This window comes from Excalfactoria chinensis, chromosome 1 (genome assembly GCF_039878825.1).
Source record: "Excalfactoria chinensis isolate bCotChi1 chromosome 1, bCotChi1.hap2, whole genome shotgun sequence".
In the NCBI taxonomy this organism is placed as follows: Eukaryota; Metazoa; Chordata; class Aves; order Galliformes; family Phasianidae; genus Excalfactoria; species Excalfactoria chinensis.
This window is the reverse complement of record NC_092825.1, coordinates 144,072,111-144,144,199: the sequence shown is the minus strand read 5'-3', so window position 1 is coordinate 144,144,199 and position 72,089 is coordinate 144,072,111.

Here is a 72,089-nt window from a genome sequence, read left to right as displayed (position 1 = left end):
CCCTAGAATGTCCCTTCTGGCCTCCAGATGACTTTCAAGATCATACATTTCTCCTGTAGGTCTTGTACATTATCTTCCAGCTTCTCTGGAGAATCTAAAATGACAATGTGTATCTGCACTTGGACAGTTGAATTGAAATCTCAGCTAACATGCACACTTAAACGTAAGCATTTACATTTTCTTTTTCATTTTGTGAGATAAATTCAACCTTGAGTACCCTTCTTCCAAAATTTACCTTTTCAATTTGTGAAACTGCTATTGCTATTTACTGGGATACTCCTTCCCAAAGTTGCAAGAAATCTGAGAAACTACTGGAGTTCATCAGCCTGTATCTTGACATCATGCTCTTGTGTAACAATCCTTCCCTTGTGCTGTCTCTTTTCTTCTCCTTTTCCCATCTTTACAGAAATTTGAGGTCTCCCTACTGCTGGCAAAGTGATAAAAAATTGGTTAAAGTTATCAAAACTAGAGGTACAACAGATGCAAGCACATAGTATGAGCACTTCAGTTTCTCTGCCTCAGGAACCCAACAGATTTCTTGCTAGTTTTGTTCAATAGGAAGATTTGATTCCTAATTCCTCATGGAAGGCCATGCAGATTCACACTGTTACAAAGGGTACTGTTCCTTTCCCTGGATCAACCAGTCAAGGGCAAGCTGTTTCCGAAATCACAGTTCAGGACTCTTCAGCACTCGTGCTGATTAAAAATTAAGAAACCATTTCTCTTTGCTTTCTATACTCTACTGCTTTCCCCAGACTTTTGGTACTACCTCAGTTTGTTTTTGTCTCTTGTTCTGCACAGTTATCCATACACCAGTTCCCCTGAAGTACCAAACAAGACACCAAATACCAAACAAGTGTTTTGGGACCTGGCTTTCAGTTCTGCCTAGATATCTTTGCAAACCCAAGGTGATATAGAAGCAGCTCCTTATAAATGACATCTAGACCTAAAGCAAATATTATCAGTTATTGGAAGTGAAGTAGCAAATCTAATAATGAATTATGACCATTTAATTGACCATAGGACCAATAGGAAAAAATCTAATGTCTAAACTTTCACCTAAATTCTTAGATTGGTATATTCCAGTAGCTGCACATATATGTGACTATACTGGTGTAATTCTCCTCAGCTGCTCAGAAGAGAGAGCAAAAGCACCATGGAGTAAACAATAGTAGAATTTGCTCTATTAAACTACTTAAACTCTTTCCTATACTTTGACATGCAAGTTGTGCCAGCATTCTCTTACATTCACAAGTAAAAACATGTAACTTACTCTAAAGCACGTATAGTGCTGTAAGGAAGAACAATTAGTATACTCGTAAATTTAACTCATAAAAAAAATGCTCTGTTGTTGCTTGAACTGAAAAAGTACTTTGAACATATTTAACAAATCACCACAAATAACTGCATAAAAATTGGTAAACTAAGGCAACTAAGGAAAGATCATGTCTGTGTCTTAAGACTATAACATTACCATTCACAGTCTGGCTGGAGGTTTATGAATATTTGAAATCTGAGTTGCATGCATTCTAGTAGTGTTAGTTTTGGGGATGAGGAGCAATTTTTTAATGCAAAAGATGCTTCAAGAAAAGACACCTGAGGGATAACCATTTGCTCCTCTAAAGGCACTGCTTGGCTGTAAGCAAAATAGCACAGTGCTATAAAGAACAAACCTGCCGTATTTAATGTGCTTCTGGATTCCAAGTTGTGTTATTCAAGCCCAGCCTTCAGCACAACTGGGCTAGAAGGAGTTCAATAATCTATAATAATCAGGAAATCACTCAAGTTCCTTGATTCTCTCTGAGTGGTGTAACGAGGCTCTGTGGCTGGCAGAGATCCAAACTTAATTGGTATAAGGAAGGATCACAGACAAGACTGTGATCATCCATAGGCACATGTGATGGATAACTACTAGTGCAGCATTTTCAGTCATCAGTCTTTCAAGGAAAAAAAAACAAAACACATGATAGCTGGATAAAACATCTTGCATCAGCAAAAATGACCATGGTGTAAGGCGGGAGAGACTGATTCAGTCTTAAACCCATTTTCTCGGAGTTATTTTCTGTTTTCTGTTTAACTTTACCTTAAACTAAACCCAGTGCATGAGTAATAAAATGAATACAGTTATAAAGAATACTTGTTGAGATACTGCAGAAGGAAAATACCTTATTTATTACTATTGATACATGACAGAGACAACTTTCTGATAAAAGTTAAGATACACCATAGGAAATATCCCAAGAATTAATAGCCATCTTTAAAAAATACTTTATCTCACAGAAGGCCTTTTACTGTACATTCTGATTATTTTATCTGTAATCCTCACTATTTCTTCAGTGCCTATGATAACTAAGACTGAAATGTGAGAGAAAATATTTTTTTTCTTTCATAAGAGTATTTTTTCCCTCATTTTCAAGCATCACAAACAGAATACCTTCACACTCCACAACTGTCACATGTTCTGTGTTTGACTTTGGAGCCACTAAGATTTTTTGCAAGGCATGTCAATTCTCAGTGAGACGTGACTGCTGATGGACGTAAGTAAAAAGCTCACATTTTAAAATAGATGTAGTCTAATACACAATATTAGTTGGTTTTGCTCAACTAAGTTTATATTAATATCTGTTGGGTAAGATACAAAAGAAAATCAGCAATAAATGGTTTGTTGCTTTGAGACAGTCATTTGGTGAATTTTCAGTCCTGCCAAGACACAAACACAGGATACATAGTCTGATGACCTGAATAGTTTTCCTTTATTATATCATCATTACTGCTGTTATTCTTTAATGGACAGACAACATCTCCTGGGAGAAGTTCTAGTATGCTTGTCAAGAAGTGGCAGGAGTTGAAGATAATTTTCAGGTTGTTACTGTCATGAGATGCCAAACTGAGACAAACACACAATGGGAAAGATCAGTTAGAGAAGCTTTTTATCCAGCGTAGGGTCAAAGGTACTTTTACTCTGCCACTATTAGAGGTTTGAGGTGTGGAACAGAGTAGTCTCACATCAGTGTAATTGCGCTTTTGATATCAGTGTCTTTCTAAGCTAGGTATCTGTAACTCCTTGACAAAATTTAGTAGTCTTTTTAAATTATATATATAAGAGTAGGATTCTACCACAATTCTAATAGCAGGATTCCCTTTCAAATCAGTGGTATCAAGACTGCATGTAGAGCAGGTTGATTCATTTTAAAGAAAATGACTATAGTAGGCAGAAATCCCTGCTTCAGAAATCTTTTCTTACACCTCAGCCATAAAAGGAATTTAGGGTAAGAAGATATAGTGATGAGTTGGAATAAAACATGCATTATTTGTCTAAAAATGAATGAGATGAATTCTACTCTATCATGAACAGCTGGGAAATTACAGCAAATTATTTTGATTACATATCTATCTCAGCAAATTACCTCTCCTCTTTACTGTAGTGAGTATGGCTTACAAAGTCAAAGGTAATAATGATGTTGTGTTCTGGTGAACTGGGAATTGCTAATATTGACAACAGTGATGGACGATATTTTGCAAACAAACAATATTTTCTTTCCTGTTGTAAATTAAAGTTATAGCAAGGAATTCAGAAGGAGGAGAAAGTTCTGTTAAATACAAGATCTTAGAATGAAAATGAGGTGGGGATCAGAGAATGTCATCAGTGGCAGTTACAGGAAATAGGAACAGGGAGTCTTAACAAGAGGCAGTGAACTAAGAAGGACAACATTTCTAAGTGATTATGCTGTTCTTGGTACTCCATTTCTTTAAGAGAAATCAGATGGTGAAGGCTGGAGAAGCAATACAACTATCTACAAAAGGCAGTTTACACTAGGCATCCTGTGGCTATGGGGAGAAATGGAAAAAGAAAGACTGCAGTAACTGGAGAGGCAGAACACTAGAATTGTCTTTAGCCAAAATCACCTATGGAAAGTAGAGGATCATGCTGAATGTATTTTTCTGTGCCTTTCCATGCAACTTAGAAAGAATCATACAAAGTCTTGAGTTAGAAGGGACCATCCAGTCCAACCCCTAGCTAAATGAAGTACCACACAAAATTCAAACCGTATGTCTGAGAGCATTTCCCTAATCTTTCTTGAACTCCAGCAACTACAGGCTTTAACCACTGCCCTAGGGAACCTGGACCCTGTCCCTAACTGCCTGCTGTCCCTCACCTGACACAGCTCCATGCTATTCCCTCAGGCCCTGTTGCTGTCACACAGCGCAGAGCTCAGTGCTGCACTCCTTCCCTGTGTGGAACTGCAGCCACCATGAGGCCTACCCTCAGCCTGCAATGCTTTGGGCTGAACAAACCAAGGGACTTCAGCCACTCCTAATGTATCTTCCCCTGCAGACCCTTCAGTATCTTTGTTTGGACATACTCTAATAGTTTTATTCCCTTCCTACACTGTGTCACCCAGCCCTGCCCTCAGGGCTGGAGGTCAGACCACAAGGCATGGAGCAGAGCGGGACAGCATCTACCCTCATCCGGAGTCAGCACTGGGTCTGCTGCACCTCAGGGTGCAGTTGGCCCTTTGGGCTGCCAGGGTACACTGCTGGCTCACATTCAGCTTGTCATCAGCCTTAATCTCCAGATTAGATTTTTCTGGGGATGCTCTCCAGCCTCTTTACATCATAAAATTGTAGAACTGAGTTGGAAGGGATTCTTAAAGACCATGTGGTCCAACTCTCCTCCAACGAACAGGGAGCTGTTCAGAGTCCTGTATAGCCTGACACTGGATGCCTCCAGGGATGGGGCACCCACCACTTCTCTGGGCAACCTGTTCCAGTGTCTCACTAACCTTACTGTAAAAAACTTTTTCCTTATATCTAATTGAAACCTTCCCTCTTCAGTTTGAAACCATTTCCCCTTGTCCTATTACAGCAGATGCTGCTTAAGAAACTGCCCCATTCTTTCTCATGCCAATCCCATTTTTTTAGATATCTAAAAGCTGCTATAAGGTCTCCCTGGAGACTTTTCCAGTCTGAACAGCTCCAGCTCTCAGCCTGTATTTCCCCTACTCTGTATGTTCTTCCAGGACACCTAACAATTTTGATTCCATTGGTGAATTTTAATCAAATGTCAATAGAATAACAGTAGCATGTTTTTACTAAATTTGTTGAAACAAAAAGGTGATAGGAGAAGGATCTTTCTCACTACTCACCTAGAAAAAGTCTACATTGAGAGCTCAACAGCAAAGTTTCACATTGCAGAAAATCCTTAACAAATGTGTTAGCAGGAAATAAAATTTAAATTGTAGGCTACTTTCTTGAATATTTTTCTCAAGGTGCAGACACAAATTCATAAGAAAGCTTCATTTTAGTGCTCACACAGTCTCCAGTTCTCAGATTTAAATCTTAGGAGATAGATATGATAGTGTAGGATCTACTTAATTAGTTATAAGGGAAGATGAAAGTACAGAAAAAAAGATGAAGAGTAGTTTTAAGGATTATATAGAGGTTAAAAAAAGAACACAAGTAAGAAGAATGTTCCTGCTGATGAGGAGAGAGGAACAAGAATAAAGCCGCAAAATCAGAGGAAATCGGGACAAGCTAAAGTGAGATACGATCTCTGAAACTGTTAGTCTGGTGCATACAGAAATGGAAGTGATATGTAGTTTTTAAAGTAGTGGTGTTCTTTGGCGAGAACGTGGTACAATCCAAGGAGTATGTTTGGAGAAATAAATATGGATCACTTGGAAAGCAGGTGAAAAAAAGAAGAGAAAAAAAAAAAAAAAAGTAATGATAAAAAAATATACATCTTAATGTGTTTTATTTATCCATGGCCTCTCAGTGGTGTGTTAGCAAGATCACAGGAAATGAGTATTAGTCACAGTGTAAATTATATGGAGTTCCCCTAAAGAAAATGAAAACATTCTATTGCTCTCTTGAAACAGACCATAGAATTTAATAGAAAATTATATCCCTGCTACAACATTTTACTGGATGGTTCATATGAACTATAAAGATTATTTGCTATTAATGTTCTTTATACATAAGACTTTCTGTAGAAACTATCTAATCCTAAATTCCACTGGATTTTTTTTCCCCTTTAAAAGATGACTACATTATCTTCAGTACAAACACAAACTAGTACTTCCTTCACAGCTGAGCTACTCTCTTAGGTCTGTTACATGAAATAATATTCCCTGTATTGCTTATTTATATTGTTTACTGTATGATCTGCTAGCTGTTTTTATGAAATGTAGCCTAGTTATACGAACTTGCCAAATGCCAGCTGAAACTAAAATGTATATATTTACTCCACTCAGAAATGGATTTAAAATGGAGGAGTCAGGGGTATAGTAAAATAAATGACAGAAATAAATGTATCCTATTTAATGTGGAGATCAACAACAAACTGCTTCTGAGGTATTTTTGTCAGAATAACATTTTTTTTTAATCTCCTATTTTCTAAATAGACAGATGACAGCATCCCTGTACATGATAAGAAGTAAGGGGGGGATTATTCCATTGACTTTTTTAAAAACAATTCTTAATAATGCTTATAAAATTCTGCCAGAATGTACTCATTTTAATCATCAGTCAGCATTTTTATTATATTATAATCCTTAATTGATTGACGTTTAATCACAGTCTTTGTATTTTACTATCCCTTGTCTCATAAGAGGCAATTTTCTCTTTACTGTAGTTTAACAGCTGATGAAAAAGATTTAAGGAAACCTATAAACTTAAGATTGGTTAATGGTCCCTTATAAAAGAATATTACACTTCTAGGATCCATTGCACAGATGTGATACTCAATTGTAGAAATGTGCATGGGGTTTATTAAATTACAGCACAAATCTTCAGTCTTCTGAATTATTGTTCATGTTGGTATTGTTAGGCAAATGGGGAGACACATTATTGCTTCCAGTTGTTCGCATTACTGTGGTATAATACAGTCAGAGACAGCTGGCACATTGCTCTAGGCAAATGTAGAGCCAGAGCAGCTGCAGAGTTCTGGGCCCCAAGTGAAAGTCCAGCACCGCTGAGTCAGTACTGGGTGGCTCATCAAAAGATGTCCGGAAATTAAAAGGAAAAGTTGCTTTTCTTCAAAGCTACACTGAATTTGTGCAACTAATTAACACTGGCTGGTTTTGGTTTTGTTTGGAAAACAGTGAACAAGCAAAAGCAATAGTAAAATCATCTGTCCTAGCTGCATGGCAGGGGATGACTATGGATATAACTGACTTTCCTCATGGAACTACATAAGATGAGAATTTCTCAAATGTGGCATAAAGAGCTAATATTTTTGTCAGTTTTGAGTTCCACTGAATGCTGTTTAAAAATTAATACGCAAGTCTAATTTGCATCAGACATGTAAAAATTTTGTGTTCAGAGATTTTATGATTTAGATCATAAGTTATAATATAAGCACCTGAAAAAAAGAAGAGAGGAGAAAAAAAAAAGTAGTGATAAAAAAATATACATCTTAATGTGTTATAATAAGTTATAATATAAGATATAAGGTAGTTGCATCCATTCTTCATGGACCATCCATGGACCAAAGGAAGCACATCAGTCTCCTGTTTCCAACCTGGAATTCCTTCTGGTGAACTGAGAATTGGAAATGAAAGAGACCTAATCTCCTACTTGCACTTCCTAAAACACGAGTATGTTTTAATTAATGCAGTCTGTGCTCCGATTTCAACCTAGATCTGTTCTCATAAGACAGTTAATTCAAAAAAGTCACAAGAAAATGCATTTACCAGTTTTGGTGCATTTACCTCATTCTAGAGTGGTGCCCACCGGTCACTTTGTGCTGTACTCCATAATTCCATAATGTTTGATTGCTTTTCTGTCTAACTTGAATTATGTGAACCAGTGTGTACAATGGAGGCTTGAAAAAGGGATCTGCCAACAAAATCTTATCAAACCAAAAAAAGATATGGATATCATTTAAGCACTACCAGAGGGGCAAGGAGCATTACTACTATCCTTGTGAGGGCTTGCTTCCATGCGTGATTTAAATTTGAGCGAGTAGGCAGATCCTCCACTAGTTTTTGACAATCACAGAGTATTAACAGTCTTGTCATTCCTTTTTGCCCACCGTATCAAGCAAAGAGATTACTTTTTTTTTTTTTTTTTTCCCAATATATCAGTTCCTGGGGATCCAGACCTTTCTCAGTCTTGTCCATTTTGGGGCCTATGCATAGTACCAAGGTCCAAGTGGAAGTATTCAGTTCCTTACAAGATCAAAATCCTTGGTTATCTACCTCCGAGGCTGACATAGACAAAATGTAGCAGCTAGCTTTCTGGGTATGACTTCTCACTAAAACAATTATATAGGCACCCTGGAGTTTCATGATTGTCCATTGACTTCTGTAGCTTAACATTTTAGTTAAGAACTGTATTGCTTCTACTGCCTGAAAGTAGCCTGAATAGGAACATGTTCATTTATATATTTATTTATTTATGCATAGATTACAGGTTAGTTATCTCTGGTCATTCTCTCTTATTCCATATAGGAGGGTACTTGAATGCCTTCTGGGGGTCCCTGAATATCTAAAGCTTCACCCTTTATCCCCCTCTCTCTTTCTCTCTTTTTTTTTGAATCAGAGTAGCCCTATAGGGCTAACTCCAAGTGACACCTGTTTAATAGCATTCTTTAACAGGGCTGAAGGTATGTTTCCCACAACAATAAAAGGATGGAAAGGAGTCTCTGTAGGATGCTGCTTGGCTGAGTTCCTGTTGGTATGATTATTTTCATTCTTCTGGGATTTTATTGTATTATTAATGATATGTGAGGGAGTTTGCAGCCTTAGACAGACATCTTTTTAATTATTTCAATCTAAATGAATTAATTGTGGCTAACCTTAGAAAACCATGTCAGCTCACTACAGACTTACACACTGCAAAAGCCTTTACCTTGTTCTCATTCAAACCCTTTCCAAAACTTACATTATTTTTTCCACAATGTCCGCAAGAATTCAGAATCGTAAGAACAAAACAGGCTGGGATGTCTGTGGGGCTCTCTCTTCTTTGTATTTAAAACTGTAAAGTCAAGGCAGGAAAGATTTCTTTTGTTGTCTTTTAGGTCAATAGGTCAGATTAACATCACTTGGGATAGCAAGGTATTACCCCATTGTTATTTTAACTTTTATGTACTCAGGTCATGCTCTCAATGAATATCCATATCTATTTGCTGCAGAGCAAATGTGAGCAGTGAGGAAATGCTGCTGAAGAAAACCTGCAGATTTCATTCTCACAAATGTTTGCAAACACTCCTTGCCCCTGTGCTGTACTCCCTACCCTGCAACAAAACATTCAATTCTCCATGAACAAAGACAAAGAGCCGGAGCAGTGCACTTAGTATTTGGCATGCGTGCTATTCAGCAGGTGCATGCTAAATTGCATTAGACTTAACACCGGGAATCAGATCGCTAATTGGGCACCAATGTGAAGAATTTTTCTCATTTGGGACCTGAATTGCAACACTTATATCCCTTTAGGCAAGACATCACAACCTTCCTATCCCAAAGCAACAGCGCTACCACTTGAGCTAAAGGAGAATCTCCATTAGCTAACAGTAGTAGCACTTACTGTATATCCTGTTTCCAGGCTGTGAGCCACAACAGGAGAAAATCATTATAATCCCTTAGTGACTTATAATCATCGTGATTGCTGGGCTCTGTATTTTCTAACTTTTCATTTATTTTTAATTCCTTGTAAAATCACTTGGATGAAATAATCAAAGCATGCACTGGTTCTTAAAATTTAGACAGAAGATATTTTTACTTTTTAGGGAGGCTGGAGAGATTAAGCGTGGTCGTATTTTCTTCTCTCCTCATTTCTCATCTCCCTCATTCTTGCTAATTCAAAAATATCAAATCCTTTTCCTACATTACTTTTTACAAGCTGCAATGAGTTGGAAAAAGAACCTAAAATTGCATTTATAAAAACTCCTGAAAGTGACAGCCTTTTCCCCACAAAAATCAGTCCCTGAGGGGTTCAGATCTTTCTCAAGCCTGTCTGTTATGGGACGTAGGCATAGTAGTCAAGGTAGAAGTATTCAGATCCTTCAAAAATCAGATCCTTATTTGTCTACACCCGAGACTCTACCTGACTTGAAGGACACACACCCCTTAAGGATTTCCTCTGTTGCACTTCAGTTGTGAGATGTATGATGATTATGGACTCCTTCTGTCTGCTGAGAATCAAATGTTCTAAACCTAAAATCAGCTTTGCTTAGCGGGTATTTTGTGGTCTGTGGGCAACAGAATTGCATACATACACATAATCAAGATCATCCGTATTCCTACTCCATCACAGTGCTAGAATGTTAATTCCTTTTCTTTTACATGCATTGTTGATTGCATTATGTACACTTTTATAAAGTGTTCACATTTTCAGTTGTTATCAACTTATCCTCTGAGGCTGTTTCCATACCTCTCCATGCCTCTACGTAAAATTGCTGTTTATTTAATAGTCTTGCATAGGTTAGTTATTTTCTTTCTTTACACTCCTACATTAAGAATTACATAATACTGTGCTAATGTTAGCAAGAACATGTGTAAATAATTCAGATATAAGGGTTTTTACTCAGATAAGGAATTCTGCATATTCTTCATTTCAAGTGCTCCAAGAGGATCTGAAGCATGAGTGCAAGTGCTCTTTTGAAACAAGATCATAGAAGCAGCAGGCATAGACCATTTTATGCAGATTTCTTCATCTATTAAAATTTTGACTCGAATTTTACTGTTAGGAGTTCTTTCCTTCACTAGAAATCTTTTTGTTCTTAAGACAGCTTCTGATTTAATTGCTAAGAAGAAAACCTGTCAAGCCATGATACTGGATGAAATTACAGAACTGTTCTATGAGGATTATTTTATTTCAGTTTTCTTCTTTTTTCCAACTCAAACAAAAAGCTGGGATTTAAACAAATTCACAGTATCACAGTATCACAGTATCGTGTGAGTTGGAAGGGACCTTAGAGATCATCAAGTCTAACTCCCGGGATTCGAGTCTTTTTGTGTAGCAGAGCAGCATTTCTACCACTTGCACCACAGAGGGGATTCGAACCCCAGGTCTCCAGTGTTGCAAGCAGCACCTTATACCACTGCGCCACCAGGGGCACACAATTCGTAGAAATTTAGACACTCAGTAAATATAATTTGAAATCCTACATAAATTCATGATTTTAAAGTCAAGATGACAGAGGAGAAAAGGAAGTGATTTTGCTCTGTTGAAGCAAGTGTTTTTCTTAACCCTCTCCCAGAACTTTGTTTGTTTCAAAAAACATTTCTATCTGATAGAAAATTCCTCCATCAAGTTTGATTGTTTTTCTTATCAGTACTTCAAATTGTGCTGCCCAAGGTGAGGGAAGAAGTGAATGTGCAGAGCCAGATACAAGATTATTTCGAAACTAAATTTTCACCTGCCCCAAAGACTTACCCCTCTACTGACCCATTTCTACAGTTTCAGAGAATTTCAGTGGGGTTCACTTGCCACTGAAAACTGACACCTCTTTCTGAGAAGAAACTCAGGAGAGATTCAGTTAAATAACATACATTACTATCTTCTTGTGACCTCAAAGTCCTTGGCAGAAACTTCAGTAGCTATGAATGACCAGACCACTACTTCTTGCAGTGCATTCATCATCAAATGATATTGTATAAACAGAACATGGAGTCACTCCCTGAGCACATCATTTCTCCTACTCATTATTGATGAGTTAAAGGTTATCAATAACTCAAGGAAATACAGTATATCAACTGTCTTTTGTCATACTATTACACATTCTTTGTATGTCCTCTAGTAATTAAGTAATTTCTGTGGCTTGCTTGCTGTGATGTTAACTTTTGCTATAACACAAACATTGAAGAACAGGCTACAAAGAACTGAGCTTTGGTCTGGTCATGTCACTTTTCAGAAAAAAAATCACCAAGCCTACAGTATGGTGACAGATTTTTGCCAGACTTTTAAACTGCAATTACTTAATTCTTGTAATGTATAGATGTCTACAGAGCATGCCTACACGTGAGGAGACTGGTGGAAGGAAATGGGCACTCCTAAACTGCAGTTCATCTGCACTGCTGCGAGTGTCTGTATTAAGAGGGGAGAAATTTCATGTTAGACATTGTCATGGTTTTATGATTTTTGGTTCCTGGTATTCCACATCATAACATCATGTAGTGAACTGGGAGCTAAAGTGTTAATTTGCAAAATCCCTCCTCCCCACTCATCACAGAACCGGGCCAGACCAGCCCATAAACCGTTGACGAACGCACCTCATGCTCTTAAGTTCACCTGGAGTGGGCTGAGATGGTCCTAGGTGATCTGTTTTATGGCAGTCCACAAGTCTAGTGAGACAAATCCTAGATCTACAGGCAGTGCAAGTAGTAGTTGGATGGAAAGAGAATTTCCCCTTAGATGCTTTCAGTTAGAAAAACTTTTGCTATACCACATATATGTAAAATAAAATCCAATGCTGTTGCTCTTTTCCTGTGATACAAGGCAGAAATAAGTTCTAAGACATGAGTGTCTCTGGAAAGCAAGAATTCCTTGTAAGCAAAATGATTTCAAGTTACTAGGAATGTCTTTCTTTTTAAATCTTTCCCTCCTCCTCTTCTTCAGTAGATACTTTGTTATCTGAAGAGTATGGCAGTAGATGCATTTTGAATGATGAAAAATGAGGACATGGATTTATAACAGCCTAGGCTCGTTACAACATGAAAAACCTGGATACATCTAACTTATGCATTGCTGACTGCTAAAAGCCCTTTGGAATCTGATTAAGAGTAAAACCTACTAAAGAGCAAACCCTACTAAAGGTAGCCTGTATGCTTCATACTGCATAACTGTCCCAGTGCTTTGCTGGGTTGGGGCTGTGACAATCAGCCTTTGGCTGATGACATGCTGAGTTGAAAACACTAACCACCTTATGCTTTTTGTTCCCGTGCCTCTTAATGGAGAAGAAAAGAAGTATTTAAATCAAGGAGTAAGCACATGCTGTAAGGAGGTGCATGTATTACAGTGGTGGAGCTGAGACAGAGTAAAATCCCGCTGTGCTTGTCCTTTTTGTGGTACATGTGGAGAAGCAATGTTAAATCAGTAGAGTGAGGAATAATTAATGCTAGTTTGTAGGGAATAACTAAAGCAATATCACTGCAATCTCGAATTGCACAGAAAACTACCTATGTAGTCAGGAGATAAATAACTGTCTTTCTATGCTCTTTCCAAAGAAAAGAGGAGATCTGACAACTCAACTTCAGTTTCAAGTGTCACTAATTATTTAGAAGGAGGGAATGTTTGCTTTTTATATCCCAAGAAAAGATGTTTTTTACTTTATAAAATATCAAAACTTCCTTTCCAGAGTATTGCTTCTCACAATTTTGTGAAGGTCTGCATCACATACATGATGATGCTATTTTCTGAATTTCTTGGAGGAAATTGTACGTTTATTTTTTGTTATGTCAGTTTATTTCACACCTTTCCTTCCCTTCCACAGCAAAGACAGTTTTGTCTGATGAGAATCTTCTTGTGCTTTGTCTCGTTCAAAGCCTTTCTTCCTAAAACCAGTGCTTAACGTGAAAGTCAGCAGTATTTTACACAAAAGTCATTGTTTCATAAGAGAAAAGAGAGATTAACTTTAATAATTTAAGGCAGTCTCTAAATTAACAAAGAGGAAGTGGACAATCTAACTATACTGTACCTAGATGGATGGCCTTTTCCCTTTAATTTTTTTCCCCAGATTCATAGTAGTGTCACTCAAGTTTCAAAATTCAACGTTTCCAATTTCCATCATTACATATAACCTTATGTACCTGGAGCAAGGTGTTAAGGTTCATATCTGCAGCTTTGACGATGAAGAGCATTTGTGTCACACTACGCTAGATAATTGGAGACATCCCTGTACAATACAGGGCAAAACCAGCCATTTGGAAGCTAGTGATGTTTTAACCAGGAGTCTTGAGGATGAAGGGTGTATGTGCTTACGAAGTACCAAATTCAAATATGGTTTAATTTCCTAAGAGACAAAGGAATAGGGAAGAGTATTAGCAGATGACATTTTTCTGAGTGTGTGTGAGTCTGCCCTTCATCCTCAACCTCATTTAACTTACGTGGCTCTGCCTATAACTCCAGACCTTTCTGAGTCTGGAATGGAGGTTCAGGGAGCTGGAAGGAAAATAACACGGCACGGATCTCAGAATTACACTGAGTTTTCTTCTTCATTGCCTAATCCATACACCTGAAATGGAGCAGCAAATGGGTAATGACAGTTGTGCATTCAACGTTTTAATAGTGCTAAAGCAAGAATTTGTTCAACAGCATGCTAATAATTGGCGTTTTCATATGAGTTGAAAAACACACTGGAGCTCCTGTGTATAAGGCACGTAAACAAGTGAAGTCCTCTTGCAAATAATGCCATTGTTGTAAAGATAAAAATTGGGTATTCATAACTGACAAAATGCAGAGACACTGCAGCATAGATCCTTTACTTGAGTGTTGGCTTCCTTGCGCCAGCTTGCAATATTTCATCAAGAGATCAGGTCTTAGAAGTACAGCTATTATGGCCTAGGAGAAGTGCTGTGCCCTGCTGAAAACCTTTGTGGAACAGAGATTTGTTTTTAGAGAGGAAGATATGAATGGTGCACCTTTACGGAAACTAGCCTCCACTTTCTGAAGCAGGGTTGCAATGGTGACTGACTGTCTGCACAGAACAGACAAAGTTCAGAAAATAGCAGGCTGGATGGCAGCCTCCCCCTAGTTTTCTGCTCTTCAAGGACATGTATTTAGAAACTATGAGGCAAGGAGCCAGTTTTCCACTTCAGCTTTATGTGCTGCTCTTTCAGTGCACACACAGTCTTTAAACGCAGGTCTCCACCTTGTCTGAAGGGCAGTAATTAAGTGGGGTTTTGGTTGCCCCAGGCTGCCAGATAATAGGAGCTTTCCTATCTTGATGAGCTGTCCCAGAGGATCTGTGCTTTTTGTAACTCCTGATTCGACTGCTCCTATGCACTTGATATGGGGACAACCTTGGAAACTGCACCAGCTCCTGCAGCATGTGGTGATCTTCTTTGAAAGCCATTCACCATATGTAGGGTATTTCTATGTGGTCCAACTTAATCAGCACTACATGCCTCCTTTGTCCCAGCAATAGCAACTAGTTAAGAATGCTCCTGATCATCCTCAGGTTTGGATTTAGTGGTGGTAAGAGGAAATGAAAGCACATCACTGCTGACAGTTGGTTTTTGGCTGGTCCATTGGTGCAAGACTTCATCTCTTGGCTGAAGATCATTGCTTCACTGACTTAGTATAGCTCTAAAATTTCATCATTAGGATAATGTATTAACTCCAGCTTTCTAGGAGCAAGTTGTTTGGCAACTATGTATTTCAAAAGAGTAGTTGTTTTCTGTATAGGTTGTTCTTATTTTTAATTATGCCCCATTGTCTAAATTAACTTGGAAATTATACTAAGTGCACAGTGTGTATACATACATGCACAGCTTCCAGTAAGAAAATGAATGAATGGGTAAATCTGTGAGGCTTACATTAGTTTTGCTTGACAGTGCATGGAACTATTGCTCAAAATCTGAAGACGAAAAGAGAAAGCAAAACAGTAATTTCTTTTATGTGCTTAATCCTGTCCCCATGCAAGTGGGGACCTGATGGTCTCCTGAGAGCTCTTCTAGTTTACACTCTAATGGTTGAGATAAATACAGATTGATAATTCAATTTAAATTTTTTTGGCCTAGCATCAGATTCTAAGCAAATCAACATCCGCTATCAGGACCTTGTTTCCTTTCATGCTGTCTGATATACAGTATTGGGTTTATGTGGACAGGTTTTCGTAGCAGAAGGGCTGCATGTTGGCCTCGGTGAGCAGAACCCATCTGCTCCAGCTGCTCCAGAAGGGACTTGCTGCTGCCAGAGCTGAGCCATGGGCGATTCTGTGTATGCCTCTAGGAGAGCAGAGTATACAGAGAGAAAAACTACTGTGCAACAGCAGCTGGAAGAAAGTGAAAAATGTTGACAGAAACATCCCTGCTGCCACCCAGGTCAGTGCAGAAGGAGGGCCGGGGATTCTCTAGGTACAGAGCAGCAGCTTCTTGCAGCCCAGGAGAGGTCCACAGAGGAGCAAGCTGTCCCCCTGCAGCCCATGGTCCCCACATGGAGCAGATATCTGCATGAAGTTATAGAGGAGCCCACAGGGCAGCAGTGGATGAGGCCTGAAGGAGCCATGGAGAGCCCAGGGCTGGAGCTTCAGCATGTGGAGAACAGCCAGAGGTGGGCAGGACGGCTGGGGGAGCTGCTGCCTGTGGAGAGAAGTATAGTGAAAACAGAGAGATACATCAATACTGAAACAGTTTTACACCTGAATAGGTTACAGTTTTACACCTGAATAGGTTAAGGATCGGGCTCGTTTTCCTACAATTAAAAAAAAAAAAAAAAAAAAAAAAAGTATTAATTGACAGAATTTTGTCAGTGAATCTGGAGTTACCTATCTGTGTAATGGCAGTTAGACACTCAGATGCTATTAAATGAATGGGCATGTAAAGAATTCGGAGATACCTCTGCAAGGTGTTATCAGTCCTTGTATTTCTTCACTGACATATTTTTAAAAAACCGTTTCATTAAATTCAGATATTTCACAGAGATGTTTGTCCAACATTTCAATGAAGAGCTTCCTCAGCAGCAATGTGAAGTTTGTGTTAGAACAAAAGGGAAGGAAAGAAACAGCCTTTCCTAAGCGACATTGATAAGAAACAATCTCCCTCCTTCATTTAATTAATCTGTTCTTATCTGGCCTTTTTTTTTTTTTTTTTTTTTTTTTTTTTTTTCTGCTTTCACTTCACAGTTTGAACCCTCAAGACGTATTTAAAGCACAAGAGATGTTTTCCAGTTGGATTTGCTCGAGGGATTATAGGGGGAAAAATGGTACCTTACTCCAATTAAGCCAAGTAGAGCTGAAGACAAAACACATCTGAATATCTGACTTAGCACTTCATATTTTAAACAATCCCTCTCAGTAGGCTGTGGAGAAAAACACTCAACTTTACAAGGAGTACATATAGAAGATTTTGTTGAAAGGAGTGAGTGAGAGGACTGAAAGTGCATAACTCATGTTAAGTAGGAACTCTTGTGCTTTCTTTCCCTAAAGGTCTTACATGGCAGGCATTAGAATTTGAACACAAACGTTTCTCATTGACTTTTTGACTTGATTTGTTACCAAGTTTTATTTAACTTCTTGCTTTTCAGATCTCTAATACATCCAGTAGCTGGGAGAATAAGAACAAAGATAGAATTCTATGGCAATTTTAAAATTGCTTATGTAAATATCTCTACCTGATTATGACTGCTTGAATGTGATTTTACATGTACAGCAAATAATCTGTTTCATCACCAGTTTTCCTTTTCAAGGTTAAGCTGTACCTCACTAGTTCGGTATCTGAAGAAATCTAAAGATTCTGAGTAAAGTCTGTCATTTTTCAAGATTCCTCTCAATTAGTAGATTTTCCCATATGCAATTGCCAACTGACTCAGTGGATTTTTAACTAAAATTTCAACCATATGTTTTTAGTTAAGTGAAAAAAAATGAAACATCTGTTGATTTATTTATTTACTTATTTCCGCCAATACTTTTGACAAATTACTGTACTAGAAATTCTTAGAAACAGCTATTAAACCATTTAAAAGGAGGTTATTGTTTCCAATACTTTTAAATGAAACTGGAAAATTGAGGGCTGCTGAACTGGCAAAATGTGGCTCAAATTTTTAGTAAGGATACTTTCAAATATTCTTATTTTGGTAAGCATCTATGACAGCAGAGTCCTAGTTTGTGTCTTCTCTGTACAGATAACTAGCAGCAGTGCTAGTGATTACTGTCTGTGCTACCGGGCAGAGATATATCAGAGCAGGTGCTCTTCTAACCTCTCTTCTTTAATTTTCTCCCATTGCTACCAACTGTGGCAGTTGATCACAGTTTTTTTTCTGGAAGGCATTCCAATCCAACACTTGACTCGAAGGGGAGTCCCCCATGGATATGCAGACATTATTGAAACCAGGTCTGTTGCAGAGCAACACTGAGACCTGACCTTTTCCTGTTGTCTGCTGCCTTTCCTCTGTCCCCTTGTGCAGATGTCTTCCCACCTGCTTTCAAGTTGACCTGGTCTATGCCAGCGGCCAGGTTAGAAAGCATAAGAGGCAGTGGAGATCCTTTTCTTGAGCTGAAGATGTAACTTCTGAAGATAAAAGTGCTGTGACTAAAAAAGACACTTTTCTAACTCTTATTATTACATAAATAAAATGCAGAAAACATGGAGGAATGACCCAAACTCCCCTTGCTGCAGATTAACTTTGTCACTGCACTATCGTGTTGCATTCTTATACTTTTCGGAAGTGCTGCAGAAAAGTATAAGCATTTATCAGATCACAGAAGTGAAGTTACAGAAATTCCAAGGCAAAATAAAATAGCCATTTTCTGCACAGTCTTTCTCTTATGTAGAATTAATTCAGTCTTTCATTGCAAAATGATTTAACTCCAAATGAAAAGATCCATCTTTGTATAGAAAATAAATTGAGCAACCAAATCAATTTATTTATAAATTGCATCCTTTGTGCAAAACTTCTAAGGATAAATGAAGGGAAAGCTGTGGATGCATTTTTACTTTCCAGACAGAGGAAGGAATGGAAGATTTGAGAAGATGTCAGAGAAACAGAACTCAGCTGATGGTGAGTTTTATGAATCAGTCCTGAAATTCTCTAGGAATACTTGAGATCTGAGAAGAATTACAGCCTTGTTTTCTTGAAGTGAGATATCTTCATTTGACAGAATAACGTTACCTGTATACAGCAGATAGAGTAGCAGCTTTCAAGAAAGCAGTCGGTTCTCCCTCACAGAATATCCTCATACATGAAGCATGTATAGAGGAATAAAGTGAAAGCAAATGGCTCTAAGATTGCATCTAACCAATTAGAGAATGCTTACATGAAATTCACACTGACTCAGAGATCTGGGATAAGGTCCATAATGACAAAAAGATGGCATAACTCGGTTAGCAATGAAAGACAATTTTGATTAGTTTCCACAAAAGAAAAACAAAAGAAAACAAAAACAACATGCAACACAACCACAAAACTAACATAAGCAGTAAAAAGTAAAGCTAAAATAACACAATGCATTCAAGCATTAACACAGCCATCCAGATATCCTGAGCAGTTAAAAATGCATGTGGACAGCAAGTCATTTTAATGGCAGTGTAATACGAAAACAACAGAAAAAGCAGAAGTGTGACCTGCATGAGTACCAAATCTGATCATCTGTAACCCATAATATCTCAGTAATATCTTCGCTTGCAAAGAAGCTGCTCGTCTGCTCTCAGCAAGTAGAGCTGACAGGCTTCAATCAATGTAGAGATTATGCCACCTTCTGGTCGTCACATAGATGACAGCTCATTGTAATTTCAGGCCGGTCAGTTCATCAAGTGTTTTATACTTGTGGGCACATAAAGACTTGCCACAAGTGCCCTGTAACTTTCCTTTTCCCTTCTGGGACGTTTCATAAAGCTTCGTTAGTGACTACTTCACTATATCACTGCAACATAGAGGTGCAATAGAAGGTGTTTTGTTTCTTGTAAGTGACAAAAAGGTGATTTTCTTTTGCTTCCTTTTTTTGGGAAGTGACTCAACTGAATGCTTGCTATAGTCTCTGTTTGCTGTATTCCAGTCAACTAAGCTGGAAGAGCTAACTGTGACTGTGTAAAATAGCAAACTTTCACTTTTACTCCACTGACAAATGTTAAACATAATATCCTCATCAAATTCCAAGTTGGGTAAATTCCATGTTAGCTGCCCACATTTCCTTAACTAGTCTCTAGATCGATGAGTGAGTATTGTTTGGTTGCAAAAGAAAGGAGTAATACCTGTTCTGTTTTTTTCCTAGAAGCAAATGTTGGGGTTTTGTTTGTTTCTTAGTTTTGTTTCCAAAGCAAATTATATTGAACCACCAGATATGTTTGAATTAGGTGTTCTGTTAAGTGACCCTAAGACACAGTAGAATCTGGTGTGGAATCACTCTCCAGAGCAGCTATTTCAAAGTTGGATTCTTTAGAAAACTTCTTAGGGACAAATATTCCTTCTTCCATTTTTCAGCCAGGTGGACTACAGGACAGAACAGATTTTTTTAATGCATTCTTTCAGAGAGGATACCAATCAGATCTGCAATGGAAAGCTCTATGGATTTTCCTTTCTCTTGATTTCCTTTTCTCCATGCTGCCAGACTCCTCAAATTCTACCTATTCTTATATCAACCAGCCTGTTTGATATAAGTTAGGACTCCTTTGGGAAACATTGTACCTAAGCATATTACCACTAATTGACTTCCATACTGCTTTCTAGAACTGCTGTCTTCAGCCCCCTACTCTTATGGGTAAGGACTGCCTGAATGGATTGTTATTAACTCTCCTTCTAGCCAATACAGGCAGGAGATCTAAATAAAACTCAAATATTTAAATCCACTTGGGTAATTTGGATTGCATACTTTCAGTATAAGTTCCCAAAACACATCTTTGCAGTACTTATTTCCCATTTATTCACAATCCTTCTTCCTTGGACTGTAATAATATAAGACAAACCATTGGTCTGATTTGTACAGTTCTGAAACATAGCCATTGTTTTCAATTATTTTTCACATTATAGTCTCTGATCATTTATTTTTTATGCTTAGTTATGCTAATTAGGTTAAAAGCCTCTAGTTGTGAGCAGTATTTTTCTTTCACAACGTTTGAAAGTTATTTTATATAGGCTGTGACAATCCATGTGTTTATAATACAATATAAAATCATAAGAAGGTCTAGCCAGCGGAGAACAAAACAGTGACGGTTGGAATTTTCTAAGCTTCTTTTCAGTGGAAAAAATCCTGCAAGTACCAAATGGAATTTGCGTAACCAGCAATTAATGAATTATTTGAGTAGCAAACTAAATACTGAAAAGATGTTTAAACATCATGTGCCTCTTTCATTAGACTTTATTAAAAAAAAATCTCACTGAATTGTGTAGCCATGAATTTCAGATACTGTTCCAGAAAAGATGTAAATGAAGAAATAATTCTGGACTTTATCATAAATTAGATGAAATTTGCACATAAGAAATTTTCTGCTAAGGAAAATTTTTGATTCAGTAGGGAAGCTATTAAATTGTAAATAGTTTTGTTGTTTTCTTTTGATAAACATGATTACATATGAACTGTAGGAAGTAAATTAAATGCTTCCTGTTCATACAGCCTTAGCTAAGGTAGAGACGTTTACTGAGATAACTGGGGATCATTGCATAGTTGTGTGGAGTCCTAAATTTCATTTAGAGTTCAGTCTTGTGTAAGCACAAAGTCAGATCACTTGAAGGTCCACCTAGAACTGGCCTTTGTCTAGGAATAGGTTCCAGTGTCATTAAGATGGAGACTCGTAAAGGAATTCAGAACTTCCCAGTGAATGCACTTCTTTGATGGCTTTGAATATGGAACCAAGCTCTGCAGACTTGCCCTGAAATTCTTTATTTCCAGTTATCTGAGACCTAACAAAAGCTTGAGACATTTATAGTAATCTTGGGCCCACCAGGACTGTGAATCAAACTGCTTGTTCTTAAGAAAGCATAATCACAATGAAATACAATGAACAGAAACATAAACACAGGGAAATAAAGTGTCAGTTCTGCTTACTGTAATGTGTAGGTGTTGCCATTTAGTAAAAAGTGAATAATTAGGTCAGACATGTTCATTTAACTTCACACTACATCTTATATTTTAACAGCAAAATGACACCTTACTGCACCCTAAAAGTAGCAACGAAATTCCTGCTTTCCTCCTAGTCTCATTTCTGCTGTCCCTAGATTGCACAATCTCGGTTTTTGTTTGCTATACTTTCATTTCCACTGATGCTCTCTCCTTTTACGTGCGGCTGTTGTTTTTTTTGTTTGTTTGTTTGTTTTTGTTTGTTTTTTTCTTTTTCTTTCTCTCTTTTTGTTCTCAAAGTGTCCCCAAATGAAACTTCAAAGCTTTGCTGTGACAAGCTGTTAGAAGGTGGTGCGTAGCCACCTGATCTTACAGAAGGCTACCCATTGACATTCAGGATGATTGGATCAGATCTTTCTCAATCTGCTTAAAGAGAAGTTACAGGATGTCTTCAGGTATCATACGGGGCATTTCTTAAGGCAAAGGAGAGATTTTTCCAGAGGGAAAGGAGCAACAAGCTCATCAATCCTGGCTCACTGAGAATGCCATTGGAAACAGCAGAAGAGCTTGCTGCTCTAGGTTTAGTCAGCCTTGTATTAACTGAAACGTTTTCCATACTGGGTTAAACCCCAGTATGGCAAAATACTTCCATTGGTTTTCCAACGTAAGTGAACCTGCATGGTGTAATGTTATACAAAGGCAAAGCGTGCCTACACTGATGTTCTTTTTTTTTTTTTTTTTTTTTCTTATATTTTTCTTACAATATGAACACATGCTGTATAAAAATTGTCCTGTCAAGACTTTTAGATTTTTGGATGATCTATGACATTTGACAGAACACAGCAAGGAAGAGCCAGAAAACCCATAGAGATTAATGGCACTTTCTCCAAGTGATGAATTTTGTCGGCCTGGAAATCTGGCATTTTGCATTCTGTCAAGATCAGAGCAATTTTTAAGCTGTTTAAGTTGTGATTATTTTCTAGCATCTGTTTCTTTGAAAGCTAATTGTAGATCTGAAGTTGGAGTTTTTAAATAATTCATAAAAAACATAAATCCAGAGGAAAGTGGCAAAGGTATGCAGGAACCCAGTGAAGTACAAAGAAAAGGGTCAAGGCAGCTGTAGTTATCTGAGCGCTTCTCTTATTCGTGAAGCACTTAATTAGGCCTGTCTGACTGTTTGGCCCTGGGTTGATTTTTTCTTTCAAGAGAGCTGTTGACCTGATAGTATATTAAAACACACTCAGCTGCAGCTTCAGAACGGTTCCCGAATACATTTGTAAATGCTGATGCTTTGGCAATAGGAAGGAAAACATAGGCAATCTAGTGAAACTCATACATTTATAATTGTTTTGTTGTTGTTGTTTTGTTTTAATTCATGTTATAGAATAGCCTTTCAGCTCTGCCAATTACACAGATTGGCTAGACTGCATCATGTAATGCGGGCAACAAATTGCCCAGAAGAATCTTATCTATGAAAACAAGAGCTTCCACAAGTTTTAAAGGGTCTCCCGACCAGGCAATTAATTGAACTAACTCAACTATGCCTTTATAAAGTTTATACCTTCTGGAATTATTGCTGAGCTTTCAGAAGCATTTTAAAGATTACATCTTCAAAACTTCTAGATCAATTATTTTACAGTAGGAGTAGATCTCTTGTTTTAAAATGTCTCTTTGTGCTGATCTATCATTTTTGCTAATATAGGCTATTTTTTTGCAGAACTAATTAGAAACTCGTGCCCTGGAGAAAATTCTGTATTTTGTCCTTTTCTTAGGAAAAAAAAAAAAAAAAAAAAAAAAAAAAAAAGGATTTTTTACAATTTATTCACAGGAAGAAATCATCTTCTGTGAAGATGAGACATTAGAAGGAAATATTAAAAGGAACAAAGAGATGGGGAAGAGAGTGGGCAATGAAAAACTACCAGATTTAACAGAGCTGTAGCTACAGCTGTTTCCAAAGGAGACGGAATTTTAGCCTTCCGTGTTTGCTAGTCCAGAGCTTTCCCACCGTTCAAATGAGCATCCCTATGATTATTAAAGCTGCCCTCATCTTAGTAATTTGAATGCGACTTCTCCCCTCTCCTCCTCAGCATGGTACCGAACAGGCTCCTGTTTTATATTTTGTTATTGAAAGGGAGGCTGTCAGAGTTGACATTCTGAAATATCCATCTGGCTCCTTAAATGCTATCATGTCTCTTTTGTTTTCCCAAGTCTCCGATGAGAAGATGTTTGTCACTTAATTGCTGCTGAGGATCACAGATGATGGTTTATAGGTTTAGGCAAATTGCAGGCAGCACTTTGTTAACAAACGGTGGAGCACAATGGTACTTCATAATTATCCTATAGAGCTCAATTGGCCCTTAACGGCACCTGCATGTACAGCATCAGGGAGCCTTGTTTCAACACAAAAGCTCCTTCTTGTTAATTAACCTGTGTGCACTTGTTACAAATGAAACCTATTTGTTTCCACTTAATATATTTGCAGCTAGTTTAAATATTCATTTATTATTATGCTTGTTAAGTGAGGAGAAGAATAGTTTGGATCACTTTCATTAGTATGCATTGAGCTTAAAAGAGGTAGCAAATAGACCAATATGTCAAGTGTGTTCCTTTGTGCTTTCCTTCTTCCTGCTCTGTAGGCCCCCAAATTAGGCTAACAAAGACGTATATCCATTGCTGATTGAAATAATACAAAAGGAATGAGAAGTATAGGAGCCCGTGCGAAAAATCAACAATTTCTCTGAAAGAGGCTTTGTACCCAATGACAAATACAATTCATTCTAGGTGAAAAATGCCCTTTATTGCATATTTAAAATAGTATGTACACACACACACACACACACAGTGATTTTATTTGTATGTAAAAGGCTGAGAAATAAAATCGAATCCAGTGTATTTAAATGTTATGCATTTATTAATGCTGTTCTGGCACATATGCCTTTTAATATTTAACCAAAGATTTTACTTCTATTTTACCCTTATGAACAAAGCAACCTTTGCTCTTTAACTGATAGAAAATAGATAGAAACTGATAGAAATTATTCTGTGTTTATTAGAGACTGTAAGTGCGTATAAAAGGCCATTAACTCAACTGCATAAAGAGATTAATGGACAGTGTTTGTTGCTTTTGTTACCTTGCATTTGATTAGAGAATATTCTAAGTGCTTTTATTCCTGATAATGGAGGAAAAATCTCATTCCCAAATACTGATTTTGATTATTTCTTCCTTTTTAGAGAGATGTAGCCTGAAGGTTTTCAAAGAGTTTCTTTTTAATATGATTAGTCCCACAAATTGAATAGATTAGAGAACAGGTGTAGCTGAGCAGAGAGGAAATTTTTTCCTTCGTTTTTTAAAGTTATTTCTGAAGTACAACACTGCAAGGGGATTTGTCCAGTACAACAACGGTCTTCTGGGAAGGAAGCACAAAGGATGATAGTCATCTCTTGATTAGCCACTGTGAATCTTGAATTAACCCATCTCCTTCTAAATGATTTACATCAGCAGCAGCACTGTGAGTAGGATTAAGTCCAGAGAATTTGCCCCTTTACGCCTCAGCATTAGCAGATAAACATTTTAAAGCTAAATTGACAAGGGGGAAGTGGAATTTAGGCTGCAGGTCAGTTCTTGTAACAGCACGCAGAGAACTGTCGAAAATATGCTTCTGTATCGATGTAAAATGCATTCCAGCAGCTGCTAATCAATTGCTGCGATTCTTCTGTTTTAAAATTGGTCCAATAATGCATTTTAGAATAGGTCAATACTGCCTCCTACATAAAGTAATACATCTAATTTGTTTCAATTCATCATGATCATATATTCTAGGCCATTTTATTTAAAATTTCAACTTGCCAGGGGGAATTAATGAAACAGAGAAAATTGTGAGTTACTTGCATGATGTATGCTTAGAATAGATATACCTCAATATGGCTCAATAATATGGCAATTAAATGGGGAATAGGAAACTGTAGAGTTAAGGGGCATGTAAACCACTCTTCGAGTACCAGCTTGTAGCAAAAGGGTTGGACAAGCCCATCTCCAGACATCCCTTCCAACTCCTATGATTCTGTGATTCTGTGTGTATTTGTGTATTTTAGAAGAGACTGAAGTGTTCTGTGACATCAGATATAATGATCCCTACTGCTAAGCCAGCCTGTATCACTATACAGAAAAGCACTAGAAATCATCTCTAGTCCCAGAATAAGTCCAATGGAATTTGTAGCAGAAGAATCTTTAGGATGACATTGTTCTGAAAGTCATTGGGTTTTTTTTTTTTTTCCACAATAAAAATGTCTCTAGGACATCTTAGTATTCTCTTCCTTTAATCCTTATCACAGAGGCTTCCAATGTATAAGTGTGGGAAGAGACCCTGCGATGTGTGATGTATATGTATCTTCTAGGCTATAGGTGGCACTAAGTCAGCAGCCACTTTTGGTTATTACTGATTCGCAGTGGATTTCAAGTGTTAGTTAAAAGTGAAAATGCTTATCAGCTGCTTAATGAACATTCACAACCCAAATGAACTCTCATTAAAATATCTTTCAGCTTCCAGGATCCCAGATCTTTGCAAGCATTTGGGACAAGTTATTAAGTTATTTCCAAAGCAGGTGTTATACCAAGACATTATTTTGGCTGCTTCTTTGTTTTTGTGATATTCTCATTCATCCTGCCAATGCAGACAGTTTCAAAAGCATTGGAGAATCTCTGCACCCTATATATACAGCATCTGTTCTCTTGGGTCCATAAGTTGAGAGAAGCAAAAGGGTAAAACTCCAGTAGCACAAACACAGGGGCTACCACTATTAGAGTGAGCTACATACATTTTAGACCTTTTTTCATCTCTCCCAAGTGCATACTGCAAGTGAGAGGTTTCACAGCCCTATTCTCGATATAATTGCACAGTCCCCAGACTAGATCACTGGGCTACAGCCCTCCATTTTTCCACTTGTGAAAAAGCAGCAAATCTAACAGCATTTGTCGCCTGCAAGCCTGCTCGCTTCTAAACAGAACATTATTTATTCATTGCATAGTATATAGCATTCTGAGAAGGCAGATGAAACAGAAGAAGATCTGTTTCTGAACTGTGCTTATTCCTGTGAGTTTTGGTAACTTACTTTCCAAGTGGACATCCCTTTCTCAGCCTGGGAGACACAAGCTTGTTGCCTGTCACTTATTACTTCCCCACTTTCCTTTCACTGCCTCTCTGCAGAATTTACTTGCAACTATATTCTCCCTTCTCCCCCCTTCTTTATCCACAGATTTATTTCCCTTTTAAACAATTTAATTTTCTTCTCCTTCTAGGCTTTGGTCAAAGAAAACACACCTGTTAGCCTGTCTGCAGACAAGCAGGTGAATGTCTCACCATTAATAGCTGCTTGCATTCTTCCCGTCACTTGCCATTTCTCTGGAGATAGCTCATCTCTGTCATTGTTTTGTTTCTAGCTTGTTTTTTCCTAGTAGCCTCTTTGATTTAATTCTCTGTAGTCAGATAGAATAATATCAGACTAGAAAATTTAGACACATTCCACATTCAGAGAAAATAATACTGCTATCTCACCCATTAGCCTCAGTGGAATTTATGACTCGGAAGATGAAGGAAGTGGGAAGCACTTACAATAGAAACTGTGTTCCAAAGGGGAGTTGTAGAGTATCTGTTTTGTTTTTTTTTTCAGGGGGTAAAGATGGGGACCTGCTATCCCCTAAAATGCTCACTATTGCATACCAGTAATTAGACAAGGTAGGTCTTATCATCCTCCTCCTCCAGGTTCTGCACTCCTGTACCTGTCCTCAGCTGTCCATACCAAGTTATTCTCTACAGATATGAATAGTCTTTTGCTTATCATGGCTTCTCAGTTTCATATCTTCAGTAAGTGAAGCCATTTCCATCATTTTTCCCCCATTATTTCTACAGTTACTATCAGCAGAAAAACCTATAATATGCAGTTGACATAACTAGATGCCTATACTGCCATTGCATTTTCCATTATGTTCACCATCTGATCTATGTGCTTCCTCTGCTGAAGCATTTTCCAGGCTCCTTGATGGAATATACTGACCATTGAACAGCTTCATGACTGGTGTTGATGTTGCACCTATGCAAATTGTTTTTGAGAGGCTTGAAGAATGCTAGCATGCTGCATATTTTTATATGCCAGCTTTCTGGTGGTGTGCACAACTCCTAGTCTCATTTACTCATGCATGTGTTCAGGGGTTAAGAGTCTATTGTAGCAATATCCCACATCCACTTAGCTGCATAGTCAAGAACACTAGGATTTGCCTGTAGAGTGAGAAGAGTGCTTCTTCATCTTGCAAAACTAACTGGCATCACAAATTACTGAGTAGAAGCACCTTTTCTTTGTCTTTCTGCCCATGCAATGAACACAAACATGCTCCTATTATGGATATTACAAATCTGGTTTCCTCACCAATATACTCAAATGAATTAAATAATAATGATCAAATAAAAATTGTGTATATTGCTTTGATATGGGGCTGTCCCAAAGAAAAGTGAGCATTTGTAGTACTGATATCACTGCTGCAAAGCTTTCTAGTAGCATAGAAAGCATTATAGCAATGCAAAATTCAGAAAGAAAAATGCTTGAAGTGAAATTCACAGAGCTGTGCTCTGTTAAACCCCTTGAAGAGTACCTGGACAAAGTTAGAGACTTCACATCAATGTGCTATCACTGCCACATTCATCAGAACCAATCTAATAGTGGGCACTTTGCCTTGACTGGCTAATCTGAAACGTTCAGAGAAATGTGTTGCATATTCCAGCTGTTCAAGGATCTTACTTAGCAAAAAGTCAACATCAGGCTGAGTTTACAACCTGAACTCTTCTTTTCAGATCCAGAGAAAAATATTATACCCCTTTCAAAGAGCAGCCTTTTTTCAAGATTCTTCATGGTGCAACTTTCCTTTCCAGTTGCTGGCAGACTCAATTTAAAGATGTGGATTTAATTCCCCTTCCATTGGCAGAGGTTCAAACCCACCACTGCCATGTCTCAAAGGAGCTGCTAATCAATGAGCAACCATCTGTTCAGGGTGAAGGGGGAAGAACTGCTCCACTTGCTGTACTGGTGTCCTCCCACTACATAAGAAAAAGATGTCACGACTAATTGGGCTCAGGCGTTAAATCACTCACCTGAGAATGAAGAGTCTCCAGCTCCTATTCCTGGTTCAAAGGCTGCTTCTTCAGCAACCAAAATCTACTTCATGTAAATAAGCTTTCACGCCTTTAGGTAGACTGATAGCTGTTATAAATGTAGTGAAATCTGTGTAATAACACGTAAATTTGTGTGTACATATACTGACAATAGAACCAGTAGATAAAAATCCAATATATATATATATATCTTTTCTTAAAAAAGAAAAAAAAAAAAAAAAGTAACAATCTTTGCCTAAAACAATAAACACAGAACATAACACATAAGGTTTTGATTACTTTAAACTGAAACAAGGTGCTGATTTTCAGTTGACAAAAGAATAATTAAAAATAAATAAATAAAAATGATAAAAGGTGTTTTGTAGGGAAAGAGAATGTGTTAGTAGAAGAAATCTTTATGTAACTTATTCAAGCTGATGTCGGAAATTTAACCGTGGTCTGTCTTACAGGAGTATGGAAAATGAGATGTCCTAAAAGCTGGGATGAATTCTTCTTTGTAAGCATCAACTGCTGAGTTGATGTTCTGCCTATCAAGTTCTATAGATAAAGCACTGTGAGTTGACTGGCATAGGTTTTAAGTCAAGATGTCTAACTTGATGTTTTAATATTTGCAAACTCTTACTTCAAGTAATGCACTGAAATTAAAATCCTTCACTTTGAAAAGAGATTTAAAGGGAGGAAGTTGTTCTGTTTTTTTCTAGGTTCATTTGGTAATTGCATATGTTATTTCTACGTATTAACCCACTTTAAAGGAGGTTTTGTTAACCCTTTGGACAGCTGAGCGCCACAGTTCCTAGGTACCAGCTTGGACTGGCATATGGTTAAATTAGCACTAGCAAGCACTTTACAACCACATCTTTATTTTCCTCAATTTATTAAGTGGCTAATTATAAAGGTTTGCAAAAGAATTGACACAAGGGAAGGAGAGCACCACGCTTCTATCAGCAGCCCCATGAGGCCTGTACAAGTGTCATTCGTAAAACAGAGTACAAATTAAATGATGACTATAATAAGATCTAGGTGGATAATGAAAGAAAACTTCCCATGTAGATGCAGAACAGCAACTAAATGGGTTGTTTTCATGTTTGACAATGAGACCCTTATGTAACTTCATGAATTCAGAGTCTGCTGTTAAGGTAATATTCTTAGAGTAGACTAGATGGTAACAAGCTAAATAAAATGACTACTATTTATTTTGTGTCTGTGATTTCCAATTTCATTTTCATACAGTAGTATATCAATAAAATTTTCTTAGGCAGAGTATGATGCCTGTACTGTTTCCCAAATAGGAAGATATTTAGGAATCTGCTAGTAGAATTGCAAAATGAGCAGCGTTTTATTTTAAGAACAAATGCAATTGACATGTTAACAAATCATTTCTTCTATCTACAGTTGTCAACTCCTTATTATGAATAGTTGGATTTAAACAAAAGAACGAATTTAAATGGCAGCCTTTTTCTTGCCTGCAAGATTTATATACAGCAAATTGGACTTACTCTGTCAGTTTAAGTATTTAATGAAATGGAATGAAAGTCTTTTTTGTGTATGTGCTGTTTCTCCCTTTCACCACCATACAGCTACTCTCTATGCATAGTGTTTGCATCATTATGTAAGACACTTGCAAATATGTATGATGTGTTTGCCTATGGGAAAACTCTCTTCTAATGTATTCATGAAAGATGAATTAACAGTGCTTTAGGTATGATAAAGAGATTCATAGTATAGTCTATTATAACGCCGATATTAAAAAGCAAGCTCATCATTTAACAAGAAAAATGTTAATCTTTTACAATCATGGTAATATGTTTTATTTCTGAGATTGCCTTCCTTCCACCATTGTCTTCTTAGTAGTTATAATTTCTATCATTTACACTAGGCTGGTATCTAGAAAATAGTCAGGACTTCATTGTGCTTGACACTATACAAAGACAGAACTCCTACCAGAAATATCTTTGTGTCCATTTTATTTTTTTCTTCTTTTAAGTTTCTTTCATCCCTTGATTTTCCTTCTCTTCGTTGCAGAGCATATTCGAGCTTATCTCCTCCAGGATGCTGTTGTGCAGTTTTTAGTCCAGTTTTGGTGCAATTAAATATATATATATATAAAGGAATTTTCTTCACAATGACACTGTCCCTGATTTTCTCCAGATCCCTGCTTTTAAGGTGACAAAACCTATGCGTTCTCTGACCATCTTGTCATGTGTACCTGCAGCAAGCTACCTTTCACAGATGCATTCTCTCATTGCTGCCAGAGATACTAGTATATTTGGCTCTGTATACTACCATCTCAAAGCTGCTCTGTAGTCCAAACTCCCTGCTTGCCCCACTAAGTTAGCTCCTGTCATGACCCTAGTCTAGAGCATACCAACAGCCCTCCCTAGCAAGGCTACTCAGATCAAGTTAGCAGGTAATGTGCATTCAAACACAGTCCCAAAGGTATCCAAATGAAATATTCTTGAGCTACTTCACTACATCTCTGAGTAGGAGAAACCCAATTTAGCAGGATTATCAAACTGTAACTCCTGTTGTATTTCATGGAGACACACAATGGCACTGGGGACTATGAAGAAGGACTTTATTGGGCAAGGCCAGGCAGAAATCCAAGAGACTGAGACCTCTGCTCTCAGGCATGTAAGATTTTGGTCTATATTTCACTTTCATTCTGTATGTATCCCATTTTCTGAAGACTTGTTTCTACCACATCCCTCTGCCTTCTTTCTCATGATAGAATTCCAATTTTTTTTTCATTCACTTATTTGTAATTTCTTGTAATTTATGTCAATATCCTACACATAATCCCCCAAGTCACATACAGCAGTCAGTGAGAACATCCTCTGTGAAACTACCCTGCAGTTAAATGCATTTTCTTATTGGAATAGAATGATTTTGTAGCAACACTGATATCCACAATATTTTCATGATTAATGGATTTGGATTCACAGTCTGTAGTTTAGGAAACATCTAGGTTCAGGACCTTGTATAACTATAGTCAAAGCAATATGTTTCACTCCACAGGCTTTTGGGACAAACGGCAGAATGGCCTAAGGTTTCTTGTAACACTCTAGGGCACTAGACTAGCCAGTCAATCATTTACAAATCCTGATGTGGGAGGTGTACTTGCAGCCTTTCTCTTTTCATAAATTTCTGAAATGTGGAGAACTGCAACTTAATTTTACTGAGATTGTGAACGCTTACAAAAATGTGTTTGCTTCTTCTTGTATTTATTTTTCCTACAACTGCTGTTTCTGTAAAGGGATTATACTGTACTTAATAAGCACACTGGTCTCTTAAAAAAAATATAATAAGATAAAACAGAGGGTGATTCATTGCATTTCTTTATTCATCTTTGTATTTTCCTATTCAGTATCTGTCCCACCCTGTCCTCTGCTGGTTCCTGTTGTTCCTGATGTCTTAGACACACCATTGTGTTGGAAATAGTAGTCCTGGATGACAAAGAGAGAATTTTACTCCTTACATTTTACTTTGCCTTTTGGTTCCTCATCCTATCACATCTTCTGAGGACCATATCAATAGCTTTTTGCATGTGCCTGACAGGCCTTCATTTGTCAAGGGAGGGTACGACGAGTAAAATTTGAGTAACGTAATTGGTTGATCTGATATTAAGGGTCCAAGTCATCTGAACTCCTGCTAAAGGATGTTTGTTTTAAGCCAGTGTCATGAAGGTCGAAATGATATCCCAGCATGGCTTTAAATACAGCTAATAAAGTTTTACATCTAGTGTTTGGGTACACTGGGAAGTCTTTTCACCTGATATTTTGTCAAATATTGAATGAGAGTTACTGGAACAGATACCAGAATCTAGTGTGGCAAACCTTTCTTTCTGATAGGGCAAGGGGGGTCTACGGAGAAAAGAATCATACACTAACAATTTTTCCACACTTACTCTACAAATGAAATTAAGTATCAAGAAAAAAGACACAGATCCTCACCTTCCTGTTTCTGGAATAGGTTAATAACTGAGATCTGAAAAATACAGATAGATCTACATCAGTTACTCTGAAAGTAATGTATCCTATTTATTTCCAAGGAAATTACAACAGGTATAAAATCACAGTAACACTGATAATTTCTTAGCTACAAAATGGTATTTTTAACGTATTCACCACCATTAGCTATGCATTTTTTCCAGCTATGAACTATGTATGCTGTACTCACAAAAATCTGCATGGCTGTCCAGAGCATGGCTTGTCTTTCATATCATTGTTGCTACTGTTGAAATGTACCACCTACCACCTCACAATACTGATTCCACTGTCTGGTCTCCAGAAACTCTCAGTTGGCCTCAGTGAATGTCAGTGTGTGCCATTTTTTCCACATATGGAGAAACCCAGTGAAACCTTGTGCTCTTCCATGTCAGACGCCATTTTGTCAGACCGCCCCTCTGCTGCCATCTGTCACATCACAACATGTAATGGAATGTGGGTGGGAAGGTTCAACCTCTGATATCGTGGTACAGCAACTGATATTATGGACTGACGTAATTAGTCTACATTACTTTCAGAGTAGTCCTTGTAGAATGCATTTTACTGTATAGGCTATATGTGATATGCATATGTGGCCTACTCTGTGGATTCATATAATTAAAATACTTGTCACAAAGATAAAACAACATTTTATCTTCTAGTGAAAGACATGTATAAAAAAACACCCATATTTACCATTAAAAAACCTATGCGTTATACAGCATATAAGCTGAACACAGTGAGGCTGAGGGTTCACTGTACAGAATCACAAGCAGAATCCTCTGGTTTACCACAGCTATCAAGGAAAGTCATTCACAGTCACATGCACAGTGTTGCACTCAGTTTCATGAGTGCATCTGGTTTGAAAACACTGTTTAATATCTGCCTAGCCTATTACAAGGGCATCTAACAACATCAGCATGAATAATCACGCTAAATGTAGGCACATATCAGCCAAATTTGTGCACAAGGATGCACAAGTATATCTGTAGACAGTCCTCAATCCTTAAGTTGCATGGAGACAATCATTTCGTTCATTCTCAATAAAGAGATTTGTATTTCTAGAATACAGAATATTTATAATGAAAATTAATAAATATTTCATTAAAAATAATTTCTAAATATTCTATGGGTAGATTTTGAAATCATTAATGGATTTTGTTTCTGCTTTTTTTTTTTTTTTTTTGTCTTTCTTTTTCTTTGTATTGTCACTGTTTATCCTATCAGTTTTAAGTTTTAAGAATAACCATGTTTCCACCACTATTTGAACCAAGCTGTTAGTAAGGGATTGAAGTTTTGTGGTGAACGAAGCAGCCCAACTGCTTTTCATGACAAAGTTTGTAATTAGAAGGCCAATTTAATGGCGAATCAGGCAGAAATATTCAAACCATGACAAATGACTTTAATAATGCAGCTTGCAATGCTTGAACAGAAATAAATTTCACTTCTGAAACTCTCGCCTTTTTCTGCCTGCCTGGAAGATAAAACTGTCCAGGAGGTATTTGTACTCTTTATTCAGTAAAGCTTTTACTAGAACTTAAGCAGGCCAAATAGCTTGCAAATGCAAAAACATTATTCAAGTTCATCTGATTTTTTTTTTCTTTTCTTTTCTTTTTTTTTCTTTTTTTTTTTTTTTTTTTTTTTTCCTGAAGGTAGACTGTGTTGAGGATTTTGTGTAAGTCAAAGATTTATTTTTTGTACATAACGCTTAACCACTGCAATAGTGTTTTATTGTTTTATCTCTGACTTGAAGCATTAGCAGTAGTCTACATTGGCTTCAAAACTGAAAGCTAATTTCAGTGTTTGTCATAAGTTTTTTAAGACCACATGCATTCCACAGTTTGAAAAATTTCATTATTCTGTCCATGCTGGGGCTTCGTAATTGGATAGTAAGGATGTTCAAAGACTAATTTAGTGAATTGCACAATATTTTAAATGGAATTATGCAGGTTTATGGGGCCTCGGGGGATTGAACTAGGAGCCTCTTGAGAAAATCTGTTTATCAGTAAATGATATTAGCAGCTTTCACCTAGCTTTTGTCTTCATTAAATTGCTGCTCTTCCAATTGAGGGTCACATCTGAGGCCTGCTTTGATAATTTGTCATTATTGTCTTGTTTATTGGAGCATAAAGTTGATACAGCAAAGGTTGTGCAGTTTACACACAATGTGCAAAGAAATTTTTCCTACAACCCTGCCAACCTTTTATCATAGCAAAACACATCAAGGCCCCAGAAATTGTAATTTGTCGCAGAATTCTAGTATATATTGAATCAGCATGCTTCTGTGTGATAGTTTCCTAACATTTTGTGAATATAACATATTATACTCCAGATTACATGAAATTGTGTTTTCTTCTATTATTTTCAGCTGTAAATCTGATTTTTTTTAAGCTAAAATTAAATTTTATTTTTCTAATATTTTGCTCCTCTTCCAACATAGCTCAGGATTTATCCTGGTGTAAATGTGACAAAACTTTGTCCAAATATATTGACTTCTAAAGTACCACAGCTAAGTTTGTTATTTACCACAAAACATTGCAGAGAAATAATACTTCAACACCCACATTCATATGAAGGTTTGTTGTAAATATAGACTGCCTTATTTCCCAATTACCTGTTTTCTCTGTTGTGTTATCACCACAATGGACATCATATTTTTATTTCTCTTACAGAAACTATAGGTAAGATGCATCAACTTTACAAAGTCCGTCTAGATTGAGAGACTACTGAACAACTTTAGACATAGTTATACTTTCTTTGAACCTCCTGTATGTGAGTTTTGTTATATTTATAAACTTTACTTATGTTATGTTATAATTATGTTAGTTATGTTATAATTATTTTAATTATGTTATTTATAGAGAACTCATAATTTTAAAAAATCAAATAGATTAGGCTTACTTATACCGCTTCAAAATGCTTGACAGAATTGTTATGCACTGTTATACATAAATTTTTATGGTTGAATTATCCAGTAGACTAAAAAAGTAGAGAAAGAACATTCTTGTTATATTTTATGCCAGTTTTCCAATTAAAAGTGAAACTTGCAAACTGAAGAAATTATGCAAATTTTGATCAAAAGCGTTTAAATGCAGCGCAATGTCTGCTTTGCTTGTTTTACAACCAGTCATCTTAAAACAAACAAACAAAAAAAACCAACAACAAACAAGCAAACAAAAAACAGATCTCCATATAATTTAATTTTAAAAAAAATACGTTTTGGGTCAGGACTATTCCTCAACATCTGTTGATGATCATCATGTTACCTTCAACTTTCTCCACAGAAAAGTTTTCCTTATTGGGAACCTGTACTTGGCAGGGGATTTCACTGAACAGTGGAATGTCTTGGGTTAGAAAGATTCACAGATTTATGGAAAAGCCTGGGTTATAAAGGACCTTGAAGATCATCCAGTTTCAACCCCCTGCTGCATACAGGGTTGCCAGCCACTAGACCAGGATGTTCAGAGCCACATCCAGCCTGGCCTTGAATGCCTCCAGAGATGGGGCATCCACAGCCTCTTTGGGTAGCCTGTTCCAGTGCTTCACCACCCTCTGTGTGGGAAAAACAACAAAAAATACTTAAAAATCATCTAGTTCCAAGCCCCCTGTTCTGGGGTTGCCACCCACTACATCAGGCCCTACCCAATCTGGCCTTGATCACCTTCATGAAGGTGCTGCTTTGCTCATTAGCACTTAGCATTTAGAGAGGAATTCACTAGCATTCAGAAGGGAGTTAGCTGGTCCATATCCAATCAGTTGTTTCTTCAGATTTACCTTTCCTTTTAGACTGAGAGAGCTTCTTCTCTATTTTTCTCTCTATTGTGGCATCAACTTTAGAAAGAGAGCAAACAAGATGGGCCTTTGTAGCTTAGTGACTGTTTATGTGTTATGCATCAAGAGCCACTGTATAAATAGCCACAGGCAGAGTAGCTTAGAAAAAACTAAACCTTTTCTCCCATTTTACGCTGATGTTTTTAACACTGGCCATGGTGTTAAAACTGATTTATGCTGCTTCATATCTAAACTCGGATTGACATTCATCTTAAATCTTTCTGAATCTTGAGTTACGCCCTTTGTAGGAGCTTAAAGTTGGTTGGGAGCTGAACAGATCACAGAACCTCTCTAGGATAAGTGCCCTCATCATCATGGATTGAAGCTCCCTTTCACTCTGCACTTTGAAAGAAAAAGCCAGCCAGCCATCATTCCCTTAAGGGACTTAAATAATACAGAGTAAGGAGTACGAAAACATTCTCAGGTGGCCTCAATCACATCCAGGAAAAGGCAAAATTTCAAATATGCTTCCCCTTGGTTATTTTAGGAACTGAACCTTCTACTTAATTTATCAATATATTGCTGTTGTGAATCCAACCCTATGTTGAAAAAAACTTCAATTTTGCAAGTACTGAGCAGGAAGCTGACATACAAAAAGCAAGCATGGCATCACTATGCATCACAACATTGCAATCCTTTTCAGCAGATCTGTTCTTCATTGAACATGTAGCATCGAGTGACCTGCAGATTCAGAAACAGTGAGTCAAACCCTTGTCAACACAGGGGACGCGTCCTTTATAACACTTCAGATTATCAAAGTTATTATGACTGAAGTTGCTCTAGAAGCTCACTGACTTGGCTTTGGGGATTTGATGGTTAGAATGGGAGAAAGTTCAAATCTTACCTGGGCAAATGTCTAGCAGTTACCTTCTTACTGTGTTGATGCTGTCAGGACTGTCAATACACAAGATTGGGTACTGATACAATTATAGGCATAAAGCTGCCATGTATACATTTGGTTTCAGCATCATCATAACAAAGCAGCCTCCCAGAGTTCCATATGTGTTGCAATGGCACCAGCAGCTGAGGGACCTAAAAATATTGCTGGAGAAATAGGAGAAAACTTTTCTCCAGAATGAATGTGTGACTAAGATGATCATTTTCTTTCAGTGAAACCCAGGGGATTTCATGAAATAAAAACATGCAAGGGTTTGTGCTATTTTCTAGATACCATCTTCTCTGGAAATAAATTAGTTTGGTATGAGATGATAAGTAGGAAATAGTGGTAGAAAGGGTCCTCCATATCTTCATAATATGTAAAAGCAGACAAAATGTTTAGTTGGACTAATATAGATGGCCATGAAAGGCAAAAGAAACTTCACTTACTATCATACCCTCTTCTGAATGAAAAGCTAGATCACACACACACACACAAATCAGAAATGAAATTTGTCTTCTTTGTCACTTTTATGTGGAAATGCTCACCTGAATTTGACATTGCAAATGCCAGAATATCTTGTAGCAGAACATCAGTATGTAATGTTCAGTAATACATATCTAGCGCTTCAGCACAAATAACTTAGTTGTCTTACTACAACTAAGCTAAACTATACATTATGTATATTTTGCATGTGCAAAAACCATTTTGACATTCTGAATATACAAATTTGACACAGAAGAAAAAAATATGAGCCTATCTGCAAATGTTCTGAACACCTGAATGCTAGAGAACATAGGCCAGAAAGGGATTAACTGCTCTCATTATTGCTTTGAGAGAAAGTTAAAATATTAAATGATTTAAACATGGAAGTGAGATTATTATGGGAGTATGGGAGCCAGAGTAAAAGAATAAACTCGTGGCTCCCAGCTACAGTAGAGGCAGCTCAGCCACTGTGAATACAAGGACATACACTTGCTCTTTGTATTAATCTGGTCTGTGTTTATATATGTATTTTTCAGTTCTCAGGGGACATCAAAATGATAATGATTTCCTATTTTTGTAAACAAATGGAAATACCACCTTTCACGACAGCCGTTACTTCAAAAATAATCTAAAATATTTATGCAAATTACAGCTTTTAAAATCTGTTTTCTCTTTTTGAGAAAGACTGACAATTAGAAACAAAAGGCAGGAGATCCATGCCTACAATTGTTTAGTCCATAACAAAGACAACAGTATATACCATTATTGTGAGTCTCTTTTATCTGAGCAACCTTGCTTAGTAAAATTGGACAATTTATCACTCCAGTGCCTGCAGCAGTATGCACTACATGCAAGTGATTAGTTTGCCACTTCAGCTACCAGCTTTGATACAGCTCTGAGAAACTGGTAGTCTGAATGAAAAGGTCAGTGCAGAGCTTAAACTAACTCGGGTATGTGTTGGCCCAGGGGACAAATAATGGGCGCTGGTGTCTTTCGCCCTTGTCAGCTGAGACCTGGTAACATCTGAAGGCTATTCCTAAGCATATACAAACTTCTTGTGTATGCATACATGGAGGGTACAAGGTATATTAGGTATGTGACACAACCACATGCCTTGCGAGGTCAGTGCAGAAACAGAGGATGATTCTGCCTATGATCACCTGGGTTGCTTGTCTTTCTCTCCTACAACTGTTTCAACTAATGACAAGAGCTGTCTGCAAGTAAAAGCTTAACACCGTAAAAAACTAAGATGTGCATCTGGTTATGATTCCTACTCTTAATCTCAGAAAACTGAGGAATTTAATGGATCTGAAGACCAGACTCCTTCGAGACCTGCAGCAGGACTCTGTGGAGGCCCACCATCAGGCTAGGTGGGCAAACCTGCACTTCCAGCATTCCATTTGTGAATACATAAACAAATGAATTAATTCTCCAAGGTTTTCACAACCACTGAATTCAATTACAGAATGAAAAACAATGTACAGTGTATAAATAACAACAGTAAATTTAAAGATGCACACAGCCTTGTCTGGGCTGAATAAATTCTTCACAAGTCACTGTGTGTTTGGAAGCACAAGAAAAAGTTCTAAAAGCCCCTTACTCTGAGAGGACATGAAAAAAAATCTGACATAATAATTCTGCCTGCTTTTGAGAGGTAACAATGGAAGGTTGTCTTGACTCCAGTACTACTGGTATTTAGATCTCCTCTCCTCTCCTCTCCTCTCCTCTCCTCTCCTCTCCTCTCCTCTCCTCTCCTCTCCTCTCCTCTCCTCTCCTCTCCTCTCCTCTCCTCTCCTCTCCTCTCCTCTCCTCTCCTCTCCTCTCCTCTCCTCTCCTCTCCTCTCCTCTCCTCTCCTCTCCTCCCCTCTCCTCTCCTCTCCTCTCCTCTCCTCTCCTCTCCTCTCCTCTCCTCTCCTCTCCTCTCCTCTCCTCTCCTCTCCTCTCCTCTCCTCTCCTCTCCTCTCCTCTCCTCTCCCCTCTTTATTTATTTTATGACATACAAAACAATAATTATTATAACAAATTTCTTTAGTCTCAAAGTTTCCATGCTAGTCATTGTACATAAAGTACTTGCTTCTGTTGCAGGTCTTTAATGTTTCTGTATTTAATTTCATTACAGCAGGAAATTTCTTTTGAATTCTGCTCTTTGGAAAAGGGAAGTTTTAGGCCCTTGAAAACCCAATAAATTACTAAAACAGGGCAATTTATGATCTTCCATGCATCTCTGCAAAGAAAATTCTCCCTGCAGGTAGACTCAGTCTGTCTAAGATTCAAAGATATTAGAGGCAATTTTATGAAAGGGATCATTAATTATAAGCCATTAAATTTTAATAGGAGGCTTCTTTTTCCTGATATCTTGCATGAGCCAAGATCAAAGTAACTCCCATATGTTGACCTAGTAAGCATGCTAACTGAGAAGATTAGCTTCTCTGTCCTTTTTAACATCAGATAGATCACACTAGTGATGTGCTGTAGGAGAGTGGCCATTTCAGTGTCATACATGTAACCATACAACATGGATAAATGATACTTCGCATTCATGGGAGAGCAGAACTCGGTTCTGCTGGTTATGGTTATGCATATTCATCACAGCCAGAACTGGGGTTCCTAATGCTTTATCAAAAGTGACCAAGACTCATACTTTGTACATTCAGTTTGACTGCTGTGGTTTGATAAGTTGCCTGGTTGTACCCAGACTTTTATAACATATGCAATGATTTTCTTTCAGAGAGCATAAGCTACAGACCATGTTCCAGTCACTAATTAGCACAATTACAGCAATCCAAATTTGACTTTCTCTTCATGTTGAAATTTCATGCCTGCTTTTGTTCAAATGCAAACTATTTTCTTGGATTAATGTTGAGATCAGATGAGATTCATATCACTCTGCATCAATGTTCTCTCCTCTTCATTGAGTACTCTCTCCAACCTTAAGTCATCTGAAAACTTCATTAGTGATGACTTTATTTTATTCCAGTTCATTGATAAAAATGTTAAATAGAACTAAACCCACTGGAACCCTCCTAGAAATATATCCAGTCAACAATGATTAGTCATTTTCAATTACATTTGGAGAGCTATCAATTGGCCAGTTTTTAATCTATTTAATTGGTGCTACATAATGAATTGTTCTAATTTCATAATCAAAAAAACATGAGTCACCAAGTCAAATGCCTCATAGGAGTTTCAGTGTATTATATTCACACAATTACCTTTAGTAACTAAACTTCTAATCACATTACAGTATCAAGCCCACATTTCAAAAAGCTTTCATTGATTTGCATTAATTATATTATTGTATTGTATTAATTATACTATTGTATTATTATATTTTATTTAAATATTTGTCAATCTATTCTGTTATTTTTCACAGGACCGAAAGTCTATTATTATTTCAGTCACTTGCTTTAGACTTTCCTTTATGATTTTTGGTTATTTGAAAAGACAACATTCTATTACCCAGGGAACTCCTCTTTTGGCAGCAAACTAAATTTCTTGCATGCAAGTCACCTGTTGATTTACCATGGATTAATGCTGGTATCTGTGTTTTAAGCAAATTAATTTTGAACTGGAAAGTGTTTCATCATCCTCAAAAGAGACTACATTGTGTTGCTTTTTCTAATCTATGAACAGATGTACTTAATGAATTTCTACCTTTTTTGCTTTACTACTGACATTTGGTAGTACCAGGCAACTACTGTTGTTGGGGTTTCTTTTATTAATGTATTTCAAAATGTTCTCTCTGATATCCTTAATTCTACTGTTCCTAGATTTCCACTGTGTCCTTTTGATTCCTTTATCAATTTCTTTCTCTTCCTTGGTCTTTATGTATACTCAATTCATATCATCTTCTCTTTTTTACCATGTGTTATATATAAAATCTGTACTTTGAAGCTCTTATATCCCACAAAGCACCTAATCCCTTGATACTAGCGAAAAACCCATAAGATTATGGAGAAACAGTAGCTTATCCATATTTAAAATTGCAATTCATTTCCACTGTGTGTGTCTGATTTTGTGCCTCATCTTCAAATGTAAGTTAAAAAAATATATATTTGCTTCATAGTGTTGTGTGAGGTTTGCATCTGAGGTACAATTTCCCACCAGAATTGAAGGAAATTAAACAAGTGGTTAATAAATTATGAGATCTTAAATGTGTATGTCTTCATCAGAATAATAATAGGAAAGACTAAGATTAGTTTTTTGCTGAGGAGAAAAAAGGAGAAAAAGGGAGAGATGATAGAATATAGTTTGTAGGTTTTGCATGTATGCTGTCAGTGCACAACACTGATATTCCGGTGAGGAAATGCTGATTTGTCCTGCTTTGCATTGACAGTTCACAAGGATGTGTTAGTCCTCACTTTGGGATGTCTGCATGAGGTGAGGGAAACAAAGACACTTAAAGCAGCTCTTCAGGGAGCTGAAGAGCTCCATTTATTTTGAAATGAATGAGTTCCTCAAATGACAGTCTGGAAATGGGACCAGGCAGTCTGAGATGCAGCTTTGGGAAAGCTAACAGGGATGAAGGAGCTGACTCCTAGAGCCTGAAGAACATTCTACATTAGAATCCAACTGCTACCACATACCAGTTGCACTCCCTCATAGAATGTGGAGGTGTGTACTGCATTTCAGTTGATAATAAGGAGCAAGTGGAAGCAAGGCCTTTAGATTCACTTTATTTATCAACATCTGGAGGTGATTTTTTCAATTATGAACCACCAAATAAAGCATAAAATAATATCATACTAAAAGCAGAAATCAGTCATAGACAAGTTCCTCATACCAGAACTCCCTCACATTGCCCCAACTGGGCAGATCTTTTTGTTTATTTAGGATGAAGTGAATAGGAATTCCTCAGTTTACAACGGGGAAGATGATATAGTCCACTGTACTTTTAGGGGAAGTGTTTAAACAACAGTATTGTGTTCTCACCATTGCTTTCATCTTCTCCTGTATTCCCCTTTCTACTAAACACTGCAAACCTTTTTTTTGCAGAGGACTTCACTAAAACAGCTGAAGAAGATCTGTGCATGACCTGTACATCCCACCCATACAAGCTGTGAGGCTACATACCCTGGAACCAAGCCTAGATTTAAAACCAGATCTCCCAGTTTCTGGACCAGTACTGTAATAATTTATTATCTAAAAGGGAGACTTTTTTTTTTTTTTTTTTGGAAGAGTGGTTGTGATTGCTGATTTTGGGGTTGCTGATTTTCATCAGATGGGATCCACCATCTTGAAGGTCAAGTCCAGCAAAGGACTCAACTAAGAAAAACTCATCTGGTGAATTCTCCAGGCTTTGTGATGCCGGGATACTCAGACATGCCCAGGGAAAAAAAAAAACCCAAAAACATGCATTTTATGACCTAACCATAAACATGCTTGGTGTCTCAGACACTTTTGTGGTTTCTGTGGACTTTTCTGGATCACCCTTCACTTCTGCGACAAGACACCCAAATCTTTTGCTGAATTTGTCTTCTGTTGTCAATAGGACTGTATCCCCGAAGCTGTACTCAGAACTGATTCTGACAGAAAAGCTGCCAGCGTTTGCTCAGCAAATGTTTCTGCTGATCTCGCAGTAAGTGGGTCCTCCAGAGTATTATACAGCTCTTTCCAAATGTAATAATTAGGATTCTTTGGACTAGTAGGACAAGCTGATTGCCATTAGCAGTGCCTTTTTCTCTCTGTTACCACATATGCACTAGTGTTTGTTTTTGCTATTGTAAAAGTAAATTAGGATTGCATTTTCCTTCTTTTCATCCTAACGCTCAGCTCATCCCTGAAGTTCTGATATCCTCTTCTGTATCATAGTGGGGCATACATGAAAGATCACAGATTCCAGAGCTCCATTTTAGGAAATCACTTCAGAGAGAAAAGATTTCTTCCTTCCCTCAGTTTTATTATATCAGTAAAAAGCAAAACAAAACAGTGAATTTATAGTGATGGATGTGATTCAATCTATGGAACACCCAAGTTTTCATGACTTCCTGTGGTCTCTTTCTGTGAGCTGTGCTCTAGACAAGCCTTGTGTGGAACTTGCTTCCCTTGGAAGTGAAGGAAGTAAAGAGGCTGCTGTATATTCTTTATCTTTGTTTGGATATACAATGGAGGTACACACAATGTATAGAAAGGTTCCTTGAGAACAGGGCCCAGCATCCCTTATTATATGTGTAACCTTGTAGCCTATACTTCCATGAGATCTTCATTCACACTCAAATCACATAGGAACTAGGCTAAAAGATTACACTATAATCTTCTAATCTAACTGACAGCATGGTGTACAATTCATCTCCACAGTTGCAGCATCCTATTGTCAAGTTCTTTGTTTGGAAAATGCTGAAAGGACTTTTGCTTTTAGATGTCTTAATACAATATTGATCTCTGATCTTTCACGCAGCTCACTAAACTGGTTGTTGTTTTTCTTTATCAGTGTTATTAGCAACAACAAGGGAATTTATTACCTGCTGGCTATCTTCAGGCATTAGAAAGAGAAAACAGGTTATTCACAATCGGCTCTTGATAAACAACACTATATTTAGCAAAAATGGTCCATTTTTCTCACAGAATGGCTTGGGTTGAAGGGGATCTTAAAGATCATCTAGTTCTAACCCTGTTGCAGTGGGAAAGATTGCCTCCCACTAGATCTGCTTGCCCAGATTCCCATCCTGCCTGGCCTTGCACACCTCTGGGGATGGGGAATCCACAACTCCACAGGGCAGCCTGTTCCAGTGTTCCACCCTCTGAGTAAAAATTTTTTTTTCTGGTATCTAATGTAAATCTCCCCTCTTTTAGTTTTAAACTATTCCCCGTCACTGTCAAATAATGTAAAATGTTGGCGTCCCTCCTATTTATAAGCTCCCATTAAGCACTGAAATACTGTAGTGAGGTCTCCTCGGAACCTGTTCCTCTCCAGGCTGAACTAGCTCAGCTCTCTCAACTTTTCTTCACAGGCAAGGTGCTCCAGCCCTCTGATCATCCTTGTGGCCCACCTCTGGACTCTTCAATTGCTTCATGTCTTTCTTGTACTGGGTGCCCCAAACCTGAACACAGTGCTGCAGATGGGGCCTCATGAAAGCAGAGAACCGTGGAACAATCACCTCCCTTGCCCTACTGGCCACCCCTCCTTTGATGCAGCCTATGATAAAATTGGCCTTCTGAGCTGCAAGTGCACACTGCTGGTTCATGTCCAGCTTTTCATCAGGACCCTCAAGTCCTTCTCATCAGGGCTACTCTCAAGAACATCTTCTCCCAGTCTGTACATTTATCTGGGATTGCCCCCCACTCAAGTTCAAAACCTTGTATTTGGCCTTGTTGAACCTCAGTATGTTCATGTGGACCCACTGTTCAAGCTGGTCCATGTCTCTTTGGATTGCATCCCTTACCTGTCTTGTATCAACTGTGTCACTCAGCTTGGTGTCATCAGCAAACTTGCTGAGGGTCCATTCAATCCCACTATCTATTTCATTGATAAAGATGTTGAAAAACACTGGTTCCAAGATGGACCCCTGGAGGACATCACTTGTAACCAGCCTCCAGCTGTATCTAGAGTCACTGACCTCAGCCCTCTGGATATGACCATCCAACCAATTCCTTATCCACCAAATAGTCCAGCCTTCAGATCCATTTATTTCTAATTTAGAGATAAGACCGTGGTGTGAGACCATACTCTGCAATTTTTTTTTTAATTGGAAAGTCCCACCCTCTTTATTGACGCATCTTCCTCATGAATCTTTAATATAGTGAATGTGTTCTTTTTAATCAGGTGGTTTTGCAGAAAATTAAAAGAGAAACTGCTGTGAACTTCCTATTCTAATGAAACTACAGTACTTCATTAAAACAAAACTTGAACATGCAAAAAACTAACTTTAGTACCTTGTCAGGAGGGTGTTTCCCAGTGAGTTCTAGGGAAAACACAACTGGGCAGTTCTCTAGGTATTATCACAGACAGCTCAGTAAAGGGATGTATTTCATATACTGAAAGGAAAAAAATGATAGATTCAATAAGATGCAAATAAGTACAAGATAAACATTTAATAAAACTTGATGACATAGCTGATATTCTTCTCATACGAAAATGTCTCAGAAAGCTGCAAAATTAAAATGGAAGAGTTCTGTCTTGTGGGCATTTAAATGTAAGTTTGATCTCTCCAAAACAATGATGAACTGAACTATAGTTTAATTACAGTTTAAGTCTCAGGGCTTCCGTTCTGCCTTTTTCTGGTGTATAAGCAGAAATAAAGACAGCAAAGTAAGCTTGTTATCTGTTCTTCCTTTTCTGTCTGTGGAATGGAAGAAGTACTTCTAAGGAAAGAATGAACTATATTAAACCAAAGTAGGCCTTGAGAAAATGTAAGAGAAAATACATGCCAAACAAGTCTGTTTCTCTGTGCTGTGATAGCAGTTGCAGACAGACACCTATAGCCAGCAGAGCCTAATGTCCCTCTTATTTAGGGGAGGACAATACTGACGATTTCTCCAGGAAACCAGGTGTATATCTATGTATGTTCCTCTGTCTGTCTGTATATCTCTGACTTACAGATAGTTTCTGAAACCACTGGCTGAATTCTGTAACTAATTCTAACTTAGTTTGACAAAGAACAATGATTGAAAGATATGTGTATTACCAAGTCATAGAAAATAGTTATTTGGGGAATTTTTTCTTCAGAAGACTGGTGCTGTATGTATCAAGATTTCTTAACTGAAACTCCTATGAAAGACTTTTAGAGTCTGCCAAATAGGAAAGCACTTTGATTAACTCCTCTTCTGGTTCCCATCTGGGACACTATGTAAAGATACTGCTCTTACTCTTTACCTGTAGCTGCCACACAGGCCATCTCATGCTTCTACAGTTCATAGGACAGAACTCCTTTCATCACACAAATTTCAGTGGTATCCTTTCCCCCCCCCCCCTTTCTCCTTCTTGTTGTTCCTCTTTAACTACTGATATCGGTATACAAGCAGTCCCATTGTTTAGAAAAAATGAATAGTGACATAGGTAGAAAACTGAGGAGACCCATAGTAATAATTTTGAACTATATTAGAAATGTTAAAAGATGTCAGAAATTAATGTGCTTAAATTAATGACATTCCAGTTAGACATCTGGGAATCATTTCTAGCAGTAAAGTGGCAGATTGAGTTGCCTAGGGAGGCTTCAAGAGCTCCATCAATGGAATTTTTTAGGAACAGGTTGAACAAACCTCTGCCAGGTTCAGCACACTTATCCTGCCCTCAGGAGTCCATTAAGTCTGTGTGAATTATGATCTCTACTCATGGAAGTTATACTGATGCCACAAGAGTGTCACGATATAAAAGACTCACAGCAGCAGGCAATAAGGGGCTGATTAGGAGGTGCAGCTTTCTTAGGCTTTGCTTTATCCTCCCTGCTTTTTTGCTTGTCATCTTCCCCAGCAAAACACGGAACAACTTTCCAGCCTCTGCAAGTTGGAGAGGAGGGAAGCACTCTGCACAGATGGCAATACTTTTTAGTGTGTTACATTTCCTTGACATCTTCCTTCTTCTCTACTATTTGCTCTGGCTGCATCTAACTTAAGAAGCTTGAGAAACTGTCACTTCCCCAGATCTGGATGCATACTCCAGCCATGTCCATTGTTCAGGGCCAGGATGTGACCTTTTTACTTCTCTATTCCTCAGTCTAAGGTAAACAAGGAAGAATGGAGAGCCCACTCCAGTGCTTAACAAACCTTTCTGTAAAGAAGTTCTTCCTAATATCCAACCTAAACTTACCCTGACTCAACTTGAGGCTATTTCCCCTTGTCCTGTCATCTGTCACCAGTGAGAAGAGACCAACCCCACTCTCGCTGTAAGCACCTTTCAGATACTGGAAGAGAGCAATAAGGTCTCCCCACAGCCTACTTTTCCCCAGACCAAATGGCCCCAGTTCCTTCAGTCTGTCTTCACAAGCCTTGTTGCCCTTCTTCGGACCTGCTCCAGCACCTTCATGTCCTTTTTGTACTGAGGTTCCCAAAACTGAACACAGTACTTGAGATGAGGCCTCACCAATGCCGAGTACAGGGGCAGGATGACTTCCCTAGTCCTGCTTACCACATCATTCCTGCATTCCTGATACAAGCAAGGATGCCATTGGTCTTCTTGGCTACCTGGGAAGACTGTTGTCTCATATTCAGCTGACTGTCCATCAGCACACCAAGGTCCCTTTCCATCAGGAGGCTTTTCAGCCACTCCTCCCCAAGCCTGTAGTGTTGCCTGGGGTTGTTGTGACCAAAATGCAGAACCCGACACTTGGCCCTATTGAAACTCATGCAGTTTGTCTTGGCCCACTGATGCAGACTATCCAGGTCCCTCTGTAGTGCCTTTCTCCCCTCTGGCAGATCAACACTCCTTCCCAACTTGGTGTTGTCTGCAAACTTACTGAGGGTGCACTCAATCCACTCATCAAGATCATTAATAAAGACATTAAATAGAAGCAGCCCCAGTACAGAGCCCCGGGGGACACCCCTCGTGACTGGCTGCCAACTGGATTTAACTTGATTGACCACAATTCTTTGGGCCAAGCCATCCATCCAGTGTTTTCACCCAGTGGAGCATACACCCATCCAAACCATGGGCAGCCAGCTTCTTCATGAGAATGTTGTGGGGGACAGTGTCAAAGGCCTTAATGAAGTCCAGGTAGACTGCATTGACAGCCTTACCCTCTTCCAGTAAGCAGATCATCTTGTCATAGAAAGAAATCAGGTTTGTCAAGCAGTATCTACCATTCATAAACCCATGCAGACTGAGCCTGATCCCTCGGTTGACCTTTAATTGGTCCATAGTGGCTCCCGAGATTATCCGTTCCATAGATTTCCCAGGCACTGAGGTGAGACTGATAAGTCTGTAGCTACCAGGATCATCTTTCCGGCACTTTTTGAAGACGGGCATCACGTTTGCCTAGTCTCCAGTCCACTGGGACATTCCCAGATAGCCAGAACTGCTGAAGAATGATGGAGAGTGATTCGACAACCACATCCACCAACTCCCTCAGCACTCTAGGGTGCAATCCATCCGGACCCACGGATTTGTGAGCATCCAGATTTTGGAGCAGGTCAAACACCATCTCATCATGGGTCATCCAGGGCTCATTCTGTTCTGTTGTATTTCTTTGTCCCATACTTCTTCTTAGTTACCTCCTCATTTGTGGTTTATGTTTTTGTCTCTGCCTCCGTTCCCTGTCTTTAAATATCTTCCTTTATTTAGATCCAGCATGTTTCTTAGTTATATGTTTCCTCATTCAAAACAAAATCACCTCATCCCAAGTTAAACTAGTTCAATGTAATTGAAATAAAGTAAAATCTATGTATATATGTAGAGATGGGGAGGTTTACTGTTATGCATTACAATACTTAGTAAAAAATGTGGATTTGATTGAATTAGATAAGCTTTCACTGCCTGCACCTTTTCCCTCTGGAGTCCACTACACTGCCTTTGTTAAAAATAGCAGATTTTGTTTTGGTTTGGTTTCTTAGGTTTTTGTTTGTTAGTTGTTGTTGTACTTTTGAAATAGCTCAGATCAAGTCATAAAGTTGTTCTAGTTTTCTCTTGGGAAGAATTTCTCTCTCAGACTGAAAGTAAGCTTAATACTTAGGCCAGTATTTACTGCTCCTTTAACGTCCCTGGATATCCCTGAGACATTAACTACTGAACAGTAATGTACCTACCACCTTTGCAGACCAAACCTAAATTTCTAAGTCTTTCTTTGATTTGTCTTTTTTCCTCTATGGCTTCCTTCTGTCTTCTCAGTGAGTCTTTGCAAAACTTAACTCTGCTTTTCCCAGTGTTTCACAGTGTTTCCATTTCTGCACACTTCTCAACAACGCTCAAAATGAATTAGATCCTAATATGAATATCCTGCTGTACAGATAATTCATTTCAATGCTTTATTCTTCTAAAATTGCTAGTATTCTTTAGGTAGGTAATGTGTTGCCATGGGTGTGAAAGCTCCAGATGTCTCTGGCCCTTATTCTGACCATCAGTCACAGAGTACATTTGAACTTCTATGTATTTCAGAGAGGGAAAATTAGCAGTTTTGGGTCCAAAGCCCAAAGACAATCTTTAAATCAGATTTTTAAGGTACTTAAAGTAGATCACGTGAAAAAAAGCACTTGAATTGTGTTGTTTGAAAGTCTGGTTAAGAATAGAACTCTATTGAATTCCTTAATTCAAATTAAGTTAATGGTAGGAGATTCTTCGTAAAGGATTAGCATATTTTAACTGTTTTTCACATTTTAACCTTTAGACAATATATACATTTTGTAGTATTATTATCCACATCACAGATATATAGTAACTGACACATAAAACCCATTTCCAACACTTACAGTTTGATGGGAGTCTTCACAGAGAGGTCAACCACTTCTGAATTACCACACAGTTGCTAACAAGCATAAAAATTTTTGTTTCAATTATTTTGGATTACTATTTATTTACTATTTTGTAATTTACTATTAAAGGAAACTATATGAGAGGATGGAAAAGGTTTACTGTAAGTTAATTTGTGTAACTCAGATCACTAAGCCTAAAGTTTGTTGTTTTTATATTTTTACTGTTGAAATGCATAAAAGATTCACTTACCATGAAATTAGTATTTCATAATCAAAATGTAGATATCGCAGGCTGTCTTTACTGCAAAATGTTCTACTCCATTGTGCTGGAGTAAATTATTTCACAATGTTTAAAGGTAGTGACATACAGGTGTACCCATAAATACACATACTTTTGTATAACCTTTGTTTAATAAATGCATATGTAACCCAGGGAGTAATGAGAAAAACAAACAAAGGTAAACATATATTAAGAGAGCAAGGTAAGGTGGTCAGCGATCACAGAAACTAGAGGAGTAAATTAAATACTGTGTAACCTGGGTATACTTATTTAACCATCAGTGGGGAGGGAGACAGTGATGTCACACCTAGCAGAGGGCAGAAGTCTCACGCAAAGTTGGATGAGATCCAGTTTGTGCTGTAGATTTATGCAGTTAATTTTATCCCTTGACTGCATTCAGATGAGCATTTCTCCTCAGCATACACCAAGAAAATTGCTGCATTATAGCTGTGCTAATGGTAATCAGCATGCTAATGAGCACCAGAAGGTCGTTACAGAAAAGAGAGGTTCAAAGATGTATAACGTAGAGAAGAAGATGAAGTAAGTCTTCAGGGAATGCAAATGTCTTGTTTGTAGGTCATAGATTATTTGTTTTGGTCATTGTAGAGCACAGGCAGTTTAATTTAAGGGTATAAAAAGATTAAACTTTTTGAATTTTAGGAGTAGCATCACTTAATTAAGTATATGCCTATGAAGTACAAAGCTAACAGCACTGAATTGTTTTTATTCTGTTCTAATGTATTCCTTGATAGATACTGTATGAGTGTAGTTTATATCTTTCATAACACAAATCTAACACATATTTATTCTTAATATCAAATCAGAATTAAACTACAACATTTTGTATTTTGCTGTTGATGCAGAGTAAAAGAGGAAAGGTTTTGCAGCAATGAAATCAGAGCAAGTATGTCAAAATATAAAGTGAACAAACAAAGAGAGAAAAAGCAGGTGAAAACAGAATTATATCAGTGTGTCAGAGATAACTGTAATATAAAAGAAAGCATATAAAATAGTAGTTATAAAATTATAAAAATCACAGGCAGCTAAATTTTTAAATTGCCCTGTTTATTTCCAGTTTTTATTTCTCCTTCAAAAGGCTAATCTGCTCCTTGATACTCAGAAAAGCACACGTATATATATTTGAATAGTTTTCTTAGAGAGAAACTGAATAAGGACTACATATGCTTTAGAGGAAGCCCTAGGGAAGGGGGAGACAGAAATAGTGAGAGACGAGGTTTTGGACTTAGATCTTCAAAGAAACCGACCCCACGCATTAGCAGCTAGCTGAAGTAGGTGGATTTCAAAGGAGAACAGCATGTCATGGCTCCAACAGGGAAAACAGGAAGGCAGGTTTTAAAAGGACATCTGCATTTAGGTGGTTGAACACGGCATATGGAACTTTTCTGAAATTCCAGAGTTTCAAAAGATTTTAAGCTAGAGTTTAAATGAAATTAAACATTAAAGAAGAAAATATCAGTCAAAACTCCTTTACTTTTGCCCCTTTAGTGATGGTTCTTAGAGGGAAAACTAATTTTATGGAAAACTACACATAAAGAAAACTGCCCACGCAACATACATGCACAAATAAGCACTTGAGAGTACCTTTACTTCATGTGCCATTGTTCTAACTTATCACTGAGGAGATCGGTCTTTTGTAGCACCATTTCTGTCACATTTATTGATCTGATCTTCAAAAATAAAATAATTAATTAATCATAAAACAAACATTTGAAGGCAAAAAGCCATATTTGTTACAGATATCAATTAAGCTGTAATAGAAAGCTAAAAACTAACCTGTTCAGTGTCTGCATCTCTAACTCACTCCCAGTGCCTAAAACTCATCTGTAACAGAAAGGTTTCAATTTCTTACAATTGTCATGTGTGTGAGTTGTTTATTTTTTCTTTTAATGCTCTAGGATAAATTTAATTATTCTTACAAGGGGAGATGGTTTTAAACTAAGACATGGGAAGATATATTAGGAGGAAGTTTTTCACACAGAGAGAGTTTTGTTTCAAGGTTTAACAGATTTTTGAAGGCACAAAGTAATGTATGTATGCTATTACCATATTCAGCTTTCACGTTTTGTAGAAACTTGTCCTAGAAAGAAGTATGGTTATGTGTAACATTGGAAAAGAGACATTTTTTCCACTAAATATGATCCCTAGGGAGAAATGCACAGATACTTTAGGGAATATCTTCTATATGCTAGGAAAGTGTGAACTAAAAAAAAAAAAGAAAATTATGCATCCATTTCAACCCCCATTTGCTATTTTTATTTCACCTTTCAAGGAAAATAATGAGTTCATCAGCAAGTACCAACTGTTAAAGACAGTGCCCTCTCCTGCACTGAGCAAATAGCTAACCTAAGAATTGAGAAAACACCATGAAATCTGGCTCTGAATTTGAAGATGAGCTTCCTTTATCTAACAAATAGTACCAGGTATCTTCTTGTGTTTTGGTTCCAGGTTTTCATGGTCTAGAAATACAGTGTACCCAATTTTTTCGTATTTAATCTCCCCAGGAATTCCAAGGGCATCAAAGACTTTTTCTACATGGCTACAAAGAGCATAATGTTCTAGTTTACTGCAAGTCCAAGAAAATAAAATATAACCAACAGCACTTTCTCCTTTTTATTCATCCTTTGTGGTGAAGCTGAGTGCAATGCCCTTAGGTTTTTTAACAATATATGTAGATGTGGAGAGAAAATCAGTTACTTTCTCACAGGTTCAGGGAACAGTTAAATTAAAATGGTTAAAGATAATTTGTTGATCTTTTTACACAGTATTTACATACTGGGAGTATCACCTCAAATAATTTATTTTAACATAATGTAATTCTACAAAATATTGTTTTAGTCACAAAGAAATTCTATAGGAGGAAGTTATATTGGATAAAGTATTGCTCATGGTGTAATTTTAATTCAGAAATATCTTGCTAAGAGGGCTTATTTAAATAGGTTCTATCTGAGATGAATATTTAGAAAAAAATCCTACATGATGATTTATAGAAAAATTATATGAACAGAATGAAGGACAGAAGAATTTTATTAGAAAAGAGACTCATTTCCACAAAATATAAATTACACCTTTTAGAAAATATATTGAATTTTATTAATATTCTGTAGACAGCCTGCAGTGTTAATCTCCACCCCTACCTTTAAGATTTTCATTATGAGGTACAAGGTGTATTTACCCTTTAACCAAATAATTCTTGAGTAGTTCAATACAGACTTGACTGTAGTTTACATATCTTACAAAATATATATATATTTTTTTAGAAGCAAAGATTATTTTGTGGCAGTTTTCTACATGATAGGTTGGTGGAATATTGGTGGAATACCTATCTATTGATAGGTACGGGTGGAATATTTAGAGGTATATAAACATATGTTTATGCAGTTCACATATATACGTACACTTATGTAAATATACGTAGTATACATATAGGCATCAAATTTATATATATATTTCATGTTTCCAGTGTAAGTATAAACTTTACTATCTGTACGCCGTACACAAATTATTGATCTTTACCACTTGTGTATACATTTTCTGACCTCAATTACTTAAGTAGCCTGGCTGACAATGAATTCATTTCTACCTATTAGGGAGTCAATATAGAGAGAAACTATCCAACAGTTTATTCAGTAGGGAAATTTGGATAATCAATACATTTGTTTACTATTATTTCCAATTATTATTTTTCCACAGGACTTCTTAGTTCTTTGAAACTCAAGAAATTGATCACAGTTGTTTTTTTGGGTGGATCAAGCTCTTCTCATCAGGATTTATGTGTCAGTCATTCCAGAAATATGAAGATGAGTTGTCCGCAAGAAGAAAATCTGGTAGGGAACCTCCAGTAATAGATTCTGGGAGTAGCTTTCTTACAAAAAGTTTTGAGGTCTACAGCCACATGAGATGTAGAAGATATTGCCAACTATACAGAAATTAGAACCTTTACATTTTTTAGTAGAAACTATATCTTTCTTTTTTAAATTCTAATATTGTATAAGCAGTTCTATTTATCTAAATAATACATTTGGAATTGCCTAATAAAATCTTAATCTGAAAAATCTACTTAGAAAGCTGCTAAATATATCTCATAATGACTTGCATAAATTATTTTCCTGCCCTCTTCAAAATACACATTTTATAACATACACAATCAACACGATATCCAAAAATCTACAGTGATTTTCTGTACTTTACAACTTGCTTCTAACTCATCAGAACTACATTATCCAGTGAATTAGTGAATTAGAAGGATTTATTTTTGTATGCTGTTAGTCACTAATGTATAACTGTGTTATTCATAAACGTAAGTCTAGCTTACTATTACTCCTGAAAAGAGAATCATGAAATTAAACATGATTTCTTAAATAGCACTATTTATTGTACAGCGGAGATCTGATTCTGGATGCCAAGCTTGATACAATCAAATATACTTAAGGGAGATCTGCAGACAAAAGGCCACTAGGGAACTGTCCTTTTCTGGACCATGACCTGCTTTGGGATTTCAGTTAGTCCTGAGGAAAAATGTAGTTGCTTTGGCTATTGACCTACACATTCATTATGGTTTGATCTGAACATGGCTATCATCACAGATCTGTAAACAATGTCAAATATGGTTGCAGATAGATGGTTGAAGCCAAGATTTTTTTGGGGAAGACAACTAGGACAGTTAATGAAAACCATTATGGTGAAAGAAAAGAGTCAGGTAAACAGTATGGTCAAGAGCTGGAGGCAGAAGAAAAATTGGCAAATCAAGGCGAAAGAGCAACTAATTGGGATGAGAGGGAAGAGGTGGTAGAGCATCTGAGAAGGTGCCAGCACGCACTTGGAGACCTGGACCTGGACAGGAAAAACAACAGAGAACATGAGAAACCGAGGATGGGACAAGAGAACCTCCCACCGCTAACTGGGTGACAGTCTGAAGTGAAAAAGTAGAAGATGAAGGAGTAAGGGAAGGAGGAAAGAAGTCAAAACTGTATAATAGCTGATCATTCACAAATGCAAACAAATGTCACTCTGCTTAGAAAATAGAATGAGAGAAAATGACTAAATGTTTAAAACAGCAGGCATTAGGCACAACACATTATTGGATATGTAATCAAATTTCTCATTTTAAAATGTCCATACAATCAGAGGATGATTTTGAATGCAATTAAACACATACTTCTAAAGTATGCCACAGTTTAAGAGTGAGCAACATAAGAAAAGCCACTAGGAAAATCAGAATTCTCTTTTCTGAGCAGTAAGAAAGAAGAAAAAAAAAAAACCACTAAAAGAGCTCTTCATTAACTGAGCAGTATTGCACTATGCACAAAATGAAGTCAGGCTTCTTGGAAAAGGTAATAGGTGATCATACCCTTATACCATACTTCTTAATAAGTATGCACAAAAGGATTAAATGAAATAGTACAGGTCAAGGGTTTCCAGGTCTTTGATAATGACTGAATTTTATTTTGTGTTATTTATAATAAGAAAGATGCCTTGCATAATTATTCTGTACTTTTTAACAGTGGTAATCTGGAGCCCCACCCACGGTGTTTATCCCAAATGAAACAAACAAATTGTAAACAAAATTTAAAAAGAGACCTTATGTTCCACTCCTCCCCTGACTTATTCCATACTTAAGTCAGAAAAAATAATCTATATACAAGAGGGAAAGCATAACTTACCCTTCCTAAATTAAATGCATGGATTTAATTCATGCACTTGTGTTAGAATATGTTTGGGTCAGCATGTACCAAAGAGATGTTACAAACCAAAAAGCAGATAGGGAATGAAGCAAAGGCTAAAACTAGTTAAAAAAAATTAAAAAAAATAAAAAATAATAAAAAAAAATCAGTGCAAATACTGATTCATGAAAGAATGCAATAGAATTGTTTTGGAAATTTGAATGTTCAAGATAGACAAGCCCTCAGGCAAGGCTGACTTGCATAATTGACCTTTGCTTGATTTGGCAGATACAGAAACCCACTGTGACAGTGCTAGACATAAGAGTTTTACTGGGCTGAGTTATTCTTCAGCAGTCTATACTGAACTGGGCACAAACATGTTTTCCTCCAGCATCCAGTGAGCATGTTTCTGTTACTAGCTAGCACTTCTTTTGTCACTGAGGTATGGAAATAGATGTTATTGATTTTAGTAAGTGAGGATACTCTGTGTTTCCTGCCAGACGCCTGTAAAGTATGCATTGGCATTATCAAAAGATAAAAGGAAAACAAGATTTATTTTGTCAAAGACAGTCATTTGTGCAATCTCATTTGTAGAGGTTCTTTACTATACTTCATAACGGACAGTTTTTCGTCATGTCATGAATATTTTTATTAGGTGATTGAAATAAGTTGAATGCAGTTCTTAATTAATCATGTCTGTGCGGTCGCAATAACCTTTAAATTCCTTCATTCTTTCACTCTTTTATCTAGATTTTTCAAGGAAGTTGGGCATTACAGTGATTTTATTTTAATCCTTGCACAGATAATAACCCATTGGATTATGAGCTTGAAAATGGACTGTAATTTTAAATCCTATGGCCTGTATCTTTTTAGAGTAAACTAATCATAAAGATAGTCCAGTTAGATACTTGTTTAGTTATTTACCCTAAATAGTCTCACAGTAATTGTTAAAGTTCATCTTCAATATATTCTGACACTACATCTGCATCTAAGAAGGAGAAAGATACATCTCTACCACCATTTACTACTAATCAAGTAAACTTCTAAAAGCAAGTAAATTTCTTAAATACCTGACACAGTCCATACTGACAATAGCTTCCTTATCTGATGTGACAGAAACAGAGAAGATTATTTATGAAGAAATCATCTTGTCTGTTTTCTCCTCAGCTATGTAACTTTCACATATATTTGTAGACTAAATCCACTGATGAGGTATTTCAGAATATCCATTATATACCTATCTGATAGTTATCATTATTGCATCATAGGAATCCTAACACTGTCAAGGACTAACTTGACAAATATTTTGCAAAGTCTTGTGTGGCTTCACTAATATAAGAACAGTTTATACTAAACGTTTTTCACTATCTAGTTAATAATCATTTCAAGCCCAAATATACTACGTAGCTTATTGCTCTTACTAGCCTGTTAACAGTCAGATCATTTTAAATCTAAGGAGTTATGTTTATTTCATTCTTATGTCCAAGTTCTGGATACTTTCATATCTACAAAAGGTGTAGTCAAAACTTTCAATAGGACTCTAAAATGTAATACTACTTCTGTTTGTATGTGCCACGTCATAAAAATATCTCAAAATAATGCACAACTCTATCTTCTGCTTTTCCCAGATTTTCCTCACATTTAGTGAAGAATAAAAGGTGTTGAATGCTAATTATGACATTTTACATTTTGTTTTGGTCCCACTGGAATTTAAAGCTCAGTTCTGAGCTCTAGGCCTAAGGGAATATCCACTGCTAGCTGCAGAAAGCCCAGAGTATTAAGTCCTGGCAGGAATTCTTTGTGCTAGGCCATTTATAAGGTGGAATAAAAACAGCTGTTTTTGCTCCTGTTAGGGAGATCTGACCAGTTGCTGTTCTTTCATATTGCATGAATACATGAATTGCATAATGAGACAACCTTCTAAAAAAGAATTTTAAAGTTATTTAGAGCAAATGCTTTTTTTACAGTCAAAACACAAATCCTACATTGTTTTTTGACACTGTATCATTCAAGTCATGATCTAGGAATAAAAATCTATATTGCTACTTCTCAGAAATTTGCACAAGTTCATTTCAATAGTAGTATAGTAAAAGAAAAGGCAATCAGTATTGAAAATGTTCAAAAATTTTCTGTGTCCTTATTCTCTGAGTTTATTGCACCTGGCATTCAAGTTATTCTCTCTTACAAGGTATTCTTTCCCCTTTATTCTGAAATACCTACAGAGTAACACTTACGGCTTGATTTTATTTTCTAAACATAGTTATCTCTGGCTATTCCACACACATAGAGTTACTTCCATGTAGTTGACATGCTTGGTACAGAACTTAAGAGGAACCCTGATGCTTACCAAGTGGAAGATGGAGACACATATATTGACACAACTGAATCAGGTCTAAGGATTCATATATAAGGTTGCAGTTAAGACCTCTGGATTTTGGTGTCTGGATGTGGATAAATGTGTCAGCTAAGTGGAGAGATCTAGTCAATGCAGTTGATGAATTCTGGAGAGCCAGCATGCAGAGCTACTTAATGGTGGGTTGAATAGTCTTTCAGTGTCTGCTGGCAGTCTTGTTTTGGAATTCAGTTCTGCTGCCCTCACATAGAAACTTGCTGTCAGAAATGTCCCAAGGCATGGCATTCAGACACTATTCCAGGATATTACAAGCCTGATAGAAACTGATCTTAAAATTGCCCCATCTTTAAACAACAATGTTTGGACAACTGAATCAAGCTGAATCTCAAGTATTGTGCCAAAAGAATTGCACCAATTGCACCAATAACTGGATGGGATAATGTTTATGACACAGGAGAAAGAATGCCTAGCTAGTCTGTATAACATTATTTTCATAGCAGGAATGAGGTCTCAGAACCCATGCATAAGGCAGGAGAAAGAATACTGAATGCTTGCCCTACCTCACAAAGTGCCAGTATTTAACTCATCTTTCCTTCCCATTCTGCACAAGAAGAGCAATCTCCTTTCAATAAAATCCTATTTAAACTACATCTAAAGCAAATAATCCCAATTATTTCAGAAGATGTAAACTATGAAACTTGGTTGGAGTCCCTGGTTGTAAAGTAATACCGGTCTTGAAGCACGAAATATTTTTGCATACCTTACTGATATGCAGTAACTACAATGAAAGCTAGACCCAAGTAAGGTGAAGGACTTTGTATCATCAATTCCCACTTCCCACTTCACCAGGACCTTAACTACGAGGACAGGGTAAGAACTTCCCTAGCTACGGCTGACATTCAGTAAGTCCCTCGTCATCCACTTGGTAGGAATTATGCTAAGGTAAATACCATGATTTCATTTTGAAAGTGTCCAATGCTTAGCCTTAAAGTTAACATGAAGCAAACTTCCCTTTCCTTTAGCATAGGAACACTTTTCTACATGTTTTCCAGTGTGAACTTACTCTTTCTGGAAAAATGAACAATCAAATCAGTTCAGGTTATTGCAGACAAGCTTTTACTCCCCTTTACAAAGGCACTGATACTCTTTTATATCTTCTGAGGAATACCACAATAGGCATACCTAAGGACTGCATTTGTGTTTTCATCGCCACTTCACCTTTGAGGCTCGTAGCTCCCTCAGATGAAATTCATCTCACACAGATATATCTAAGTAGTCAGCACAGGGTTCCTTTATGGTCGATTCAGAGAAACAGGCACTAAGGAATCACTAATCTAGCCAAATATCTATTTCAGGATGACATGGACTATGCCATAAGTGTTTCCTATTTCTCCCAATTGACTGTAATGGCATACATCTGTCTTTGGTCAAATGAGTTTCTTTTCTTGCAATCAGGGATTCAGTCTTTCATATCTTTGTCATGTTTAACCAGTAAGTGCCAGGAATAAAAAACTCTCTCTATATCTGTGTTACTAAATTTAACCTGTGTTTTGTTGTTGTTGTTTGTTTTGTTTTGTTTTTTTGTTTTTGTTTTTTTCCCTCCATTTCTCAATGTCACCTCATTCTCCCTTTGTATCTCAGTTCATCTTCTTTGAACATATCCCTCAAATTTGCTTTATAAACAAACTTTGTTCATAGTCTCTTATTTTCATAGCTATGTCAAAAATGAAGTTGTTAAATGAGAACCCATAAGCTGATCCTTGAAAAATACTAGGAGTAATTCACTGAGAACAAAATGTCCCAATCAAGACAGAGGAAGTAATTTCTATACCTACTTTTAAATTCTTACATGAATCGACATGTTTTTTCAGATTACATGAGAGCATGCCCCATTGTATGAAGTACTTTCTGAACTTCAGAGATACTAGACATGCTCTGTTCAGAATAGTATATTTTCTAAAGAAACCCTTTTTCTCCACAGCAAGTTTGGATAGGTTTGTCTATTCTTTCATCATTTTCTGAACAGTGACAACTACCTGTATTCTGTCATGTTTCCATTATTCTGAATTTCCCAGCAGTTAATTTTATTCATATTGTTGCATTCCTTTCTTGTTTTCTTATTTATTTCTCAAAAATACAGCTTTTTAAATTAAGCGTAGGATTCGGGCTGCCTAATATGTTCACCTAGCTTGTATCCTTCTTTCATTTATTAAACATGTATTTCATCTTCAGGACTATGCCTGCATCCTCTAAGTAGCAAAATAAGCAAGGCAATTATTTTGGAAGACCTCCAAGTTCTCTCTGCCTAATTTCAGCGTCCAAGGAACTTAGTTTCACTGTCTTCTCTGTATCTAGGGCAGGAAGAAAGATAGTGAAGATCCCCTATCCTTCTGCCTCACAAATCATCTTCTCCACCATCTTGAGTCAGTTAGTGGTCTAGTCCAAGAATAATCTGGTAATAATATTGCTATAATGCAGAGGCCATCTGGTGGATATGTCTCACCAGATGAGGAGCCTTTTTGGTAACATGACTCTGGAAAACAATACATCCTCTGTTACTGAAGACAACAGACACAGATATTTATGGAAAGCGTTCTGATGGTTGGTGCTGTTGACTTTCATAGCAAGGAATTCTCAGCCATGTGTCTGCCTTTTTTTGCAGTTTTCAGATATATCTCAGGTCTTCACACCTCTTTCCTTTCTCCCTCTGACTCATCACCATATATTGTCATAAGCTCTTAATAAGGCTCTTTTTAAGTTAGTTTCTCGTTCCTTGCTACATTCAGAGTTTCTCCTTTGTCTTGTGTATCTAGCCAGTCTTCTTCCTTTTCAATAACTGCTTTCTCACTCATAATATGATCTGCAAAAAACATGTTCTTCAGGTCAGTTTCACATCTGTTGGAGAACTTAAACTTTGTTTTGTTCTTTTGCTCACATGCTTAGTTTTACCTCTGTGACCACCTCCATATATACTTGTGTGTAACAGGTATCAAATACTGGTTTGTTTTTGAAATCTACTCCTGATTTTATTTATTTATTCATTTATTTATTTTCCAAACTCCACATACAGATAATTTACTTGAAGTTGTTACTTTTAACTCTGCCAGATCTAGCATCCATTTATGTTCCTTCTTCCAGCCTTCTTTACTCCATTCCAGTTATCTTCATGATTTTCTCTTATTACATCATCTTTGAAGTGAAAGGAAGGTATTTCACAAATATTTTCTTCGAGCTGCTACTTAAACTCTTGTATTTCATGTTCTCTGTTAATTGAGACTGGACTCATTTGACTGATTTCAAAGCAGTTGGACTAGATGATCATGGACGTCTTTTCCAACCTTGGTGATTCTATAATTCTGTGATTCAAATGATGCAGTTGCCTGTTCCAGAACTGTATCTCTCAGCTCCTTGCCTATCCAGTTGAGAGAAAGGCATTTTAAAATTTCTCCTTTAACTGCCTACATCCCACATAGGTGGGATTCGCTGCAGAATGAATCCCTAAATTAAAACATTACTATGTCTGTAAGTTCTTTTTTAAGCTTGTCAGGTTACCAAATGAAGTGATAAAAACAAACAAATATAGTCATCTTTAATTTAACAAAATAAATATATATCTATATATATCTGGGAAAACTATGTAAACACCTGCTGTTTGAAAAGGTTGTGTCAAAAGTTTTGATAAAAAATAGTCACATTTTTTCTACAGACAATTGTTTACATAAGTTCTTTTCTTTCCTCATCTCTCTTGATGTGATATTTCCTTTGTCAAAAAAGAAAATCACTGTGCCTCATTGATTAAATAATCATCAACCATAGCCTAAAAGAAGTGAAAGAAAATTGTAGCATATCCAAAGAGTAACTCTCATCTGCATCAAAATTATTTTCACCTTGGCAATAAATTCAGAGTTAAATGCTGCAGCTTTCAGAAAGTATATTTCAGGGCACAGAAGGCAAAAAAGAAAATATGTTTATTTTTAAAATAAATTTTCATGAAGGAAAAAAGACAAACATCTACTGAAAAACATTCATATTGGAATGAAAATAAATTCACACAAAAAAAAAATAATAATTAGAAATTCATGTTTTGCTCATTATCACTTAGGACACGTGAAACAACATTTTTATTTTTGGTGTATGTTTAAGGTACAAATCTAAACATTTGACATTTTTTATTTAGGTATCATTGGAAAGTATAGCTGTATGCTGTATCCTTACGCATTTCAGCAGCACTTGCTTGAAAAAGATTTGCTTGTTCTTGTTCAAGTAATGATAAGTTCAGTGAAGAATGCTTGAGCAAGTAAACATCTAAGTTTGTGCTCACTCAGCATTATGTTCATAAGTTTTGAATAAGCATGTCAGCTTTTTGTTGTATCAGGAGAAACATGCTGAATATATTGCAAAACTGAACACTGAATGAATTTAATTTGTTCTTGTATTTCTTTCACAAAGGAAAAATAATATCATTTAATTTATGTTTGACCACAGAATCACACGGAATGACCAGACAACCAAAAAGCATAGAAAGAAGTTTCATGGCTAGTGTGTAGGAAACTTCTTCATTATTTACTGAAAAATTGCTGATACAGTTGTGATGCAAGTTCCTGTATAGATTGCAAGTGTTTGTTTCTTACATGCAAAATTATTTTAAAAATATAGTAATTAAAATTTTTATCTTGTTTCTTCAGGAGTACACTAATGTTATCTCTCTAGACTTGATTTTTTTCTTTAATGTTCAAGGTACTCCATTAAAAGAATGGCCAAAGATCTCAAAACTAGAAGACTGAACATCACCGCTGTAGAAGTTGAAAGGTACAGAATATGAACAACCATTTCAGCTGGTCTAAATCTTGTTCATGAGTTCCTCTGATTTATCCTTCCATTGGCCCTTCTAGGAAAGTGCCTTTTTTCCCTTTTGCCCCCTGTCTTCTATATTTCATTTCATGTGTCTACCGAGGCTATGAAAGATAAAGCTATCTGCTTTCTCCTGTAGTAAAGAACTATATGGAATCAGTTCACCTGTCTGTCACTCCTCATTAAATTCTTACCCTCTTCATTCACATTCTGATCTTTGCAAATGAACATTTGCTTAATAAATGTTCCCAAGACTAACAGTGCAGAGTGAAAATCCCACACAGCAGTAAATTATTAACTCAGTCACAGGGGGAGTGCCATATATGACTTTTCAGAATGAGTTATTATGTGGATCATCATGTAATTATGAATTTTTCAAGCCATGATAGAGGAAAATTGAATATTTAATATTTTATGGACATATTCTGCACTGAGGACATCTTTCAAAATTTTATGATAATTTTTGGAGTGAGCAAAGAGCAGAACAAAAGTTACAAAATAATTACAAAGTGGAATATTTAATCACCGTGGACATTGTTGGTGATTTCTCAAATTGCATAATATAATCAAGGTCACGAACTTTTAATCACGATGTATTCAAATGGAAAAAATATGTGCATTAAAATTAATCTACAACTATGTTTTGATTGTTTAATAAATGAGAATATGAGACTTCATACTTTATTGTATGATAGGTAGAATGATGTAAATATTCATGGCAAGATAATGGGCTGTCAAGTGCTCCTGAGTAGTCATAGATTGCCCCTACATGGGGCATTCTGTAATACAGAAACATGAGCATAAACTGATGCTGCTTGCTCCAGGAATGCTTGCTGGGTGCAGGGAACAGAAGGAAAAATGCAGGTGCCTAAGCATGGCCATTCTGAACATTGTGGGCTACTCACAGCATTACCCATGAGGTCTGGTCCACAAGATCTTTGGGAGACCAGAGACCTCCTAACACAGCAGCTTGATGCTAGGCACAACTCCATAAGGCATCTGAGTGGTGTTAGCCACCTTATATTTAGCTTGAGAAACCCACAGAAAAAAACACAGAATATATAGCTTGTACATGGCACAAGTCTGGAACTACTTCTTGGCTTATGAATATCTCCAAATGTCTAAAAAACAACAACAAAAAAACTCCTATTTATTGCCTGGAAGGGTAAATTGTAGAAATAAGAAAGAGTGACCATGTTCTAAAGTTTTAATCAGAAAAAAGCATACTAAAAAAGCACGGCAGAGAGACCACCAGGTATATCCAGACACTGAGAAAGTCCACACCTCCCAAATACTGTAGACTTATTTTGGTTCTTTTTATCATAAATTCCCACACTGCCTTGATTTTTGACTCTTGTCAGATAGAACTGCACCCATGTGATATCGTTCTCACCCGTCTGATTGGATGAAGACAGGTTCTACAACGTGCCGGGATGAGAACAGCAACTATAAAAACAACTGAACATGCTGGACTACTTACTATTTATTCTTACTTAAGAAGTTCCAAGGTAATAAAATGCTTCTTATATCACATATCCACTTTGGGATGAATATGGACATGTATGTAGATTCACAGAGAGTGCAATTTATAATTTTTCAGTGGGATGTACCACTGAGTATCTACCTGACCAATGTGTTCCTTTCTCAAAGGACAACTCTCAGCATCACTCAGAAGATGCTTCTCATATTTGAATCATTTCTTTTTTTAAAAAAGCTATAAAGTGTCTAGGTGAAAAGAACATGTATATATATATTTATATCTATATATACATTTTAAGTTACAAATAAATCTAGGATCATAAAGTGCTTGAAGCTATGTCAAGTGTATGACTGTAATATATGGTAAGGACGTTACTTCTTCTCCTTTTGCAAGAATATCACTGGTAAATGTCCTGGCTCAAACCCTGTTATGATGTCAACAACAAATAACATTTCCAGTCCATGTAACTATATATAAATTTTTATCTGTAATTACACTGTCAATTTCAAATATGGGCAATAACTTTTGTTGTTTCCTGTTTCAAATATGTGTTCAGTTTTCTGCATCCTACTAAATGACTGCTGTCTTCCACAATGACTGACTGTCAAAGACAAGTTAAATGTACGAAGGATTCAGGAATTAATTCATGTATATCTGTGGTGGCTAATAGTATTCTGAAATAGTATACATTTGTTTAATATTCATCCAAGAAACCTTTTCATACCTCTGTTTATGAATTTAAGCCATCACGATTATGGTCAGAAAAGCATGTCATTCTCAGTGCTGGATTTTCATTCCTGTTCTGGTGATACTACCTAGGAACTTTTGCTTCTATGTGTACCTACAGACTAAATATCTTGCAGTCATCTCTGCAATTTATTTGCAAAAGTGAAGTGAATTCAGGTTGTTCCAGTGTCAGTAGTCTTTGGCCCTGACAGTCAATGGCAGGACCATTGGATAGGTCACAGACAAATGCCCAGGTCCATTTCCCTAATAGTAAGCTGTCAGCTGACATAAGTTAAGCAGAACGAATCTATAGGAGTAACATCTTCAAAATCACAAAGGCAAATTGCAGCTTGTATATATCAAAAATATCCACAAATCTACAATGACTGCAAGCCTTTCCCCACTTAACTCTTGCATGTCAAGGTGCCTGGGACAATGGGAGTATTCAGACACACTTGAGTTCTTCAGTAGGATGAGGAAACTTGCCAACACATCTCCCTTTGTCATTCTGTATAGCAAATAGCCAAACTGTACTTTTCAGGATATCTATAGTGATAAATCTTCTGCATCTTGTTCAAGAATGTAGACTCAATGAGCTTACTAACCTTGAATCTGCTCCTGATGAAATCAAGGCTAAAAACCTTTACTGGAGGTGCAAAATACTGTTGCAAGGCCCATGAGCCAGTCTTAGAGCAAGAATCAAAGAAAATTATTTATACTAAATTATAGGGTTCCATGGAGTAATGTACAGAACAGTATACAAACCTGATATTTCAAGTGGGTTCTAACTGGGAGTCACTTGCTAACAAAGAAAAATAGATGGCCTAGTTTTGTAAGGCACAAAGCCTCAAAGCTTTATTTTTGGTTTTAAAAAACATTGCTACCAAACAGTGCTCAGAACAAAGTCCTGGCTGACAAGGGACAAGCACAATACCCCCCACTACATTAGTGTTTTCTTTGAATAGTAAACAAAAGCCATATTTAGCACTTCCATAGCACTTTATATGCTCAAAGGACTTCACTAACCATTACTGGCATAACTAGATGCTTCTTATATGCAAATGAATGCAGATATGAGAGTAGGCATTAAGAGGCAGAATATTAGAATACATTAGCAAACGGACAATAGGAAACAGCTGTTTTGACTGGCTGCTGAGCATCTGAGTAGGGAGGAGAGAGCAGCAGAATCTAGTGCTCAGAATTATGGAAGGAATTGTGCTGATTACCATCATGGCTTAGAAACTCAACACTTAATTAACAATATAAATATTTTAAAAATTAACATTTTATAAAATCACAATAACAGATTCCACTGTGGGAATGGGAAAGGATTAATTCACAGTTGGCTACACCAGTGGCACCCAGCCTTCATCCTCTTGCCTTACAACAACACACTCGGTGAGAATTAATACAACACAATTCATGCCCTGTCATGTCTCATTACTTAATTATGAAATGTCTTTAGTACTTTGGACATTACTGAGCCTGTTTGATTGGCTGTGACTGATGTCATACCCACTTTAATACTTACTGGTACATGCGTGGATAGGCTTGTCCCCCTCCTCACCATTTTCCTTCTTTTTATTCATGAATTCTATTTCATAACAGTAATAATATACTCCAGGCAGTGCATTTCTAGGGAACTACTGCATTTCTCAAGTGGAGAAAGTCATTCGGCCTTTCAGCCTTATGCCTTGCAACACCTTCCTAGGCATGATATAATTGCCCAGAAATACACTATCTTATATATATTAATCCTTACACACCACTATTTCTTTTTCACTAGACCAACTCTAATAGTCCTCAAAACATAAAGAGAAGCTGTCAGGTGTGTTGATTTTATTTTTTTTTCAAATGAGACTCTCAGATATATTTGTAAAGCACGGACTGTTTCATGCACATACAATTTCAATGCATTAATTTACAAATATTAATCATTTAACATCCTTTATAAAATGTAATGGCCACATTCTCACGTCCCTTGACAATTCCAGAGCACTGTCTGGAACAGTGTCTCTAAGGTGGCAGCAGCACAAGATGTTACACTTCATTTAATAAGAGCATCAAGCCACATGCAGTAATATAATAGAATGCTCAGATATTTTTAAAGTGAGATGCTACAATGATTGCTTATGAAAGCTTAAAAGCAATCATTCTTGTAGTGCCTAAGACTCAAATCTTTGAGTCTAATGATCAAAGAAAGTAGAAGGCGTGGTTTATTGTAAACTCCTGAAGTCAAAACTAACTTGATGTAGCAAGAGAAAATAATTTAGGCATGAAAAATATCCTCAGATTTAAACAGGAAGAATTCTTTCAAGATGTTTCTAGTCCCTCCAGAATGGAATTCTTAAATACGACTCTTCTGTTTATAGATCAGCAGTTGGGCTGAAATCTAAGTCAACTTCGTCCCTTTTGAGTTAATAGGATAATTTTTGATGTTATGATTCAGCCTGACATGAATACCTTGTACTCTTGTACTAATTTCCAACCAGATATCTTTAATCACTCAATCACCTCAAATGAGTCTGCCTTCAAGCAAAGTCCAAAAGGAAAGTCAATTTATAGAAACAAATTTATGGCAGTTTGCTAAATTAGCATTTTTTATACCTGTAAATCTAAAATGGGAAACCTACCAGTAAAAAATTCTTCCAGTACTTCCATCCTTGCCTTATTTTTTGTTTCTATTGGAGGTGTAATCTTCCACTGTCTGAACTGCTCTTTTTTTCTAAAATCCTCTAATGTTACCAAGTAGACAAAACACTTCACCAACCACATATGTCTTCAAACAATGAGAGGACAACGATGACAGCTTCCCCTTTCTCTTAAGGAAACTGATTTTGCACATTATTTGATAACTCCTGCATACCAATGGCTGCAGTAGAGCTGATCATAGTAAAGGAAAGAATGAAGGATGGCTGGGCAGCAAAAGCTCATGACTGTCTTAAGGGGCTTTAGTTCTTCCCCATCCTGATCTGGTCTTCCCCTGTCTGTTACAGCTGTACTGCAGAAGTGAAGCAATATTTCATGCAGTGCCTCTACCGAAACTCTGCTGCCAGAGATGGTGACTTCCTCTCTGTCAGAATGAGTTGATAAACAAAATGAAGGCTGCAACCAGGAGTAAACATATTTCAGTAGCTGGAAAGCTCACACAGTTCTGCCATCTATATCAAAGGGCAGTTAAAGCTCTGAAGAGGATGCTTTTTAAATAACTGGGGCAAGAACAAGTTGAAGATTTTAAATTTGAATGATGCGTAATGTCAAGTTTATAAATAAGTAACAAATTGGAGCTTCTTCAGTTTTGGTACACCTGTTGTAAACTAATATGGTCCTAGAGACAACAAGGGGTAAGGCTGACGAGTATACAAGCCCGGCTTGTATAAAGCAAGGGGGTGTGAATTGGAACAGATAATTGGGATATAGTCTGTGAGAAATTTTTCTTTGGAGTGAATATTCAAGACCTCTAAAAAAACGTCAATATGTTGAAGTTTACAGGTCTTGATGGATCTGAGTCAAATCTTAAAATCCAGCATGCTTTTTAAAAGAGGGAAAAACTGAAAAAGGTAGTCATCATAAAATAAAATAAAATAAAATAAAATAATAATAAAAAAAAAAAAGACAAAAAGACTTAGTCCTTAGTGGTGTCTTTTTTTTCCCCTCATAGGCAAAATCTTAGGCTCCAATACTTGAATTTCTTGATATCCTTTGGGACCAGCTCCTGAGTGACTGGAGCATTAATGGCACTGCATTTAGATACCCCCATATCTGCCTGAGAGACATTAATCCAGGCTTCCTACCTGCTGAAGAATGCCCTCATCAGCAAACAGCAGTTATTCTGAAGCCAAAAGCTCTCAGTCTTTTTGTTAAGCCATTTCACTCTGTATAAAACAAACACTCCTTCATACAGAGAGAGAACCAATACAGCCTTCCACCTGAGTTTCCCAACCACTCAGCTACGCATCCATCTTCATCTACTTTCTGACACAACTGCATCCTCTGATACAGGACAGACAGCATTGTACAAGACAATTCTAACAGCAAAGCTGTCAGGGGAAAAAGCAGAAAAAAAAATCCTTCTCCACTGTGTGAGTGGAGGGGGGAAATGCTTAACTGGCCAGTTCTGCACTTCATGCAAGTAAACTCTTACTTTATGACTCCCAGAAGGGCCTAAATAAGAGAATGAGAGAAGGGGGTCAGTGCATCATAGTAATATTAGGCAGACATATACATCCAACTACATAAATTTCTGGGTTTTCAGCACTTTTAGGATCAGGCCTGAGTCATATTTTTTGCCAGTGTTTCCCATAATGAATTTAGACACTTGAAAAGGGATATGATTATTTTAGTTTACCTTGAGTGTTTGAATCTGACTGTGGGCATTACAAACTATAAAACAGTTTGAGAAGTGTTTGGATTGATATCAGTTAAGTGACAAGTAGTAGCTCACCTATGGATGTTAGGTATGTAAGTCTTGGAGTACAGCAGGTACACAGAACCACTCACACTCCTTCATTAGTTACAATTACATTGAATATCCGGTTTCATACATAGTGTTTTTCTGAGAGTGAGCATTAATTAAATCATGGAAGCCTAAAAAATGGCAGTAATAAGGAAAAAAATGGATATCAGGTCAGAGTTGATTGTTTTACCATTAGAGTAGAAGATCTGACAAATTAAGACAACTAAATATCTGTAAACCACAAACCCTCCTCAGTGATGCAAATTCCTTCTTTTTCAGTAGAATTAGACTGACTGCATTCTGCTCAGAGTAATAGCCTTTCACCTGAGAAAACGTTATCAAAGTGACACATCACATAGTAGTTTAAATAATGACTAAATCATAGATGAACATATATAGATAGATAAATAGATGAATATGTATACTATGAAATTCTGAAGTTACAGTTTTTTCAAGAAAAAATTACTATTTTTTTTGAAACCAATTGTGCAGAAAATCAATAGTCAAACTGTTTATCAAACTAATTTTATTACTAAATGGAAGAGTTAAAAAACTCTCTCAGTATAATTAATAGAATAAAGCCACAAAATGTACAACATTTCATATAATTTGCAATATTTAGAATTATGGATTATTTCTTATCTCCATACTTTTTTTTATTCTTCCCCAGGATGAACATACACATTCATTTTTTCAGCAAGGAACAGAAGTTTCAGGAGGTTGCCAGTTTGAAGATATTCTCATCTTAATCATTACATCATTTGCTTTGTTTGTTATTATTCAGGTGACACCAAGGAATTGCATAAATAAGGAATACTGCCATGTAAGTATTAAAATGCATCACCTATTCTTACTATGAACTGATAATAGGGCCATGATTGATATGATATGATAAGGAATACAATTTATTTATGTTGAAGACATTTACTGTCACTGTTAGCACATACCTTTGCACCAGCAGCATAGTTTATGTTTATCACAAGAGCTGTCATTCAACTGACAGATGGCTCCAGCAGCTGAACATAAAGCAACCACTGAAATTGTTCAGTGATTCCTAAACTACTTTAACAATGTATTCCAAATTCCCATCATTTTATGTGAAACCATAATTTATTTATCAGTGTCACTTCTTTTACAGCCTTCATCACTCCAATATGAGCACTTCCCAATATTATTAAGCACATATGGAAGATACATTATTTCTCTCTCTCTCTGCTTTCCACTCAGTGAACAGTTTAGAATTATTTTATTTCAGCATATATCTATATCTCTGTGTATTTCTGAAAAATAATAAATCTCATTTGTCCATCATATCTTTTACCATATGCACACTCCCATATCTATCTGAAATATACTTTTTACATATATATACACACAGAAATGGTAAAAATTGTGATGGAGAAGTGGGATTTGTTCTTTCTTCCTAAATACATAGATTCCATTTTCTGGGGAGACTTTATCTGCTTTTCTTCCACCAGCATCTTGAATGCTTTCTTCCAGTGCATGGTCACATGAAAAGCAGTTGATGACATCTCCTCTAGGCTAGCCTAGACAATCCTAGCACAACACAGTTACTCTCAAGGAAAACAGCCATGCCTGTAGCAAAGCCTTTCTCAGTTTTTTACCAAATGCACTTTTTCCTTCTCATGCACCTTCTCACAATCCCACATAGGTACATCATGGTCACCTCAGTGGAAGAAGCTGTAAGGAGTGACACCTGGATTGCCAGCCCTTCCTACTGTTCCCTCAGGCCATGCACGCTGGACTCTAGCCAACAGCTGCCTCTCAGTATCACGTTGGCTGCACGTCTGTGTGCAGCAGCACAGCCCCTCTCCATAAATGTCATCTGGGCCACTTCCATAAACTCTCCACTGATCTATCTGATCAAGAGCTGTCTCTGGAACAAAGAATGTGTAGGGAAAATGGGGTTGGGG